This window comes from Panicum virgatum, chromosome 8N (genome assembly GCF_016808335.1).
Source record: "Panicum virgatum strain AP13 chromosome 8N, P.virgatum_v5, whole genome shotgun sequence".
Lineage (NCBI taxonomy): Eukaryota > Viridiplantae > Streptophyta > Magnoliopsida > Poales > Poaceae > Panicum > Panicum virgatum.
The window spans coordinates 6,701,255-6,772,931 of NC_053152.1; the positions used below are offsets into that span (position 1 = coordinate 6,701,255).

At 47.0% G+C, this 71,677-nt stretch overlaps 2 protein-coding genes across 3 annotated transcripts; both read left to right on the top strand.

Moving 5' to 3' along the window:
• The first annotated feature begins 276 nt into the window (after positions 1–276).
• LOC120685383 (protein CELLULOSE SYNTHASE INTERACTIVE 3-like) lies at positions 277–16,482 on the top strand. 2 transcript variants are annotated; one of them, XM_039967266.1, is made up of 8 exons: positions 277–367; positions 398–435; positions 1,924–2,051; positions 2,366–5,417; positions 12,338–14,882; positions 15,153–15,607; positions 15,783–15,899; positions 16,003–16,482. In XM_039967266.1, the coding sequence occupies exons 3-8, from the start codon at positions 1,969–1,971 to the stop codon at positions 16,159–16,161; spliced, it is 6,411 nt and encodes a 2,136-aa protein (XP_039823200.1). In that variant the 5' UTR covers positions 277–367; positions 398–435; positions 1,924–1,968; the 3' UTR covers positions 16,162–16,482. The 2 variants fall into 2 exon arrangements, with proteins under 2 accessions (XP_039823200.1, XP_039823201.1); XM_039967267.1 differs by having other exon boundaries at positions 294–435; positions 12,344–14,882.
• Positions 16,483–30,784: 14,302 nt separating this feature from the next.
• On the top strand, positions 30,785–34,585 carry LOC120685731 (aspartic proteinase Asp1-like). The gene is made up of 8 exons (XM_039967809.1): positions 30,785–31,019; positions 31,750–31,867; positions 32,087–32,319; positions 32,397–32,633; positions 33,387–33,525; positions 33,609–33,797; positions 33,892–33,961; positions 34,052–34,585. Exons 1-8 carry the CDS (start codon positions 30,892–30,894, stop codon positions 34,162–34,164), a joined length of 1,227 nt encoding a protein of 408 aa, XP_039823743.1. The 5' UTR covers positions 30,785–30,891; the 3' UTR covers positions 34,165–34,585.
• The last annotated feature ends 37,092 nt before the right edge of the window (positions 34,586–71,677 follow it).

Here is a 71,677-nt window from a genome sequence, read left to right on the forward strand (position 1 = left end):
TTTAGTAGGGCCCTCATACTTTAGATTCGCGCTGGGCCCCCGAAAACATAGGGCCGGCCCTGCTTCCACGAAGGAAGTTGCACTGCTTGTGATACAACTACAAGTACTACGCGGACGGGGATTCAATCTGGAGCTGTGCACGACCAAAGTGGGAGGAGGTAATTAACTCGCTCATAAACACCCAGGTGGCTGTCCATTTCCGAAATAATGGGACAATGACAGGAGTGACCCGCAAAAGAATCGCACCACTCTTTTCTCTCTCTCTCTCTCTCTCTCATCCCCCTCTCCCTCTCTGTAACGGGCGCACGCGCACACACCCCCACACTGGCGCCAGCGCAGTGGGCGAGCGAGTGGAGCGCCGCCGCCGCCTCCTCCTCCCCCTGCTCCGCCGCCGCCTCCTCCTCCTCCTGCTCCGCCGCCGGGCGCCAGCCTCCGGTGAGTCCCCAGCTCCCCGTCCCGATCTCCAGCCAGCCTATCCCGCGCGGGGCGCCGCCGCCCAATTGTGGCAGCAGCAGCCCGGCGTGGGGCCACCGGGGGGTTTCCGTTACCTTTTTCATCGGAGTGCGGGCGCGGCGGGCGAGATCTCGCGCCCGGGGGCTGGCTCCGTCGGTGGGGGCGGGGGTTTCCGGCCGCTCCTGCGATCCTGACGGGCTCGGTGGGCGCGGCCGTCGCTGGCACTGCGCCGCGAGTGGATGGGGGCGATCTGCGGGGACGGGGAGGAGATGGTTGGAGGGGGGGTCTCGGGAGGGGAGGGCGTAATTCTGCACGAATTGAATTCCGTTCGCTAGGCGAGTTATGCTTCGTTTCGTGGAGGCGTCGGTGCCCTGATCTAAGCAAGTGCGCGTCCCCCTCGTTGGTTGTAATGCTGTAGTGGTAATCTGTGAAATGGAATGAAAGAATGCATGCTTGCTGCAGCTGCAGCTAGGAGAATTGGGGGGGGGGGGGTCTGGCCTCATGAGTTCCGGTGAGTGCTGGAGGTCGCTGTCTCACAGCTCAGGAATTGAGGGGATTGGCTCCCTCGATTTGTTGAGCTGGGGAATGGGAGCACTTATTTGTACAATAGAGGAAATGGATTTCGGTTGGGTGTGAATTTACTTTGTGAAGGCAAGTGCCCTTGCAGATGTCTAACTACTGATAGTAAAATAAGTGGCACATGTATCTTCTTTCTGTTTACCATGATGATTCTAACAACGTACACTGGAAAATTCTGTTGGAGCAAGTGTGTGTGGGGCTTGTGCTTAAGATTTTGGTTGTCTGCTTTACAATTGGTGACTTATTGGCTGTAATACAACCTACATGATAGAAGCTTCGATGGAACATTTCCATGTGCAGAGCTCCCTTTGATGCCATCACTATGCATAATTTGCGGCTATTGTCTATGTTCTCAACTTTCTCATGTTTGGCATGTTTGTGCCAACCACTTCAACAATTTATCTCTTCCAATAAAAGAACTGAAGTCATTGTTAGAGATGGTGCTATGCAATATTTTGCGAAAATTGATGACAAGTCGAGAAAATAACCCTTTTATTCATCTTGTAATCTGAACAAAATTAATACATGCTGTGTCAGCTTCAATCTTGAAGAGGATTCGGATTGAAATAATTAGCTCCAGAGAGCTAGTTCGTTCAATCTTGAATTTTATAATATTTCCTCACATTATGTTTAAGCTATGGGTACTATCTCTTTCTCATTTGCTATTGGAACCGGATCTTCTGGCTGTGCTAAGATGCATCTTGTAATTTTTTTGCTTTATGCCTTTAAACTGAGATGAATATATTATTTTCTTGATCATGACACAATTAAGTAGCGCCACCTCTATTTCTTTTGCTTCCTTTGTTTCTCCTGTGTGTTAAATGCAAACACAGACTGACACTGGATGCACTATTATTTATTATGCTAATAACTTTAATTGTTATGCTGTAGGATTTATTATAAATTACTTCAAGGTGTAAAGCTGTCAATTTAATAATGGCAAGTTCCAACATGTCTGAACCTCGCGACTCTCGGGAACCTATTTCACCCTCACCGTCCACGTCATCTTCTATATCGAGGTATAACACATCCCAGTTTTTCCCTCTTGCTCATTTACCATGTTTCCGAATTGGTTCTATGCTGCTATTTCAGCAAAAAAGAATATTTTATCCTGTATTTGCTCACAGAATCGATTGCTTTCCAAAGTTAGCGTAGCTGGTAGCTGCTGTTTCATTTTCATCTAACACCCTGTTGTCTTTTTTAAAAAATCTTTCTATTTGGCATTTTTCTGTATTTGTTTGTGCACTTGAATTATTCTTTGTTAGAGGCACAAGAAGCAGCAGCTAGCAAACACCTATCCTATATAACTTGTTACCTGGTCGCTGTTCTACAGGGAAAAAGGTGACCTGGCAGAGGTTGATGATCCTGAAAGTGCAATGTCCACTGTTGCCCGATTGTTGGAAGACCTCCATGCTAGTATGGTATCTCCATCAGAGAAGGAAGCTGCAACCAGAAGGTTACTTGAACTGGCCAAAACAAAAAAGGAGGCAAGGATTTTGATAGGTAGCCATTCTCAGGCAATGCCACTGCTTATATCCACCCTTAGAATTGGACCATCTGCAGCAAAATTAAACGCTGCAGCCCTACTTAGCGCTCTCTGTAAAGAAGAGGACTTGCGTGTGAGAGTCCTCCTAGGAGGTTGTATACCACCCTTGATCTCTCTTTTGAAGTCTGAATCCTCTGAAGCCAAGAAGGCTGCTGCTGAAGCTATATATGAAGTGTCTTCTGGTGGACTTTCGGATGATCACATAGGTAGGAAAATATTTGTGACTGAAGGTGTTGTGCCAACTCTGTGGGACTTGCTTAATCCTAGGTCTCGCCAAGATAGAGTAGTTGAGGGATTTGTGACTGGGGCTTTAAGGAATCTCTGTGGGGACAGAGACGGTTACTGGAAGGCCACACTTGAAGCTGGTGGTGTTGAAATTATCACTGGTCTTCTTTCATCCAAGAGTACTGCTTCGCAATCGAATGCTGCCTCCCTTTTGGCACGGTTTATCTCCGCTTTTGGTGATAGCATTCCCAAAATTATAGATGCTGGGGCTGTTAAGGCCCTTCTTCACCTTCTAAATAGAGATAATGTCATTTCTGTTCGTGAAAGTGCCGCTGATGCTTTGGAGGCCCTGTCTTCCAAGTCTAGTATTGCAAAGAAAGCTATAGTGGATGCAGGAGGCCTCCCTATTCTGATTGGAGCTGTTGTAGCTCCTTCAAAAGAATGCATGCAGGGTGAGACATGTCATTCTCTACAAAGCCATGCTGTCCATGCTTTATCAAATATTTGTGGCGGAACAACTTCTCTGTTGCTTTACCTTGGTGAGCTCTGCCAAGCACCCCTGTCACCTGTTCCCCTTGCCGACATTCTTGGAGCACTTGCATATTCTTTGATGGTTTTTGATGGCACTGATGGTAAATCCTTTGATCCAGTTGAGATTGAAAATACTTTGGTTGTGCTCCTAAAATCTCATGACAGTAAGCTTGACCGTATTCTTGAGGCTTTAGCGAGTCTCTATGGGAATGACTGCCTCTCTGGCAGACTTGATCACTCTAATTCTAAGAAGGTGCTAGTTGGGCTGATTACCATGGCTCCTGCTGATGTTCAAGAACATCTTGTCCGTGCCTTAACTAGCTTGTGCTGTGATGGTGTTGGAATATGGGAAGCTCTTGGAAAGAGAGAAGGGGTTCAGTTGCTTATATCATTACTTGGGCTTTCCAGTGAGCAGCAGCAGGAATATGCAGTTTCATTGTTGGCTATCTTGAGTGATAAAGTAGATGACAGTAAGTGGGCAATAACAGCAGCTGGAGGTATCCCTCCACTTGTTCAGCTACTGGAAACAGGATCTCAAAAGGCAAAGGAGGATGCAGCTTACATCATGTGGAACATGTGCTCTGACAGCAAGGATATTAGGGCATGTATTGAGAGTGCTGGGGCTGTTCTGGCACTAATTTGGCTTCTAAAGAGCGGCAGCCCTCGCGGACAGGAGGCAGCAGTCAAAGCACTCAAGAAGCTGATAAGATCAGCTGATTCTGCTACAATCAATCAGTTATTAGCATTACTGTTCAATGACTCATTGAGCTCAAAGGCTCATGTCATTACAGTTCTTGGACATGTCCTTGTGCTGGCACCTCAGAGAGCTCTAATCCAGAATGGAAGTCCAGCTAATAAAGGCCTTAGGTCACTTGTTCTTGTTCTTGAATCATCAAATGAAGAAACACAGGAGATTGCTGCTACTGTGTTGGCTGATATTTTCACTATGCGTCAGGATATTTGTGACATCTTGGCAATTGATGAAATTGTTCAGCCATGCATGAAGCTCTTGACAAGTGGAAATCAAGTTATTGCAACACAGTCTGCCCGTGCTTTAGGAGCGCTATCATGTTCAGCTAGCGCCACGTCAAAAAACAAGATGTCATGCTTAACTGAAGGTGATGTGCGACCTCTTATAGAGATGGCAAAGACATCATCAATTGATGTTGCTGAAACAGCATTTGCTGCGTTAGCAAATCTCCTATCAGATGCACAGATTGCTAAAGAAGCATTAGATGACAATATTGTCATGGCTTTGACTAGAGTGCTTAAGGAAGGGAGTTTAGAAGGTAAGATTAGTGCTTCACGATCACTTCGCCAGTTGCTCAACCAGTTCCCCCTAAGTGAAGTTCTTCCAGATTACTCGCAGTGCTGTTTTATTATTCATGCACTGCTTGTGTGTTTATCTGGCATCAGTTTGGACAATGTTACAAGTTTGGAACCCCTTGATGTACTTGCATTGATGGCTAGAACAAAGGAAGGTTCACATTTTAGCCCCCCTCTGTGTACTGCCTTTCTTGAAGCTCCAGAAAGCTTAGAACCTTTAGTTCGCTGTGTTAGTATTGGGCCTCCACCTATTCAAGATAAGTCCATTCAAATCCTTGCAAATCTCTGTCAGGGGCGGCATTCTCTATTAGGTGAATATTTAAACAGAAGTCAAGGATGCATTGCTTCTCTTGCTAGTAGAGTTATGGAGTCAAAAGACATGGAAATAAGAATTAGCAGTGCAGTCATCCTCATATCTGCAATGAGGGACAGGAGAGAACAGTCGATCGATATTCTTGAAGCATCAAAGCTTCTGAAGGATCTGATATCTGCACTTGTTGATATGCTGAAGCAACATTCCTCTTTAACATCCCTAGACATTGAAATTTGGAGACCTTACACGGAGAAAAGTCCACTTAATTATGAGCAGGATGTTTTGAGTGTACCAGAATTAGGAAAGGTTTCAGAAGAAACTGCTGCACTATGGTTGCTTTCACTGATTTGTTCTTATCATGCACGGAGTAAATATACTGTTATGGAGCTCGGTGGTGTTGATGCAGTATCTGATAGACTTGCAAGCTGTACTGCTAATCGAGAGGTGCGTGTTTCACACCTAAATATTCTGTTTTCATGTAACTCATGCTTTAACTACTAAATTGTTTCTGGTTAAGATCTTTTCTGCTTACAACTGCTGTAGTGTTAAGGGGCACGTAAGGATAGATAGTCTGCTGTAGCTTGGTAATCTATTTGTCCCAGTACTGTGAACATCTTAGTCTCGTTTTGGATTGTCATTGGGACTAGCATGCAAACATTTATAAGTCAAAGCATTCCTGTATTTTTGAATCCTTGTTGAGTCCTGCTGGATACAATTTTTTTCTCTCGAACACGCAGGAGAGCTGCGCATCAATATATTAAGAAGAAGAAAGCGGTAGAGAACCCTAAAAGGTTACAGATATCAGGGCCTGTAACCCGCCCTTTTTACAAACAAGAGTACTAACTTACTCTTAGAAAAACAACTCGACCAGGAACACTAAACCACACACCTAAGTGGCTGTAGCAAGGAGGAAAGAACCTCCTCGAGCCCCAGCAAAGGACCACTGCAACAATTCATCATTAATGACTGAAATGATGGTGGATAAACTAGGATTGGCTCCATCAAAGACGCAGCAGTTCCGATGGTTCCACAGGGTCTAAGCTCCTAAGATGATAATGGAGTTTAAACCTTTCTTTCCTTGACCTGAGACCCTCTTGTTAATGTTATCCCACCATTCTTCAAAGGACGGCTCCACTGCTTGTGGGGTAAGGTCCTGTGAGCCGAAACCTTGCAAGATAGTGAACCAGACTTGCCGGGGAAAAAACACAGGAAACCAACAAGTGGTCAATTGTCTCATCTGATTGGTCACAAGTGGATACAAAAAATATAGCTCACTTAAAATATTTATCTACTTTCTTTGTTTTTTTATTCATTCCTGAAGGAATCTTTACTCTGAACCGACTTCTGTAAAAGAATGAGATTGTTGACTAATTTTAGGTTTTCTACTTACATAATACACCAGTAAAACATCAGTACATATAATATCATTAGTTTTTGTGTTAAGTATTTAAAAGAAAGCCAATGTGATTTTGGAGTAAGGTTACATTTTTTGGATTATTGGTTATCAAACATTTAATGGACATATTCTAGGAAGAGTCCTTATGATTTGCCATGCTTTTTTTTAGGGCAAGTCACAAGATCTTATATTGATATAGAATCAGGGTTGGCGAATGCGTCTATTAGAAAGCTTGGAACGCAATTCAACCAAAGTTGCTGCTTACAGAAAAAAATCATTATTCTAAGTTCCTACCTAGAAAGAGAAGTCCACTCATACACCCCACGGATAAACTGTGTGTGTTTTGCAAGAAGAAATATTTGGTTGGCCTCTTTAATCTTTTATGTTGGTATATTGAGCCCATGTATTACTACTATATTGCCACCCTTCTAGGGTTTGGAGGAATACACACAATTATTCTCTCCATCATGGTATCATTAGCCTAGGTTTCTCCTTCCTCACTCCTTCCACTAGCCCGCCGCCGGCGGCGGCGGCAGCCATGGCCGGCCGCCGGCGCCTCCTCCCCTCCCCTCTCCAAGGGGCCGCCTCTTCTCTCTCCCCTGTTCCGGCCGCCGCCTGGAGCAGATCTCCCGCCGCCTCCCCTGCTCCGGCCCTCTCCTGGCCCCGGTCTCCGGCTGCCGCCGCCACCGTGGCTGCCGCGCGCCGTGGCCGGGGGTGCGGGCGGAACCGCAGGGGCTGCTGCCGCGGACGAGCCCGGCGGCGCGGAAGGGGCCGGGGGCGCAGGGGCTGGTGCGGCCGGGGCCGATCCGCCCGTTGGGCCGCACGCGCCGCCCTTGGGCCAGCCCAGCCGCCGACCCCCCCCCGGGGCCACACGTGGCGACCCAGCCGCCGGTGGCCGCCGCCGATGCCCACGTGCCTCCTCCGACCTGGCCTATGATCGGCATGCCCTCTGTGGACGCGACGTTCGCCGCAGCCGCGTTCCGCAGGCCTCAGCTTGTCGCCGGCGCCTCTACGGCTGACGCTGCTCTCGCTGCGGCCCTCCTCGCCGCCAAGGCCGAGGCCGCCCTCGTCGCTGTTGCGGGCGGGCCGGACCTGGACACCGCCGCCACGGCCGGCCGGCCGCCGGCGCCGCCCCTCCCTCCCCTTTCCTCTGTTCTCGGTGGCTACGGCCGAAGCTGCTCTCGCCGCGGCCCTCCTCGCCGCCAAGTCCGAGGCTTCGGCGGCTCAGGAGCGCATCCGTGCGACTGCCCTCGCTTGGGAGCATATTCAGCCCGTCGTCTCCTTCACCGAGCACGGCGCTCTGTCCTCCCACCAGGCTCCGCCCTCTGGATCTGGACCCCGGACCGACCCCCTCCTTGGTGCTCCTTTCACCTGCCAGACCGGGAGTGGGGGAGGCCGCTGGCGTCGTCGTCGGGGCGGACGTGGTGGTGGTGCTGGCGGCACTACCTCTGGTGGTGCTGGCGGCACTACCTCTGGTGGTACTGGTGGAGGCCGTCGGGGCACTCCGACCCCGACCCCGACTCCGGCTCCCACTCCTGCTCCTGCCCCTGGAGGTACACCCTGGCCATCCTTCAGCACCCCATGGTCAGGGCGCATCCCGATGTGGCCGTTTCAGGGTCGAGGGGGCCCTCGTCCTCAGCCGGCGGCCATGTTCACCGGTGCTGCTCCCCTGTTCGCGCTGTTTTGGACTCCGCCCGCTCAGCCCAGCCAGCAGCCGACCTGGCCTGGGGTGTGGGACCAGGCCGCACTGGCGCAGTCCCTCAGCTCCATGGGGCTGATGCCGCCGGTCAGCACCGAGTGGATCGCCGACTCGGGTGCCTCCTTCCACACCACCCCAGATGCCGGTATTCTCTCTTCTGTCCGACCCCCACACCCCTCTTGTCCTCCTTCCATCATGGTTGGTGATGGGTCTTGTCTTCCTGTCACCGCCGTGGGTTCTGCTCCTGGTTCTTTTTTTTATTCCCAATGTCCTTGTTGCTCCTCGGATGGTTCATAACCTCCTTTTCATTTGTCAGTTTAAAGCTGACAATTCTTGTTCTCTCGAATTTGACTCTTCTGACCTTACTGTAAAGGATTCGGCCTCCCGACATCCGTTCCTCCGGTGTGACAGCACGGGGCCCCTTTACACCCTTCGCCTTCCGTCTTCCGCTGCACCACTTTCGCCTTCTTCTTCGTCTGCCGCTTTTGCCGCGACGCCGTCTTCCACCACCTGGCATCACCGTCTTAGTCACCCTGGCCGCGACGTTCTGGCTCAGTTCAGTCGTAGTACTGATGTTTCTTGTACTAAGGCTCCTGCTGAGCACCTCTGCCATGCGTGCCAGCTTGGTCGTTATGTTCGGCTTCCTTTTTCTTCGTCTTCTTCACATGCGACGCATGTCTTTGATCTTGTTCATTGTGACCTGTGGACCTCTCCTGTTCTCAGCCTTTCTGGCTATAAATACTATCTGGTGGTGGTCGATGATTTCTCACACTATTCTTGGACTTTTCCTATGCGTGCCAAGTCTGAGACCTTTACCACACTCCTCCACTTCTTCGCCTGGGTGTCCACTCAGTTCGGGCTCACCATTAAGGCCGTCCAGTGTAACAACGGGTGTGAGTTCGACAACTCCACCTCTCGTTCTTTCTTCCTCTCGCGGGGTGTTCAACTGCGTATGTCTTGTCCGTATATCTCTCCACAGAACGGCAAGTCTGAGCGGATGATTCGAACGACGAACGACGTCATGCGCACTCTTTTGATCCAGGCCTCTCTGCCTCCCCGCTTCTGGGCTGAGAGCCTCCACACCGCCACCTACTTGCTCAACCGCCTTCCGTCCACTGCTTCCCCTGCTCCCACTCCACACCACGTTCTTTTCGGTACCCCTCCTCGCTACGACCACCTTCGTGTCTTCGGGTGTGCATGTTATCCTATCATCTCCGCCACTGCTCCTCACAAGCTGGCGCCCCGATCGACTTGTTGTGTGTTTCTTGGTTACTCCCCTGACCACAAGGGGTACCGATGTTTTGACCTCACCTTTCGCCGGGTCCTCATCTCCCGACACGTGTTTGACGAGTCGGATTTTCCCTACTCCACCTCCTCTACATCTTCTCCTGACCCCGAGTTAGTCTCTGCTTTCTCCTGACCCGGTGGTTCAGCCACCTTTACCTGTCTGTCCTTTTCCTGTAGGTTTTCCTGGGACTCCGGCGCCACGTGCGGCCCCCGGACCTCCTGCCGTGCCGCGCGGGGACCCGGTGTCGGCGCAGCCCCGGTGCCTTCCCCTGCACCTGCGAGGTACGCTCAGTCGGTGCAGGTGTACCGGCGTCGTTCGGCGCCGGCACCGGCGCCGCCTCCAGCTCCGGAAGCTCCAGCGGCGCCTACACCGGAGTCGTCGCCGTCGCTGCCGCCGCCTCCGCCGACTCGCTCTCACGTCGAGCCGGCGGTCTACCTCCCGCCAGTCATCCATCGGGATCCTCGGCATATTCATCCCATGGTGACTCGGGGGATGGCATCTCAGGCCGCGACTCTCTCCGCCACCGAGGGAGAGCTGCGGGCCTCTCCGGTACCCTCCTCTGTCCGCGATGCCCTAGTGGATCCTCACTGGCGTCGCGCGATGGAATAGGAGTACGCGACTCTTCTTGCCAACTAAACGTGGGACCTCGTGTCGCGTCCGTCTGGTTGCAATGTGGTCACTGGCAAGTGGATCTGGACGCATAAGCGTCGGGTTGATGGCACACTGGAGCGCTACAAGGCTCGCTGGGTCCTCCGGGGTTTCATCCAGCGGCCTGGTGTGGACTATGATGAGACCTTCAGTCCGGTGGTGAAGCCCGCTACGGTGCGCAGGGTCCTCTCGCTCGCACTCTCGCTCCTGGCCTGTGCACCAGCTAGATGTGAAGAATGTCTTTCTCTATGGCACTCTGTCAGAGACAGTCTACTGTAGTCAGCCAACGGGATTTGTGGACTCCAGTCGTCCGGATATGGTCTGCCGGCTCAACAAGTCCCTCTATGGTCTGAAGCAGGCTCCTTGGGCTTGGTACTCTCGGTTCGCCACGTTCTTGCTGACTTTGGGCTTCACCGAGGCCAAGACTGACACTTCTCTGTTCATCTACCGCCGTGGGGATGAGACTGCCTACCTGCTGCTCTATGTTGATGATATTGTGCTCACCGCCTCCAGTCAGCAGTTGCTTGAGCGCGTCATCTCCTCTCTGCAGCAGGAGTTTGCTATGAAGGATCTTGGTCAGCTCCACCACTTCTTGGGTGTTACTGTTGAGACTCGCCCGTCTAGCCTGTTTTTTCACCAGCGACAGTATGCACTCGACATTCTGGAGCTGGTTGGGATGACTGATTGCAAGCCATGCTCCACTCCTGTCGATACTCAGGCGAAGCTGTCTGTTGATCTGGGTGATCCCGTGGCTGATCCTACTGACTACCGGAGCCTTGCCGGTGCCTTGCAGTACCTCACCTTCACCCGGCCGGATCTCACCTATGCCGTTCAGCAAGTCTGTCTTCACATGCATGATCCCCGGGAGTCTCACCTTGCTGCACTGAAGAGTATCCTTCGCTACGTCCGTACTGTTGGCTTCGGCTTGGCTCTTCACCGCTCTCCCACCTCTGAGCTGGTTGTCTACACCAACACTGACTGGGCGTTTTCCTGGGCGGCAACCTTGTCTCCTAGTCGTCCAAGCGACAGCCGGTTGTCTCCCGCTCCAGTGCTAAGGCGGAGTACCGGGCTGTCGCTAACGGCGTGGCGGAGGCGTCCTGGCTCCGACAGTTCTTGGCGGAGCTCTACAGCCCGCTCGCCAAGAGCACGCTCGTCTACTGCGACAACGTCATCACCGTGTATCTCTCCACTAACCCCGTCCATCATCAGTGGACGAAGCATGTGGAGATCGACTTGCACTTTGTGCGCGACAGGGTCGCCGTCGGAGATGTTCGGGTTCTCCATGTCCCGACCACCTCCCAGTTTGCCGACATCTTCACCCAGGGTCTTCCCTCCTCGACGTTCTCGGAGTTTCGCTCCAGCCTCAACATAGCCAGTGGCTAGTTGTGGCTGCGGGGGGGGGGGGGTATTTGCCCTTTGTACTTTCTTGTTGTCCAGTTTTGAACACCGCTGCGCCGGTAGTTCAGACTGCGTGGGGGGGTGTTGGTGTATATTCAGCCCATGTATAGAGGCTCATCTAGAGGCCCATGTATTACTACTATATTGCCCACCTTTCTAGGATTTGGAGGAATACACACAATTATTCTCTCCATCATTTTATTCCAACTTGCTTAGTAATTTGGAGGAGACGCTAGACTCTAGATTTACCTTTAACTAGGCGTATAGTCCGCGCATTTGCGCGGCTAGTATTGAAAATTCAAAAATTTGCATGCCGTTATATCCTTACTTAAAGATTATAAATTATGTCTTATATGATCTACCAATAATATTATGCATAAAATTATTCTTATTTTCGTTTTATTTTGATTGATGGTTGTTAGCTTTAGTTTTCATTAATAGGATATGTTTGTAACTGAACATAGCTAAATGGTATTTTATATTTAATTTTTCATAATGCCATTGGTGGGTAATTTTTAATTACGTATAGGGATATTTTAGGCTAATTTTATTATAATGGCAGTGGTGGGTAATTTTTATTTTTCTATTTTTCTCCGATTAACGTGGGAATTTCTAGACCTTGAGAGCGAACGTGGAGGCTTCGTTTGTTGGCCAAATAATAAGATAATAGATTCTTCATAACTCCATTGCTTGAGTACAGGATACAGAAGTGTACAAATATTATATTATATTATTATTACACAGTTAGTTCCTACTATTCAATTGTTGTTGAGAACAGAACAAGCAAAACTTTGAATCGTGATGGTCCACTTACCAGAGATCGGATAATTTATAGCCATGTTTACATTCGTTGTTGCATTACTCATCTTTTCCATATTGTACTGTTTGTTCTCCTATGTTTATTTCCAGGCCTTGATAGCTGCTCCATGTTACAGGAACAGTATGAAGACTCAGAAAATATTTGGACTTGCGCCCTTCTGTTGGCTACATTGTTTCAGGATTCAGTGATTGTTCAATCTTCAGAAATAATGCGAACAGTACCTTCTTTAGCATCCTTGCTAAAATCTGATGATATCATCAATAAATACTTTGCTGCACAAGCACTGGCCAGCCTTGTTTCCACTGGAAGTAGAGGTATACAGTTTGCTATTGCAAATTCTGGTGCAGTTTTGGGTGCCGTAGCCTTGATCGGACAGGTAGAATCTGATATGCCAAATCTTGTTACAATGGCGGAAGAATTCAAGTTGGCAGAGAATCCAAGTCAAATAATATTGAGAACCCTTTTTGAGCTTGAAGATGTTTGCACTGGTGCTATTGCTCGAAGGTCCATACCCTTGCTAGTGGATCTACTTAAACCAATGCCAGACAGACCAGGTGCACCTCTGATCGCTTTGCACCTTCTGACTCAGCTAGCAGAAGGTAGTGAGACAAACAAAGTTGCTATGGCAGAGGCTGGAGCTTTAGATGCTTTGACTAAGTATCTATCTTTAAGCCCTCAAGACTCAACTGAAACTACTATAACCAATTTGCTAGGGATCTTATACAGTAATCCTGATCTACTTTACCATGAATCATCACGTAGCACTTCAAATCAGCTGGTAGCTGTCTTACGTTTGGGCTCAAGAAGTTCTAGGCTTAGTGCAGTAAGGACGTTGCAGAAGCTCTTTGATTCAGAGAATATAAGGGACACCGAAGTGGCTCGGCAAGCTATTCAACCATTACTTGACATGCTTGAGTCAGGAACTGAAATAGAACAGCAGGCAGCCCTTGGTGCACTTATCAAGCTTTCTGCTGGGAATATCTCTAAGGGTTCTGCGATGTTTGATGTGGAAGGCAACACACTTGAAAATCTTTACAAAATTTTATCCTTCAGTTCAACATTGGAGCTTAAGAAAGATGCTGCTCGACTCTGCTGTATTTTATTTGAGAATTCAACGATACGTGCATCACCAATTGCAACAGAATGTCTTCAACCCCTGATATCGTTAATGACATCAGGATCTAGTATGGCTGTTGAACCAGCAGTTTGTGCTCTGAATAAACTACTGGAGGAGGAGTACAATGCAGAGGTTGCTGCAACTGGTGAAGTTATTGATCTTCTTGTTAGTTTTGTTCCTGGCACAAACTACCAGTTGTCTGAGGCGTGTATTGGTGCTCTCATAAAGTTGGGCAAGGACCGTCCAAACTGTAAGCTTGACATGGTTAAATCTGGTATCATTGAGCATGCACTTGATATGATTCTTGATGTTCCTGCATCTGTTAGTTCATCCATTGCTGAATTGCTTCGCATTTTGACAAACAACAGTGGCATTGCTAAAAGTTCTGCTGCTGCAAAAATGGTAGAGCCACTTTTCTTACTTTTGCGTCGCCCAGATGTTACCATGTGGGACCAGCACAGCGCATTGCAAGCACTCGTAAATATTTTGGAGAAACCTCAGAGCCTAGCAGCGTTGAAGTTGACTCCTAGTCAAATAATTGAGCCTTTAATATCATTTCTTGAGTCTCCCTCCCAAGCAATTCAGCAACTTGGCACTGAGGTGCTCTCACATCTTCTAGAACAGGAGCATTTTCAACAGGATATCACTACAAAAAATGCAGTTGTTCCCCTTGTGCAGCTTGCTGGTATTGGAATCTTGAGCTTACAACAAACTGCAGTTAAAGCACTTGAAAGCATATCACAGAGTTGGCCCAAGGCTGTAGCAGATGCAGGTGGGATTTTTGAACTTTCAAAGGTAATTGTCCAAGATGATCCTCAGCCAAGTCAAGCACTATGGGAATCTGCAGCACTTGTGTTATGTAATGTTTTGCGTTATAATTCTGACAACTATGTTAAAGTCTCAATGGCTGTACTTGTAAGATTGCTGAACTCCACCATGGAGAGTACTGTCACAATAGCTCTCAGCGCTCTACTTGTTCAAGAGAAAAGTAGTTCACGCTGTGCTGTGGCCATGGCTGAGGCTGGGGCAGTACGTGCACTCTTGGAGCTCCTCAAGAGTCATCGGTGTGAGGAATCTGCAGCAAGATTGCTTGAAGCGCTGATAAACAATTCAAGGGTCCGTGAAACAAAAGTTGCCAAGTATGCTATTGCTCCTCTCTCACAGTATCTGTTAGATCCTCAGTCTAAGAACCAGTCAGCAAAGTTTCTGGTGACTCTTGCACTAGGTGACATTTTCCAGCATGAAGCACTTGCAAGAGCAAGTGACTCTGTGTCTGCCTGCCGTGCTCTTGTAAGCCTACTTGAGGACCAGCCTACGGATGACATGACAATGGTTGCTATTTGTGCACTGCAAAGCTTAGTGATGCACAGTAGGACAAACCGGCGAGCTGTTGCGGAGGCTGGGGGCATTTTGGTTGTGCAAGAATTGCTACTTTCTCCAAATGTGGATATTTCAGGACAGGCTGCTCTTCTAATCAAGTACCTATTTTCAAATCATACATTGCAAGAATACGTGTCGAATGAGCTCATTCGGTCTCTCACTGGTAAGACAGCAATCTTTGTGCTGAAGTCTGTCATTATATTTTATCTCAGATGACTGTTTCTTCATGTTCATGTGTGAAGTCCCGTGCCCTTTTATTGTAAAAATTAAATGGCTATTCATTTTCCAGTTTGTCCTTGATAAAATATGAATATCTAATCAAAAGCAGATGTGTTAATGGACAAAATAATTGAATTGCAAGTGTTTGATTATATCCTGCTTAGTGATGGATGGGTTTGATTGTTTCTCAAATGTCAATTGTAATTTATTGCAGCTGCCTTGGAGAGAGAACTGCTCTCTACATCATCTATCAATGAAGTTATTCTGAGGACCATATATGTGATGTTCAGCAATTTCAAAAAGGTACGGTTTTCAGAGGCTGCAACCTTGTGCATACCCCATCTGGTTTGTGCCCTGAAGGATGGAAGTGAGGCTGCCCAAGAGAGTGTACTCGACACCCTTTGCTTGCTGAAAGAATCTTGGCCACAAATGAATGAAGACATTGCTAAAGCCCAGTCCCTGATTTCAGCTGAAGCCATACCTGTACTACAAATGCTTATGAAGACCTGTCCTCCCAGTTTTCATGAGAGAGCTGATAGTTTGCTGCATTGCTTGCCTGGTTGCTTGACAGTGACCATCATTCGTGGGAATAATTTGAAACAGACTATGGGAGGTACAAATGCATTTTGTTGCCTGCAAATAGGAAGTGGTCCTCCAAGGCAAACTAAGGTAACTTATTTGTAGATGATCCTACTCAATAATTCATTCGTGATGCACTTGGCTCCAAAATACAGCAACGAGCCTAGCAAGACTGGGATGTTGTTTAGCATGTGATATTCTTAGTGGGCATCTTAATTGATATTTTCTGTTCTCCGCGGCTGCTGATTGTTTTGCCGAATGTCAGGTGGTTAACCACAGCATCTGCCCAGCATGGAACGAGGGATTCACTTGGTTATTCGACGTTGCTCCAAAAGGGCAGAAGCTCTACATTGTATGCAAAAGCAAAAATACATTCGGAAAGGTATGGTCATCTGGGTGGCATTTCTTCACATGTTTCGTTTTCTTGGTTCATTGTCTGTAATTCCTTTGTTACTTCTCAAATGTTGCTGCTATTTTCGTTGCAGTCGACCCTTGGGAGAGTAACCATCCAGATTGACAAGGTTGTCACCGAGGGTGTATACAGCGGGTTCTTCAGCCTCAGCCACGATGGCGGTAAGGACGGCTCGAGAACCCTTGAGATAGAGATCGTATGGTCTAACAGGCCATCCAACGACAGTATGTAGCATATGGCTGATTTGACTGACGTCAATCTTATACTCCTGGCTTCCATGTAAATCAGCCCCCATGATCATCCAAATTCATTTATATGTAGAAAGGTGGGACACTTAGATAACCTGCATTATCATCATTCAATTATTTTTAGGTCCTCCCTGGATTGTAGCCTTACAGCTGTAACAGATTTTGGACCGACCGGGTAATTTTTTTGTACAGGCGAATATGCTTCCTGTAATTATATTTTTTAGTGTAGATTGGTGTGAGACGTCGAAACACAACTGACACGAACATTTATTTATTTGATGTGTTTCATGGGTGTGTGCTGTTCATTGTACTCATCTGTAGCTCCCTTTGAGCCTACCGTTTTCAGAAGGAATTTGACGGCAGCTCTTATAGAAAGCAAATACTTGAATTCTTTTTTACCCCCGGTGGCCGATCTTGTGCGCAACTGTAATTCTTGGTCCCCTTGTGTTTAGGGGCTCATGTCATGTGCCTTCGTACGTGTTGTCACGTCTGGTACGTGTCAAGGTCAGCACCCGGATATCTAAGAAGATTCTCGAGATTTAAGGAGGAACAGGGAGAAGTAGCCATTCACTTGTCTGCATGTGAACAAATGGGACTCCAGCCCCCAAGAGTAAACAAAGGCATCACCAACCAGAGAGAGAGGGAATCGTTTCACTTCTTGTAGTCTCTGCATTACAGGTGATCATAACTCGCAGTGACAGTCAAAAATTAGGATCGTATAAAAAGGGAGACAAGATAACAGATTTGAACCAGACAACCACTCGGTTCTGTTGTTGATTTTTTGCATAGGCCATTGTATGATTTCTAGGGATGAAAACAGGTGGAATATGTATTCCAATACGGAAAATGAAAGTGGTCGGGTTGGAATTTCCCGTGTTCATAAAATTAACAAAATTAAATATTGTAAAAAATAACTATAAAATTAATTGTAAATGATAACTTTCTATATCTTTTTAAAAACGGAAATGGTATCATAATACGAAAAATAGTATCGCGGGAATTTCCCGTCGCACTTTCACCCCTACATGATTTGGAAAGGAGGTCCCGCTTTCACCCCTACATGATTTGGAAAGGAGGTTTGCTCACATTAAAAGGGGGACAAAGAAGAGTTGAACTAGACAACCGCTCGGCTTAGTTGTTGATTTTTGTATGGGCCATGGCCTGATTCAGGAAGGAGGTTTGCTATCCTAATTCCTCACACCAAAAGGCAAGACGAGAGTTGAACCCGACAACCAATCGGCTCAGCTGTTGATCTTTTGCGCAGGCCATGGCCTGTTTCGGAATCCTAATCCCTATTAAGATTTTGTACAAATTTTATTTGGGTCAATCCCCTTTCAGGTTGACTAATATTTTGCTAAACTCTTGGTCATATCTTTTGGACTGTTAGACCTACATACATCGAACAATCCAAATCAAAATACCAAAACCTTTTCATTCAACCTAGAACATTTTTGTTCAAACACTTCTTTTCTTGAGGGAAGCATTTTCCCTTCAAACTTGAGCCCGGTGTATTGCTTGCGCCATCCCCATGTAGTTCAATTATTTCGCACTGGCCCTTGTTTCTTCAATTTCTTGGCGGCCAAATATTTTTTTATTTTAATTTCAATACCCAGCAAAACAAACAAAATCTATGGAGAATTCATTAAATGTTTTTCTAACATAGAATATTGCGTACTTTATCACCATACTAAGGGCATGTTTAGTTCCCAAAAAATTTTGGGCCACCCTTTAGACACATGGATGGAGCATTACATGTAGTTGAAACGAAAAACTAATGTAGTTGAGCCTAATTAGCACATAATTAATCATAAGTGCTACAGTAACCCACTTTTACTAATGACTGATTAATTAGTCTCAAAAGATTCATCTCGCAGTTTCCAGACGAGTTATGAAACTAGTATTTTAATTAGTGTCCGAAAATCCTTTCCGACATCCGATCAAAAGTCCGATGTGACACCTAGGGCAAAAATTTTTGCTAACTAAACACGTCCTAAAGTTGACATATACATGCTGAAATTTTATTCAAGAGGTCAAAAGGACAAAGTAAACTGTTCAGAGTTGTGAAATGGAACTTTTATTTGATAGGGCCTATTAGCATTTGGAAAAGTAAAAAACTTCATAAATTTGGACCAACAATTAATTATGTGTATATTTAATATAAAAAAGTTATACCAGCACATTAAATGTTTCATAAAACTTTAAGCATGGTATTGATCACTTTTGTAATAATTGATAGTGAGTATATTTGAAGAAGCTAGGCCGGCCATTCCCCGTGTAAGGTTCATAGAGGTTTCATGCACATAAATATGCTGTCACATCAGCATCTATGATGATATGGCAAGAGAGAGTTTCAATAGAATGCAGTATGAAACTTATTGAAACTTGCATTAAGGGCTAGAGAGTTTCATTTCATCCGATTGCGTCCAATTCCTTGTCTTACAATTAAATGCTACGGATAAACTACGCATTGATTGGAGTTCTAATTTCATTAATGAACTCAAATCTCTTTAGAGAAGGGCATTCCCAACCTTTCATGCTGGATGGTGTCCATAGTATTAATAATCATCTTGGTTAATTTGAGGCATTAATTGAGGCCTCCCAGGGGTTTTGAAAAGGTCACGGTTAGGTTTTTTTAGTAGTGTACCCATAGCCACTGTGGATTGGGATTGCCCTAACATGGTACTCTCATTGTTTGCCAGAGCTGGCTAGGTGAGGCAAGCCCAGGCAAGCTCGTTGAGGAACCAATCTTAATATTCAAAGTGCAATTTCAAAAGCTCTTCAAATTATAATCCATTGTAAAAGGAATAATGGATGTGCAGAATACAATGACAAGCCACTTGGATGCCTGCTAATGATTTTTTGTTCCCCTTTGGCAAAGGATCTTAAAGTCTTTAACTCGTCGAAAAAACTGATGCCACTGATTGTTAGATTATATTTGCAGCAGGTCTAGTTGGGCTAGGCGCATGGGCTTAGCAGCCCAGCAGCCGTCAGATCTTATGGTAGATGATATCTGTAATAGGCAAGGATCTCCTTGATTGGGTGCTGATTCTTTAAACCCTAGGACCTCCTTGCCTATATATATTGTACACCTTGTACCTTGGTTAATCAATCTACTATTCTAACGAGCCATACTTTCTCTCATGGTATCACGAGTCTGGGTTCATCTCCTGGCTCCCCTTCCGCTGCCCTAGCGCGCCTCCCCTGCTGCGCAGCGCGCCTCTCCAGCCGCGCGTCCCCCCTCCCCTGCGCCGTGCGCCCCACTGCCCTTGCGCCGGCTCCTTGCTGCGTCGCGATGGCAGGCCCTCCTCCCCTTGATCCCAAGGCCGCCGACCCCTCCGCCGAGATCAAGGCCGCCGCCGCTGCTAAGGAAAAGGCCGCTGCCAAAGCCGAAGCAGCAGCCGCCGCCGCCGCCGCCAAGGCGAAGGCCGCCGCCGCCAAGGCGAAGGCCGCCGCCACCCACTTCTCCACGGCGCCGTCCACCCTGGACGCAGACACCGCCGCCGCTGGGCGCAAGCGCGCGGCCGCTGAGAAGGCTGCCCGCGCGGACGCCCTAGCGTGCGCGACGGCCGCCGAGCAGGAAGCCATGGTCGCCGCCCAGAAGCGCGACGCCGTTGCGGCGTGCGCCCAGGACGCCCTAGCCCGCGCCAAGCAGGCGCGCACCAACGCCGATGATGCGCCCGTTGGTGCTGACGACGATGCCGCCGCCCTCTCCGACGCCGGCTCCGACCTCTCCGAGTCCCCTGATCTCCAGGAGGCTCTCCTTCTTCATGAGGCCGCTGCCATCGCCAATCTGCACGCTCAAGCTGTTGCTGTGCAAAACATCTGCGTGCTGATCCCAACGGTCCTCGACGTCAACGCTGGCAACTTCTCCCGCTGGCGCGATTAGTTCCTCGTCGCCGTCGGGAAGTACTGCTACAGAACCACGTTCTGCGGGACAAATCAGCGCCTTCCTACCCCGATTAGCAACGCATGGATTGCGTCATCAAGTCGTGGATCCTTGGCACCATCTCCGACGACCTCGCTGAGACGATCTCGGGCTAGCACTCCACCGCCCACACTATCTGGTGCGCCGTGGAGTTGCAGTTCTTCAACAACCGTGAGACGCGCGCGCTCCTCCTCGACACCAAGCTCCGTACCTTTGTTCAAGTTGATCTCTCCATCACTGATTATTGCATGGAGCTGAAGAAGATGGCGTAGCAACTCGGTGCCTTGGGCGAGGTCGTCCCCGACCGCACTCTCATCCTCCACGTCATTCGCCACTTGAACGAACGGTTCAAGAACGTCGGCATGCATCTCCGGCGCGGGCGCCCCTTCCCCACCTTCCTCGAGTCCAAGGCGGATCTCCTCCTGGAGGAGATGACGATGGACCCCTAGACGCCTTCTCAAGCTATGGCACTGGCGGCCTCTGGCTCGACGCCTACTGCACCCTCCCAGTCGGTGCGCCCAGGTGGCACCGACTCCGGGGGCGCCCCTGCCCCTTCGTCCAAGAGCCGCCGCAGCAAGCGCGGCGGCAAGCGTGGCGGCTCCAGACAGCAGCAGCAGCACGACGGGCAGCCCTCCAGCGGCCAGCCCGCCAGCCAGAAGCCCGGCTACGGGGGCGCCCCGTGGCCCTCCTACTACAACCCTTGGACCGGGTCCATTCAGATGTGGCCCGGGACGAGGCCTCCGCTTGCTGTGCTCCCACCGCGCCCTCACCAGCAGGCGCCGCAGCAGGCGCTCCTGGTGCAGCTGCCTCTCCAGCAGCCTGCCCCGACGGTCGCCGCCCCGGAACATGCTGGCCAGTGGGCTGCCCCCCCCTCCTGGATTTTATAATCCACTCGCCGGGCTGGCTTCCTGGGATCAGCAATCCCTTGCGTCGACTTTCAGCACCATGATCCTGTAGCAACCTCAGCAGCCCACTGATTGGTACTTCGACTCAGGTGCTACTTCCCACATGACCTCCCGTTCTGACACCCTCTCTCACTTTACTTCCCCGCGGTATCCTACTCCTACTTCAATTGTTGTCGGTAACGGTTCCTTACTTCCCGTTACATCTACTGGCACCACAGTCATTCATCCTTCTTACGTCTTAATAATGTTTTGATTTCTCCTCAACTTATTAAGAATCTGATCTCTGTACGCTAGTTTACCATTGATAACAATTATTCTGTTGAGTTTGACCCCACTGGTTGTTCTGTGAAGGATCTTCTGTCTCAGAACGTGATCGTCAGGTGCAATAGCTCCGGGCCATTGTACCCTCTTTGCCTTCCAGCTGCGCATTCCTTGGTTGTTGCCTCCGGGTCTTCACTCTGGCACCGGCATCTCGGCCATCCTGGGCGCGAGGTCCTCTCCATGCTTGTGTCGTCCGGCTTGCCCGACTATAGTCATGATCATAGCTCCACCCTTTGTCATGCATGTCAGTTAGGGCACCATGTGCGTCTGCCTTTTTAGTTGTCATCATCTAGAGCGTCAAATAATTTTGATATTATACATTGTGATCTTTGGACATCTCGTGTTCTTAGTGTATCGGGCTACAAGTATTATTTGGTCGTTCTTGATGATTGCTCACATTACTTGTGGACTTTTCCTCTGAAGCTGAAATCTGATGCTTTCTCAACGCTCGCTCATTTCTTTGCCTTCGTGCACACTCAGTTTGGCGTGATTGTGAAGGGCGTCCAGTGCGACAACGGCCGGGAGTTTGACAACTCCACCTCCCGCACGTTCTTCCTCACCCACGGTGTTCATCTACGCATGTCCTGCCCCTACACCTCTCCCCAGAATGGTAAGGCTGAGCGCATCATTCGTTCCATCAACAACGTTGTGCGTTCCCTTCTGTTCTAGGCATCCCTCCCACCGTCCTTTTGGGTTGAGGCGTTGCAGATAGCCACCTACCTCATCAACATTTTGCCCACCAAGACGCTGCAGAAATCCACTCCACACCTCACCCTTTTCGGCAAGGCACCTTCCTATGATCACCTACGTGTCTTTGGTTGCAAATGTTACCCAAACCTGTCTGCAACTGCTCCACATAAACTCTCTCCTCGGTCTACATTGTGTGTTTTCCTAGGATACTCCCCTCATCATAAAGCATACCAATGCCTTGATCTCTCTTCCAACAGATTGATCATCTCTCATCATGTCATCTTTGATGAGTCATCCTTTCCCTATGCTGAGCATGGTTCCTCTCCCTCTGCGGTGGATTTTGAGTTTTTGGATGCTACTGACTTTGTGCCAGCGCCTATTGGTGTTGTGCCCAAGTTTCCCGCTGCAGGTTCCTCCTCCGCACAGCCACTTGCAGCTGTGCCTGATGGTGATTCAGCTGGTCCAGAAGCGCATGATGCGATCCCAGCTGATTCCTCGCCCACGGACGCGCCCTCGCCCGTGCTGGGCGTCGTCTCCTCGCCCGCACAGCCACGTGCGGCCCCCAAGACGGACCTCTTCCCCGCACAGCCACGTGCAGCACCGGTTTCTTCACCTGGCAATGCGCAGGGCTCTCCTGCCATCTCGCGCGGCCCTCCGCCTGGCTTCGCGCCGCTACCCCAGCAGCTGGTGCCTGCTACCTGGGCGCCTCCGGAGCACGCCATCACCCAGGTCTACACGCGCCGGCCCCGTCCCACCGTGGCATCGACCTCGGCCACCTCTACGGCGCCCCCGGTCAGTGCTGCGCCCCCGGCCAGTGCTATGCCCGTGCCCCTGCCGAAGGGTGCTGTTGCTGTCCCTCCAGTGACCAACCAGCACCCAATGGCTACACGGGCTAAGTCGGGCTTCCGCGTCCCTTCGACATATCATGCCGCTCCGTTGTCTCCGCTCCCGAAGACCTTCCGTAGCGCACTGGCCGACCCCAATTGGTGTGCTGCTATGGAGGAAGAACATGCTGCTCTCATGAAGAACCACACCTGGGAGCTTGTTCCACGGCCTTCACAGGCTAACGTGGTGACGGGCAAGTGGGTCTTCAAGCACAAGTTCACCGCCGACGAGTCTCTGGAGAGGTATAAGGCTCGCTGGGTTCTTCGGGGTTTCACCCAGCGGCCTGGAGTGGATTTCGGTGAGATTTTCAGCCCGGTTGTCAAGCCTACTACTGTGCGGACAGTGCTCTCTTTGGCTCTCTCTCGTCAGTGGCCTATTCATCAGCTTGATATGAAGAATGTGTTTCTTCACGGCACCTTGGAGGAGACAGTCTACTGTGTACAACCGTCTGGTTTTGAGGATTCCACCCATCCAGAGTTTGTTTGCCATCTCAACAAGTCTTTCTACGGGTTGAAGCGGGCTCCTCATGCTTGGTACAGTCGGTTCGCTACACACTTGCTTTCTCTCGGATTTGTTGAAGCCAAGTCGGATACATCGCTCTTTGTTTATCAGCACAGCTCAGACACAGCTTATCTGCTTCTGTATGTTGATGATATTGTGCTCACAGCCTCATCATCGGGTTTTCTTCGGCAGATTATTTCGGCCCTCCAACAGGAATTCTCTATGAAGGACCTTGGGGAACTGCATCACTTTCTGGGTACGCGAGTTCAGCGGTGTGGCTAGGGCCTTCTTCTTTCCCAGTGGCAGTTCATGCTGGATATTCTGGAGCGTGCCAAGATGATAGAGTGCAAGCCGTGTTCTACTCCAGTCGACACAAATCCGAAGGTTGCTGCTAATGGAGGTGCACCAGTGGCTGATGCCTCAGATTATAGGAGTCTTGCTGGTGCCTTGCAGTACCTGACGTTCACTCGGCCAGATATTACTTATGTTGTCCAGCAGGTCTGTTTGCACATGCATGATCCACGGGAACCTCACTTGGTGGCTCTGAAGCGCATCCTGCGCTATCTCCAGGGCACTCTTGATTTGGGCCTCTTGCTGCGACCATCCACCTCTTTGGATCTTGTTGTCTACACTGATGCTGATTGGGCCGGCTGTCCAGATACGCGCAAGTTCACATCGGGCTATGCTATGTTTCTCGGTGACAACCTGATATGCCCACGCCGACCACACCATCAAGTATACCGACTACATCAAGCAAGATGGAACAATCATCAAGTCAAGTTGCACCAGCTCATGTCTTCGATGGACCAATTACTCGTAGCCGAGCTAAACAGCTACAACAAGAGGTGCACGCGCTACTTTGTGAAATTCCATTTATTAATGAGAATTATATACTTCCTAAATCGTGCATGTTGCTATTACTCAGGTTCACCAAGGAGGATGACAAGGACACGCCGAGACTGAACCAGAGAGGAGAACTACGTCGAACCAGTTCGGCCTGGCAGAACTGTCATGAAGAAACAGTCATATCTTTTGATTCATAGAAGCTGCGAAGGTCCATGAGTACTTGTTGGAAAGGTGTTGAAGTCAACTTTCTAATGCCACTAAGTGCCGAGTGCTTTAGAGCTCCCAGCTTGGCAGCCGAGTGCTTTTGGTGCAGACTGTTCAGAAGATCAATAGTCAGCCTGATATCCAAGTTTTCGTGAGAAACTGTATCGCTCTACAATATTTCGTGAAGCATGCTACACATGGTGTGAAAGGTTATCAAATTAGCTTTCCAACGCATCTGGTCCCGCGTCTTTTGGATGTTCCTAGGTGGAGTTATGATTAAAACATTGAAGACCACTCAAAAGGCCAGAAGACATGCGGGAGATTGACGACCACTGCATGAATGATCAAGCCAGTTGGCCTTCCACCTTCCCACGTGGCTCTTTCAGTTCACATCTATTTTTAGAGACTAGTTGTTAGTATAAATACCCCTTATTTGTAAGCCAAGAACAACTTTTGATGAATTAAGATTATTCCAGTGATATTTGCAGCCGAGCTGCTTGAGTGTCTTACTCAACCCTTGTTCTTCCTTGTTCTTCTTGAACTTGTGGAGAGATCTCTCTGAGATCCACTAATTCGTGCTCTGCGGGTTCCAGTACGGCTGCCCCGTCTTGTGTGGATTAGCTCCGGTTGTGGTTCTGCGGTCGTTCGGAGATCGAGTCGAAGTCTTCGTGGTTTCGGTGTCTCTCTCCCCGTCGCTTGGTCGCATCCAACCTTGGCCAGGTGTAAAGCCTTTTACCCCGCTGAATTTTTTTCAGCAAGTTATCCCCGTTACCAAAACCTACTGTCGTGAAGATCGGGCCACCCTTCGCCGAACCAATTCGGTGCATATCACAACCTCATCTCCTAGTCCTCTAAGCACCAATCAACTATCTCGAGGTCCAGTGCGGAGGCTGAGTATCGCGCTGTGGCCAATGGAGTTGCTGAGGCTACTTGGCTGCGCCAGCTCCTTCAGGAGCTCCGTGCCCCTCTTCACCACGCTACACTGGTATATTGTGATAATATCAGTGCTGTCTACATGACTTCCAACCCTGTTCAGCATCAGTGCACGAAACGCATCGAGATTGATCTTCACTTCATTTGGGAGCGGGTTGCAGTTGGTGATCTCTGAGTTCTTCATGTACCGACTTCATCGTAGTACGCGGATATCTTCACCAAAGGCTTGCCTTCTTCTTTATTCACGGAGTTCGGGTCCAGTCTGAACGTGTGCAGTGGCTGACGATCAGACTGCGGGGGCGTGTTAGATTATATTTGCAACAGGCCTAATTGGGCTAGGCGCATGGGCTTAGCAGCCCAGCAGCCGTCAGGTCTTATGGTAGATGATATCTGTAATAGGCAAGGATTTCCTTGATTGGGTGCTGATTCTATAAACCCTAGGACCTCCTTGCTTATATATATTGTACATCTTGTACCTTGGTTAATCAATCTACTATTCTACCGAGCCATACTTTCTCTCACTGATATCAGACGAAAAGCACAGCAACAAAAACATCCTCCATCAGTAGTACCTGCTTCACAACACCGGCAATGCATGCATGTTGACAGTGTCATCCTGCTTGTACAATAGCTCGGCCCCAATATGATCGATGAACGTTATCTGCCGATCCAAGGACTGTCATTTCGATGCTTCTGTTGCTTAACGCGCTCCAGGGATTAAGTTTTGGATTGATTATTCTACGGACTACTGTCGTATTGGCAAGAGCTAGCACACGATGTTGGCATAACTCTTGTTCCTTGCATGTCAGCTCAAAGTCTTCAGTGTTCTCTGGAGCAGAGCATGCCAAAATAACGTGTGGATCCACACGCGGTCTGCCAGTCGTTGTCAGCTGCCTAACACGAGTTCCATAACTGCGTGTTCTGCTTAGGACTATAGACTTTGAGCTTAATTTGGAGAAAGATGTGGCATCGTTGCAGCTCCAAGTTTTGTTCCGCCGGCCGGTCAGTCTGTCGTGAGCATTGGGGGTTCGTGTCATGTGCTATCTGATGTGTTGTCACGTCTGGCCATGGTGTCTGATTTGTCATGACAGTTTTAATTTGCATCATGAATTCTGTTTCTAGTCTGCCAAGTGCCAACCCTATCTGATGGTCTAGTTGTTGCCAACAAGTTGGGTTTTCTTTGTCGTTTCATTATGCCAACGTTCAATGTTGCCTTGGAGGCCGAACAATTTACTACTTAGCATGTGCAGCCGGGGATGTATTGTCATCTATACGAGGAATTATACAATGGTTGAAATAAATAAAGATCGTCTATCAAGCTGAAATCGACGGCTATGGCATAAGAGGTACCAAGATAAACGTATCAATCGGTATCTAAATAGACTCATACCAAAATAGATAAGTTACTTCCTGAAAAAGGTACCTTGCAGTAACTTCTGGTACCTTTTCAACCACCGTAACACACCTCTTAGAAGCTGAGGTACGGACATTTTTGTTTGCTTCACTAAGACACCAAGTTTGACTATGTATTACATTTTTAGGTACTTCATGTTGTGTTAATAATGTGGATTAGTTATTAAATAACTATAAGGATACTAGCATTATACTAGAATCAGAATCCCCCTCAACATCTCGTACATTTACTCGAACTTAATGAACATCATCCCATTTTCGATCCGATGTATACATTCCCAGTTGCAGTTTTGTTGACATATATAGAAACAATCTGTGAATATTACTTCAGCGTCTAATCTAGGGAAAGTTTTATGGGATATCTTACCCAAACCATGATTAAATAAGTTCCGATCCTTCACGCATGATGCATAATGCCATTTATTATTTTCTTTGTCTTCTAGAATGCTACTTTATTCATCCTTTAAGATGTTTAGTAAACTACCTTCCTCACCTGGAGTGCTTGAAGTATGCAAGTGCTGAATTCATGAATGCCCAAGTTATCAAAGGCTAAGTGCAGCTTTCTTTATGTGTGTTTTTACATGAACTTCCTATCTTTCACAGTGGAAGTGAAAGAGATCCGAGATGCTCTGAGGGATCCTGAACTGCAGAAAATGATACTTAAAATTGATGGGTCTTCGGAACCAGAAAAGGTCAGTCTTCATAGTTCATTCACCTATGAAAATTGCTATGTTTGAAATGTGTTTGAAAACCGTAGTTCGCCGAGTGCCAAGAAGTTTGCCGAGTGCAACTTTTCGGGCACTCAGCAAACAATCTATTTGCCAAGTGCCAACAAAAAAAACACTCGGCAAAAACAGACACTCGGCAAACAAGGTTGTTTGCCGAGTGCCAAGGGGTGGGCACTCGGCAAACAACCCATTTGAGGTGTGTTTGATATTGTTTCTTATTTGCCAGCCCTTGCGCCTTTTGGTCGTCTGTTGCTACTATGTTTAATTATGTCGTCTGTTGCATGGCCTAGTTTCTGTTGGGGAACCAATCGATCCAAGTTTTTTGCTTTTTGGAAGCCAACAAATCTCCATAGTATAGACACAAGATTCCATTCAGAATTTCAGCAACCAATGTTCATGTTCAAGCCTGATGAGCTTACTATACCAATTATGGCCTGATCAATATTGTCCTGGTTCCTGATCTGCTTGTGGTGTTAATTTTTTTTGAGCTCGTAGTGTTAATTGTGAGGTGCGATAGTGTCTTGTAGCAATGTCGGCAACAAAACTTTGGAGTAATGTCAAAGACCCTCCCTCGGCAAGGACAGGGATGCAGGAGGATTGCGAAAAAGGGTTAGGTTGGACGTGTAGTGGCCTTATGGTTGCATTGGGCCTACGAACATGCATGTTCAGATGTCACTAGTAGGGAGTAGATGATGAACAGTCTCTATACTCCACGGAGGATGCAGCGTGGCGTTTACCCTTGCTCTTAGCCTCCAACTCTGTGATCACTGCATGCCAGATGATAGTCTAATATAGTGCAAAGTCTAGAATTATCTTGTTTATTTTGAGTAATAATAATATAATCGTGAAGGTGCATTTGGGATTTTGGTAATATAATAAGATATATGTATGGTAAAATATGTTAATTATTTGTGTAGCTAGTATCCTATAGGTATGCACGATATGTAGTTTAATATGCAAAACGATGGACATATTTATATTTATAAATAGAAATATATCTTAATGCTATTGGTGGGTAATTTATAAACTTGTATATGGGTATTTTAGGCTAATTTTTTCGTAATGATAGTGGTGGATAATTTTATTTTTTCTTATTTTCTCTGATTAACGTAGGAATTTTAGACCTTGAGAGCGAACGTGGAGGCTCCGTTTGTTGGCTAAATAATAAGATAATAGATGTTGCTCGTATAGAAGTAACAGATGGAATGGGTTGTGAATTGATTTAATTAAAATTCGAGGGTTTTTCTAAAAATTCTGAGAGAGGACCAGGATAGTGGGTTGATTTTATGAAAACTTAAGGTTCTATTTGCAAATTTCCTTGAACATGCGGGTTGATTTCGGGAAAAGTTGAGGACTTTTTCATTATAGAGTAAATTTTAAATTCAAAATGCTTTCGCAATTCGTTTGCACAAATGGTTACATGTGACCTGTTGTACTTACAATTTAGACAGAAAATGTCCAAATCAAATGATAATCAACACAAAAGTTTCCTAGAATTTCAAAATATGCAACTTTACTATAGAGTAAAGTTTTGTAAATTCAAATTATTTTTATAGTTCATTTAACATAACATTTTATTTTACTAAAAATATAATATCATACCACCATTCTTCTATGGCTTCTCATTTTTCTATATTGTGGTCTTTTCGCAACGGCAGCAAGCCGGTAAAAGCTAAGCGAGGGGATCGATGTATTGTGAGTGTAATGGACACCAGCAAGTTGCAAGTCCAAGTCCATTTGTTTCCTCACAGGCACCAAGCTAAATGTTCAGGACGTGCCAAATCTGGTAGGATTGAACGTTGAACGGTCATGGACAACACATGGAATTCTAAGATGATTTTGCAGGTTTGAAGAGCAGCAGCCGCCACTCACCAACCATCAACCCAAATAAGAGAGAAAGCCGTTGCATTTTATTTCTTGATGATTTTGCAGACGGCTTGATCTTGTCCTGCAAAAGACTTCAAGTCAACACCTACAAGCTCAAGACACCTACCCTTCTTCTTCAATGCCTCTTACAAACTACTTTCTTTGTTCTTGAAGATATATAGCACAAGCTAGTTAACAAAAATAATTAATTAATTAGTCTTTTTTCCTTCTTCTTATTAATATACGCCGAACCGTAAGGTTCAGGATCTTTCGAAAAAAATTAGTCTCTTTTCCTAAATATTGTACTATATTTTAGAATGAAAAGGGGAGTAAACCACACGTATATAGAAATTTTTGCTTATGAAACACCTGCCTGTAATAGTAGCATAAAATTGTCATTCCACACGGCAATAACAAGACCAGGAGGTGGTGATAGAATAGTTGAAATGACCTTGTCATCCAATCAGACGAAAACAACTTGAGTAAACAAGAAACACTCGAGCTGTTGTGAGCCTGTCAGCTAGTCCAGCGTCAGTTTATTTGGAACCTTCCATTGCTTAACGCGCTCAAGACTGTGTTGTTGACATGGACAGGAGTAGATGTTGACCCAACGCTCAATCGTATCACAAAACTCTCAGTCTCAGTCTTTTTATTAGCCTTCTCTGGACTAGCAAAGATAAGGTAGATAAATATATATCCACAGTTCCACACCAACACAAGGTCTCTCTGCAAGTCGTCTAGCAGTTGGATTATCTGTGGAAATACGCGGCTCACCAACCGAGATAGTATAGCAAGGTTTATATTTTTCACGTGTGAACTAAACATAATGCTAGGTTGAAAAAATGTGTTTAGTATGAGAGAAAATTTCACCGCATCCCAACACAACACTAGGTGTGTTTCATGCAACATTTCAAACCAAAGTGCAGCAACTGAAAACTAGATTTTCTGATCACTTTGTAGCAACTAAGGATAGCATATATATCCAACAAAAAAAACCAATAGCAGACATCTAAATTATCTTTTATTTTTTAAAACAAAGAGTGCTTCATTAGAGTGCACCTAACCCAAAAAATTCCAAAACCCATAGCCAAAGCACCAAACTCAAAACTCTCCCAAAAGAAAACAAAAACAGAGAGAAAACAATAGAAGTTGCGGAGCAGTTTCCAAAGCCGCGTGGTGTGCGCGGCAGAAACAAATGACTGCAGAGGGTAGAACCGAGCCGCTGTCACACGGGCCAGGTGATCACCCGGGCCAGCCGCTGTCACACGGGCCAGGTGATCACCCGGGCCACACGGCAGTGGTCGAGTCTCTCTGCAGTTAGGCGTCCTCGTTCTTCCCTGTCCTCCGGTATAAATACTCCTCACCCCCGCCATTCTTCCTCCTCTGCACCATCCCTCCTCGAGGCAGAGGAAGAGGGAGGAAAAACTCTAAGCGGTCAAGCCGCGGCGCGGGCGCCCACACCACTCCTCCCTCCTGCCCTCTCCTCCTCGTCCCGCCATGGCCGCCGCGCTCCTCCTGGCGGTCCTCCTCCCGCTCGTGGCCACCCCGTCCCGCGCCGCCGCACCGGCGGCGAGGGCGGCCTCCACCGCAGCGTTCCAGCTCCACGGCGACGTCTACCCCACAGGGTACGCGACCTCCTCTCCTCCCGTCCCGGGCCCTTGATCAAGGGTTCGCTAGTGTGTGCCGAGGACCGGATTGTGGGCAAGAATCCGCCGCGGAATTTGGGTTCTTGCCATCTGACTGATTGGATGCAAAATCCGTGGTCTTTTCACCCAATCGGGCTGGTGGCGTGGCGGATTGGCCTGCTGCGAATGCAGGCCGTCTCGCCTCGTTTCCGTCGCGCCGCGGGCGTTGGCCTTCGTCTGACCGAATCCTCTCTTTTGACTTTGCACGCCCCCCTTTCTTGCCTGCATTTTCTTTTCGTGGTTCGTCGTCAGTACTAGTTCAGAACATCACCAATTTAGTATTCACTCCAACTGAATCTTACACCGATAGTTACCGTTTTACCGCTTGCTCTTGGTCCTTCTTGGCGTGCTACTTTCAGGTTGTTGCGTGCTTCCATGAGCATTGACTTTTACCCCGGTCGAAATTTCCTGGTGTGCCCCCCTGTCTGTGCTTCCTTTAACTATCGTGTGGACTGTGGAGTTTCTTGCTCTTAGTTTCTCAGTAACTCCACATTTTTTTCTGTTGCAGGAAAGGAGAGCATCCTCTGCTTATTCCTTTTCTTTACCTAATTTTCACTTGTAAAAAATATGAGTCTGATTTCCTTTACCATCTAATTCCATCCAAGTTTGTAAGCAAGTGCAGCCACTTGTGTCAGCACGTGACAGTTAGCATTCTGTTCCATCTCTACAGCCACTACTATGTCACAATGAACATTGGGAACCCGGCGAAGCCCTACTTCCTGGACGTGGACACCGGCAGCGACCTCACATGGCTTCAGTGCGACGCACCCTGCCGGAGCTGCAACAAGGTACAGTTGATGATTGTTCAGAACTGCATCATAACTCTGGTCAGGTCCACTGTGTTTGCCTGTTTGATCATGGCATTCGTTTCAGAATGAACTCGGTACCAATGGAGCAAAGAAACATGTTGTTCTAAGTCCAAGTCTTTTTTTAAAGCAACACGCTTCTAGGTTTGCTTGGAAATGTAGAATTTTGACATGTTCCTTGCTTGGAAATGGTTGTTGCAGGTGCCGCACCCATTGTATCGGCCTGCACAGAACAGGCTTATACCTTGTGCAGATTCTCTTTGCACTGCACTTCACAGTGGACTGGGCACTAACAACAAGTGCCCTTCACCAAAACAATGTGACTACCGAATCAAGTACACAGACAGCGCATCATCTCAAGGTGTGCTTATCAATGACAACTTCTCGCTGCCCTTGAGCAAGTCCTCCAACATTCGTCCCAGCCTGACCTTTGGGTATAACACTTGAGTAAAATATTTCTTGATAGTGTAGCTGGATCAGTTTGTTGATATGGTTGCTTTTGTTTGCACAGCTGTGGGTATGATCAGCAAGTGGGAAAAAATGGTGCAGTGCAAGCAGTGACAGATGGCTTGCTTGGGCTAGGGAGGGGATCAGTTAGCCTTCTTTCACAGCTCAAGCAACAAGGGGTCACCAAGAATGTTCTTGGCCATTGCCTCAGTACGAAGGGAGGGGGGTTCCTCTTCTTTGGGGATGATATTGTGCCTACGTCACGCGTAACTTGGGTACCTATGGCTCGGAGCACATCTGGGTACACATCATTATCTCCAATGTTTCTTATTTGTGATATGAGCACATAAAGCTTTGTCCATATTTTGTTTCTGCAAATTTGTTAATACTCTGTTACAATTTGGTCTGAAGGTCAACATACTTTTACAAAATCAGCACAAGTATTATCCTTTCTGTGCCATTGGATTGGAAAGCTAATTTTTCGCATAAATTCCCTTGACAACTCAGTAATGTTATACTTTACAAATAATTTGAACTCTCGTTTATCATTTCCAGTCTATTTCTTGATTTTGATGCCACCTTACGAAATTAATGACCATTCTTCAGAAAAACAAAACAAAACTAGGTGTCCCTTGATTGTTAAGATTTGTGAACTCAGGCCAAGTATAACACGGGAAATACTGAGCATGTGAATCAGTTTATTTGATTCTTGCAAGTTTGTTAGCACTCTGTCACAATATATTACTGTAGGGACAATATGCCATTAATATAATGTTTCACATAATTTCCAGATTGTTTTGAGACTTTGATGTCAGTTTATGGAATTAATAGCCATTCTTCAAAAATAAAATGCAGGGTGTCCCTTGATAGTTAGAATTTATGAATGAACTCAGGTCAAGTATAACAACTGAATTGAGAGAGCCTGAGAATCAGGATATACATCATGGCTAATTCCATATATCATAGACCTGTATATAAGGGGCTATGGGCATTTACAAACTTTTCCCCCCTTCCTTCATTTGTTTTGACACATTATACAACATTGTTTTTCCAGGAACTACTACTCAGCTGGCTCAGGATCTCTGCAGTTTGATGGGCGTTCACTAGGCGTAAAGCCTATGGAGGTCGTATTTGACAGTGGTAGCACCTATACCTACTTTACTGCCCAGCCATACCAAGCTGTTGTCTCTGCGGTATATTTCAGTCATGATGTGTTCCAATTCCCATGGATTTTTGAGGAAACAAACAGTAAACTAATGGTACTCTGACCTTGCAGCTCAAGGGTGGTCTCAGCAAATCACTTAAACAGGTGTCAGATCCTGAGCTGCCTCTGTGCTGGAAAGGGCAAAAGGCATTCAAATCTGTGTTTGACGTCAAGAAGGAATTCAAGCCACTGTCTCTGAGCTTTCCCAATGCCAAGAATGCTGTCATGGACATCCCTCCTGAAAACTACCTCGTTGTCACTGTAAACACTCAAGACTTAACTGACCAGCATCAGTGAACCAAAATGTTTTACAGAATGAAATGATTGCTAAATGTCTTCTTACATTTTGTGCCAGAAAAATGGAAATGCGTGCTTGGGCATCCTTGACGGAACGTCACCTAAGCTGAGTTTCAACGTAATTGGAGGTACAGAGTCCAGTCATACAAGTTCCCATTTTGAAACTCTGATACACTGCAACTTTATGTAACAACTTCTGTTGAACTTTTGTTTTGTAGACATCACGATGCAGGATCAGATGGTGATATATGATAATGAGAAAGCGCAGATTGGATGGGTGCGTGGACCATGCAGTAGGAGTGCCAAGTCTATTCTGTCTTCCTTTCCATGACCATTTCCCATATTAGAACCATGGGCTCTTGAATCCGTTTCCGTATACTGCTGCTGGAGTTTGTGAAAATTACTATCATCAAAACTCCTTGGAACGATCAACTTCCCAACTGAAGAGTGCCAGCTTGTTACTGTCGGAATAATGCGTGTTACATGTGAGGCGGATGAGATTATAGGAGTAAAGGTTAGAGAGGCAATAGGAAGTTACTAACAGTGGCTGTATGCATTGCAATAGTACAAATAAATTTTTGTCCAAAAAATCAAATAAACTGAGTGGCCAAATATTTGGTTAATGAAATGGACAGAGGACAAGTGTGGGTTGCTTTTTGTGATTGCAGAGAGTCCTGATGTATTGCAGTTCATGTATATAGTAACTTTCAAGAGTTAGTAGTGCTCTGTAGATTAGGTATAAAACATTTAAACCTGATGGCATTTATTTTGAGAAGGATTTCTCACTAAAATTCAAATCATGATTTGCTTGACAATCACTTGAAACGTGTACTAATTAATTTCTAATAATTTACTGATAAAGGATAAATAATTTGCACAGATCTGATCGTTTTCACTGTTTCTAGAAGTACATATACATAGGAGGTTTATACTCAATATATTGAAAGAGCACACTTGAATTGTGTGTGCTTATGTATCCTAAGATCGTGACTCCAGAGACAATTTTCTAATTGTATCAGATGACGTGTACAGAAACCATTTTTGCATTTACTCTGATTTTCCACGACTATTGGAATCAAACTTCAAATGCGAAGTTCATTCTGCTGTAACTGTGTATGATAATCCTGTGTGCTGTGAGCTGTGATAGGGCATTACTAGATATAGCAAGAATATCATTTCAGTGGAAAATGCCTTGCTCTTTCCTTACAACAACAACAACAACAACAAAGCCTTTTAATCCCAAGCAAGTTGGTATGTACATGAACTGCAGCGCATTCAATGGAAAATGCCTCACTCTTTTCTTAAATTCCCAGTTTCTGCTGCTGCGCTATTGTTCATATTGGTTCCACCTCAAGTTTCCATGTGTTGGTACCCCAGTTTTATCTGATATGATGGGGATGATAATTATCAAAACAAAGTAAATTTCACCGGCGGTATTTAAAGTTGTCCCGATTTCTCGTCCCGGTCCCGATACTTTTAAAATGCACATAATTATCCTTAAACTTGTCCCACACTCTTATCCTAGATCTTAAACTTCTCTTGAATTCTCATCCCGGTCCTCATACTCCCAAAATGCACATAATGGTATATAAGTTTATCCCACGCTCTCAAACAAGTCCATATACTCCATCGGTCCCAAATTATTAGTCGTTGTGCCTTTTCTAGATGCATAGCATAATGACTAATAATTTGGGACGGAGGGAGTACTTTCAAAATATTTAAAAAAAACTTTTATGGATAAGTTTTAAAGATCAGGATAAGAAGGTGGGACAAGTTTACAGACTATTATATGCATTTTGAGAGTATGAGGACCATGATGAGAAATCGGGATAAGTTTAAGGAACGGAATAAGAGTGTCGGGCATGTTTAAGGACTAATATGTGCACTTTAAGAGTGCAGGGGCAGGGATAAGAACTCAGGACAAATTTCAAGATCGCCGTAAAAATTACTCTTACCCAAATGTTACTGGTTTGATATTAAAATACTGCATATTCCTTCTCCGCTAACTTAATCAGGATAAAAATATATATTTAAAAAATAGAGGGAAAACAAAATATTTCTAGTTATTATGTGAATTATTCAAAGTGAGTTCGTGTAGGACCGAGAAATGCGACCAGGGGGGGTGAATGGGAGCCAATTAAAATTATCGCGATCGAAAACTTTGGCTCAAGTTCCAAGTGCGCACCCCAACCCTAGAGTCCTAGGCGAGATGTGAAGTAGCTACGGAGGAGCTACACCAACACAAGAGAGCCCTAGGAACAAACGTGAACAAGCGCGGAAGCAAACACGAAGAAACAGCGCAAGATTCAGCACGGTATACTAACACCGGTTGAACCGACGTATAAAACTTGAATACGTCGGACTAACCGGTGGTACAGAGCCGGCAGCAGCAGCAAACAGCAAGCACCGGTTGATCCGACGCCCTGGTTTGAATAGCGTCGGTTCAACCGGTGTGTGACGCCGGTTTAACCGACAAAATCAGAGACTGACGTCGGTGCAGTTGTCCAGAGGGGCAACAAAACACACCAAAACCATGCTGTGAGCACCGGTTAAATCGACGTGCACCAATTGTCAAAGCCGATTGCAGAGCACCGGTTCAACCGGCGCTAAGGAAAGTCAATACGCCGGTTAAACAACCCAAAACAGCACACACAGAAGCAACACCGGATGAACCGATGCTCAAGAGAGAGAAAGCACCGGTGCAATCCAATAACACACAGAAAACCCCAATGAGCGTGAAACCTACTCACCGGTTGAACCGACGACCTTGAGCTCGAGCGTCGGTTTAACCGGTGTTAGGAAGAAATTCAGTCCATGCCCAGAAACTCTGTTTTCCTCTCGGCTCGATCCAAAACTCAAAGTTCAAGGGATCAAATCAAGTCCAAACCTTACCAAATTTTGTAGGCATGATCACAAAGGGTTTGTGAACATGTCCACACAAGGAATTGACGAATCACTCCATGGTTTAGGAGGAATCGCAGGTTTAGTGATCAAGAACGGGGTTTTCTCAAAAACGTGAAAAAATCAAGAACTAAGATCCTAACGAGCTCGTGATTTCCAGAGGATTTGCACTAGGCAAGAAGGGTTAGAATCACGTCAAAGAGCTCAAAGAACTACACCAATCTCGCACTTCATGATCTAACAAACGAAATCACAAATTGTCACAACCAAAGCATGAAGTGTATGAGATTGAAAACTTACTCAAATTCCCAGAGGGCACAAGGAGGGAAGGGCCTCCTTTCCCACGAAAATTCAGTACAAGGTCTTCACAAATCCATGGCTAAAATCCTACCTAGAAGAGAGAAGGGAGGAAGGACATGGAGGGAGGAGCGAAGAGGAGGGCGGCTGGCTCTTTTCTTCTGTTCTATCCAGCGCACATCCACCAGGGAGAGGAGGTGCTCCTTTTGTTCCAGAGCCAAGCGCCACACCTGCCAGCTGCCTCCCTTCCTTGCCTTCCAAGTCTTCTTCTAAAAGACTACAATACCCCTAAGTGCTGATATAAAACTAGAAGGCCCTTAGGGGCAAAACAGGAAAAGATACATTGAAGACCATCTGACGGCTGCAACGACTTGGAGAACTTTGCTTCGACCCGACGCAATTCCTCTGATGTCGCCACGCGTCCTTCTGGAATCTTCACGGGGGCAGTTTTGGGAAAACTGCCAAAACCGAGTTCGGGTCCGGTTTTGGAGGAACCGCGAAACCTTCCCGCGCGATGTTTCCGGGCACACCCGCCAAGCCCGATGTCGCCACGTGTCCGACCTCCCGCCGGAACCCTAGCGCCTTCGTCATCCATGACGCCATCGCCATCTCTCTCCGACTCGGCCGACGTCGACGCATCCCAGCCGTTGGTTTTTCCCGAGCTACCAACAAACTCCACGCCGTCTCGCCTTGGCGCCAGGAATGGATCACAACGCGGCCCAGCAGTGGCCCAAGCATCTGGGCCGCCCTTCTCCACCGCACGGTCATCCGGTCGGGCCTCCAATGCCACCGCAAGGTCTCCTGCCTCCGCGTGGTCGTCGAGCTCTCTGCCACCGCAACGCTGCCGCATGGTGCATCGGCACGTGCCTCACTCTTGTCCAAACCATCTCGCTGCCACCACGCCATCTGTGTACCTGCACACCACAGACCAAGAACTGGCGCAATCTCCACAGAGTCGCGACTACACACAGTTAGTCCACTCCGCGTGTTGGCAATCACTCATCACACCAAGGAGCAGGCCTCCACTGCCTCTCAATCTCCCCCTTGATGAGTGCATTGTCAACACCACACCCCACACGGGCACTGGTGAAAGAAAAGGATAACCAAAAAGAAATAGAAAACAAAGAGAGCTAACTCAAGTGATCAAAGGCGAAATGAAAGCCAGAAAAGATCACTTGGAGATAGGAAAGCCAAAAGAGTCAGCCCCCAAGACAAGGGCAACGGCTCGACGCACTGACTCCAAAACATGCTTGACCCCTCAAGAAGGAGGCAAGGCTCAACACAGCCAAGCTTGTGCAAAGTTGGTCCCTCCAGAAAGAGGCAAAGCTCAACGCAACCAGCAAAAGAGCATGAAAAAGCTCAAAACTCCCCCTGAAATGCAGCTCCCCCTCACTATGCAACTCTCCCCCGATGTGTGCACACTCAAAGTCTGAATCTCTCCCTGAGACCAAACAAACAATCTCTCCCCCTTAAGACAAGGATCAAGAAATTCTCCCCCTTAAGACAAGGATCAAGAAATTCTCCCCCTAACCCCTAAGGTGAGACACAAAACAACAATCTCTCCCCCTTGTTGACAAGGCACACGTCAAGGAAACTCCCCCTGCCTAGATGCTCCCCCTGGAAATATGCCATGAAGTGCAGTGCATGCGTGCCTAAAAGCTTCCAGGTACCGAACAAGAGCATTTGCAAGGGTCAAATCAGCTCAGCATATGAGGGTGCATATACAAAGACAATGCATGGAGAAGCTCATAAGAATATATCTATACAGATCATGAGCAAGAATTTATCATTTGTAAAAGAAAAGCATCACCATAAAGAACCTAGCATACTAGAAGGTAAACAAGCATGCTAGTGCTAGCAAGAACATGCAGGTGAGCTACCCAAAGCATAGCACAGCAACTGCCACTCAGGTAACCTTGAAACCAATTGAAAAACTCTCAGATTCTCAAACATAAAGAATTGGTGCCAGAGGTTGAAAACTTGCAAGTGCTTAACTTAGCGAATGTGCCAAGCCTAGGTCAATGACCATCAGAAGCTTAAGACAACACTCTCAGTCATCCACCGCCTTGTCCAAGTTCTCCAGAGGAGCAGTCTCAGAACAAGATCAGTGGTGCAAGCAATCCCACCTGGATCTTTTCACTCAGAGCAAAGCAAGAGTTGGATTTTTGAAATTAGAGTCCAATTAATACATTCCAACACGAAGCAAAAGAGGGCATCTTGTTGCATGTGATAGCAAAAGGACCTAGCCACTAAACATGAAACAAGATAGCAAAAGCATACGAGCCTACACATGCTAGTAGCAGATCCAAAAGGTGACCATGTTTTATGATTTTCAAAGAATAAAATAGCTAAGCTCAGAGCCAATATACAACATATTCAAAGGAGCTAGCTACTCATGGTCAAAGCATATATACAACTCATAGCATAGCACAAGGCACAAGCAAATGCAGATATCATACATGAGAAGCTTAGTGCAAGTGTAATGCATATGAGCAAATGCAATGCAAGTTGGTATGTACACAAAATGCAAGAAAAAGCAAAAAGAAGGAAAAACAAATCCTAAACTACAAAAACAACTACCCAACTCAAAATGGGTAGCACACGCCAAGCTCTCCCCGCAAGCGAGCATAGGTGGCTTGTTCTAGGGGCTTGGTCAAGATGTCGGCTACTTGATTATCAATGGACACATGGGTCAGCTCGACATCACCCTTCTCATAGTGATCTCTCAGGAAGTGGAACCTCACGTCTATATGCTTGGAGCGAGAGTGTAGGACGGGGTTTTTGGCTAAGCTAATGGCTGAGGTGCTGTCAATGAAAATGGGAACTCTGCCATAGGTTAGGCCAAAATCGCTGAGAGTGTGTCTCATCCAAAGGATCTGGGAGCAGCAACTAGCAGCAGCTATGTATTCGGCTTCTGTGGTGGAAAGAGCTACACTAGTTTGCTTGCGGGCAGACCAAGACACAAGAGAAGTTCCAAGAAACTGACAGGTGCCTGAAGTCGACTTGCGATCAATCCGACACCCACCATGATCAGCATCAGAAAAGCCAACCAACGCAAGAGAAGAGGAAGAAGAGTGCCATAAGCCAAACTCAGGAGTGTATCGAAGGTACCTGAAAATCCTCTTCACAGCGTTCCTGTGAGAAGTGCGCGGAGAAGCCTGGAACCTCGCGCAGAGACAGACCGCGAACTGGATGTCGGGTCTGGTGGCTGTTAGGTACAGGAGCGAGCCGATCATGCTCCTGTACTCCTTCTGGTCCACAGCAACACCTTCAGTGTCCTTATCCAGCGCCGTAGAAGTGCTCATGGGAGTCGGCATGGGACTGAGGTCCCCGAAGTCGAACTTTTTGAGCATGTCCTTGGTGTACTTGGCCTGGTGGACGAAGGTGCCATCTCGGGTTTGCTTGATGTGCAACCCGAGGAAGAACTGAAGCTCACCCATCATCGACATCTCGAACTCCCTGCTCATATCATCAGAAAAGCTAGAAACAAGAGAGTGAGAGGAGCCACCAAAGATGATATCATCCACATAAATCTGAACCAACAGAAAGTCAGTACCACGCCTGAGGAGAAACAGTGTCTTATCTACCGATCCCATGACAAACCCCTGTTTAAGCAAAAAGGCTCTCAACCTCGCATACCAGGCTCTTGGGGCTTGCTTCAGACCATACAGAGCCTTCTGAAGCTTGAAGACTCGGTCTGGAAACTTGGGACTCTCAAAGCCAGGAGGCTGCTTCACATAGACCTCCTCCTCTATAAACCCGTTCAAAAAGGCACTCTTAACATCCATCTGATACAGCTTGAACCCCTTTGAAGCTGCAAAGGCTAAAAAGATCCTGATGGCCTCTAAACGAGCTACAGGTGCAAAGGTCTCCTCATAATCTATCCCCTCCTGCTGACTGTAACCCTGAGCTACTAACCTAGCCTTGTTCCTCACAACCATCCCATCCTCACCCTGTTTGTTCTTGAAAACCCATTTGGTACCTATAGGGTGGCAATCTGGTGGAGGCTCTACAAGGACCCCGACTTGGTTTCGCTCAAAATTTTCTAGCTCCTCATGCATGGCATTGACCCAGTTAGAATCAGATAAAGCATGTCCAATATCTTTGGGCTCAAAGGAGGCAACAAACGCTGAATGAGCAAAGCCAGCGATACTTGTTACCTTGGACCTCGTGGTTCGCTCATTGAGATCACCTAACATTTGTTGAGGTGGATGACGACGCTGAATGTGTCGTGGTGCTTCTCTTGACGAAGTCGCCTCACCACCGCCCTCAACATGGGTCCCGGAGGAAGAACCTTGAGCTGGACGTGGATCGGCTGTAGTCGAAGCTGTGGGGAGCGGACCGCCATCGTCGTCAGAACTCGAATCTCCAGGAAGTGGGCCTGCAGCCGGCGCAGGGACACCACCATCACCCTCAAAGGCCTCAGGCTCATCCTCATCCTCAAAGGTGTCCTGGCCAAACTCATCATCACCTGCACACTCCGAAGAAGCAGACAAAGAAGGAGTGGACTCGTCGAAGGTTACATTACAAGTTTCGACGATCCGGTTAGTCTCAAGAATAAGAACACGATAGCCTCTGGATTGAAGAGCATAGCCAAGAAGAATGCCATCATAGCTCCTAGACTCGAACTTATCAAGATTTCCCTCCTTCAGAACAAAGCATCTGCAACCAAAAGCACGCAGATGGGACACTCTGGGCTGTCGACCAAACCGCAACTCATACGACGTCTTTTTCATGAATGAGCGAAGAAAGATGCGGTTGGCAACATAGCATGCGGTGTTGATCGCCTCGGCCCAAAAACGCCTAGGAGTCCTATGCTCATCAAGCATCGTCCTGGCCATCTCCACTAGGGTCCGATTTTTGCGTTCAACCACGCCATTCTGTGGAGGAACATAAGGAGAGGAGTACTGGTGATCAAGACCAAAGCCACGACAGAAGTCATCAAAACGAGCATTCTTAAATTCAGAGCCATTATCACTGCGGATAGCGCTCATGGCATGTGGAAGCTCATTCTGTAACCTCAGGGCAAGGTCTCGAAAGTACTGAAAAGCCTCATCCTTAGTCTCCAAGAAGAAAACCCAAGAGTATCGAGAGAAGTCGTCAACAACCACAAGAATGTACCACTTCCCACCGACAGAGCGCACACGAGCAGGACCAACAGTGTCCATGTGAAGAAGCTCGCCTGGGTGCAATGTCATCACCTGATTCACAGGTGGGTGCGGAAGGGAAACCATCTTCCCGTGACGACATGGGTAACAGACAAGGTCCTTTTCCAACTTGAGCTTTGGCAATCCTCGGATCAAATCAAGTGAGCTGAGTCTAACTAGTAGATCAAAGCTCAAGTGACCAAGTCTCCTATGCCACTTCCAGAGCTCAGAGGACTGACCTGTCACCAGACAGTGAGAGGTGCTAGAAGAAGATCCAGAAAAGTCAATGCGAAACACACGGCCCAGAGGAACAATGCCGCACACAAACTCTCCTCTGGAATCAAGAACACGCGAGCAGCCTCTCTTGAAACTCACTTCAAATCCATCATCAAGAAGTTGCGAAACAGAGAGCAGATTAAAACCCAGCTTATCAACAAGAGCAACCTCTTTCAGGGTGAAGTCATCAGAAATCCGAATAGCGCCAACTCCACGTACCTTTCCTCTGCTGTTATCCCCGAAAGTGATGTACTCTTTGTCCTTCATCGGGGTGAGGCTGGAGAACCATCTGTGACTTCCGGTCATGTGGCGCGAACAACCGGAGTCCATGAGCCATATGTCCTCCAGGCCTCGAGTGTCCTGCTCAGTAAGAAGAGAAGGAGCGGGCAAATGGCCCGACACTGGGGTTAGCACAGAAAGAAGCAAACCAGTGTCGTGCAATCTGCTCGAAAGCAGGGTAAGTATCCTCAAGCGAAAACTGTGGCTGGCGACCACCACGCTGAGGAAAACGTGGTGCGCCTCCGCCACCAAAGCCTCGGCCACGCTGACCACCACCGAAAGCACGGTGTGGAACAGGGCCGGCGAAACCACCAACAGGAGCGCGGTATCCACCACCACCTCCCCCTCCTCCACCTACACGACGTGGCCTGGCATCCCGCCTCTGCCCACGTCGAGCTGGAGCGTGTCCACCTGTAGGCTGGTGGAACACCTCAGGAGCGCACCTCTCAGACTGCCTGCGCTCAAACCTCAACCTCCGGAAGCAATACTCTGCCAAGTGACCCTCCCTTTCGCACCACTCACACTAGTAAGGCTCTCTCTTGTGTGTAGGCTGTGGTGTAGGTGCTGGGGCTCTCTGAGGTACTCTGGGGGGGGGGGCTGAGTCCTCACCTTGGGCTTAGGAATTGGCTTACCACTAGGAGAGAGTGTATCCAGTCAGTTCTTGAGATGGTTAGGCTTGGGAACCCACACTGGATTCTTAGGTGGAGCTTTGGGTGGCTCAGTGAGGATTCCATCCTGAACTGGTGCTGGCTTAGGATTTGGTGGAGCTGTGGAAGAAGAAAGTGCACCCACACTCGGCTCAAGCATCTCACCAATCTTGCCATAGGGTTTGACAAAATCAGCTGGAGTAAAAGCAAAACCAACGCCAACACCATCAGGACGCTTAAACTGCTGAACCATCATGCCCAACTGAGGCTCGCGGGCGGACACCCAACTGAGAATCTCCCGAAGATGGGAGTTCTCCTCCTCCATCCGGGTCTTGTCCTTCCGTGCCTCCTCAAGCTCAGAGATCAGGCTTGGGCACACAGTACAATCAGCAGAGCAAGAGCTAGGGACTGCGGATTTCTCCAACTTCCTCAAAGCAGCATTCTTCTCCTTAAGCTCTTCTCTAAGCGCTGGGCACTCCTTACAAGCACCCAAGAGGGTAGGCCGGGACTTGAGCTCGTCCAAGGCCTTCTTGCCCTCCTCGAGCTTGAGCAAGTTCTCATCATACTTGCTTCTGAGCTCGGTGTAAGCATCTAGGCCCTCAAGGTATGTTTCGGTGATTAATGACAATCATTATTGTGACTAATGAGTTTGTGCAGCTTAATAGATCTTTATTGCTCATTTGGTCATATGACAAAAGAGGCCCCTCAATTTCGTTATCCAAAAAGGCGATCTCGGTATTCAACTTATATATGTGTCAAGACTAAGAATCTTTCTAGTCCTAAGTGTCATAAGGTTGAGAAGGACACTTAAGTTAGTATAGGTTTTATAGTTTTGTAGTGATCGCACTATTAAGAGGGGTTAAGGCTAAGTAACTTGAGCATGGACATGATTAATCAAAAATGGATGCACACTATGGTCACTCAGGTTTCTAGAAGTTCAAATAAGTGGTTCTCAACTTATATCTCAAGAATATTTGGATTTCATTCAAGACTCAAATCAGAAAAGGCAAAATCAGAAAAAGTCTTTAACACCGGTTTAACCGACGCTCTCAATTTTCTATACGTCGGTTAAACGAAGTCATCAGAGTCTGGACAAGTCAATACACCGGTTAAACCGACGTGTTTGAATTTAACGTCGGTGCATTAGTCCAGAGTTGGTTTTTCCAGGGTATTTCAAGTTCTATACACCGGTTAAACCGACGATGTTTGAAATGGGACGTCGGTGCAATTGACCAGTGACATGGTTTTTTCCAAGGATTTCAGAAGTTGTACTCACCGGTTAAACCGACGATAGGTTTGAGTTAACGTCGGTGCAGTTGTCCAGAGACTTGGTTTTTCAGTTGATCAGTGGACAACTACACTCACCAGTTAAACCGATGATACGACGGTTAATCTGCCCAAGTTGTAACGGCTAGTTTTCAGAAGGGGCAGTTTACATTCATCGGTTAAACCGACGATGACTATTGGAGGTACGTCGGATTAACCGGCACTACGCAGTTTTCTGGCAGGTTTTCTCCAACGGCTCTATTCGTGTGAGCTGCCTATATATACCCCTCCAATAGGTCATTTTGCTACTCTTGACACCAGGCAACATCAAAACACTCATACTATAGTCAAGAGCCACCTTGAGCTTCATCCTTCACATACTTGTTCATTCAATCAATCAAGAAGCAAGATTAAGGACTTGAGTAGAGAGAAGCTTGTGTGCATCCGTTCTTAGTGATCGGTTCTTGCTCAAGTGAAGGCCTTAGCTTGTTACTCTTGGTGAGCGCCCAAGTCTCGGTGACATGGGAGGTGACAAGACTCTTAGTGAGTGTCACAACGTGGATTAGGGGTGTGTGCCAACACATCGACACCACGGGAAAAAAATCCGGTTGTCTCATGCACTCTCTCTCATTTCAAGCACTTACTTTCATGCAATCTTTCATGTGCTTGACCTTAGAGATCATAGCTTAGCTCTACCTTGCTCAGTTTCTTATCTTAGTTAGCTTGTGTAGTTTGCTTTGTTTAGCCGGTTGTTGAATTGAGCCTTACTAGCTTTGCATAGGTTAAGGTTGTTTTAACTATCTTAGAAATTTGAAAAAGGCCCAATTCACCCCCTCTTGGTCCATCGATCCTTTCAATTGGTATCAGAGCCTCGTTGCTCATTTGGATCATTAGGCTTCACCGCCTAGAGCTATGGCCAAGATGGGTGGTTCGCCGCCTCACTTCGAGGGCAAGAACTTTGCTTATTGGAAAGTTCGCATGGCCGCATACCTTGATGCGATTGCCCCCGAAGTGTGGTTGGCAACTAAGACCGGGTTCACCGGAACTCCCACCACCGAACAACTAAAGTGGAATGCTAAGGCTAGAAATGCAATTTTCGAAGCCATTAGTGAGGAAGTCTTTGCTAGAGTAAATGGCATGGACTTAGCAAGTGATATATGGAAAGAGCTAATTGAAATTCATGAAGGCTCCACAAAAGTCCGTGAACAAAAATATCACTTGTTTAGAGCAAAGTATGATTCTTTTAAGATGCTTGCTCATGAAAATTGCAATGATATGTATTCCCGCTTGAATGTCATTGTCAAGGACATTAATGCTCTTGAAGTTTCTAAAATTGACAGTGGCTCCATCAACCGCAAGATTCTCATGCTCCTTCCGAAGCCCAAGTACAATATTATCAATGCCATGCTTCAAAAGGAGAATCTTGATACAATGGAAGTAGGAGAGCTTGTTGGCGAAATTCGCGCTCATGAAATGAGTATCCTTGGTATGTCCGAAGAACCAACAACAAGCAAATCAATTGCTCTCAAAACCAAGGCCAACAAGCACCGCAAGCTCAAGATGGTCAAGCAAGAATCTAGCTCAAGCAATGAAGAAGAAGATCATCATGAAAGTTCATTCGATAATGAAGAAGATGGGGAACTTGCTCTCATGATGAGAAAGTTCACACGCTTGAGCGACAAGATAAACAAGAAGGGTTACAACTTTGACCCAAAAGAAGGATGTTCCGGTATAGGGAAGATGTCAAGTACAAAACATGCTACAATTGTGGGGAAAAAGGACACATCTCTCCCGATTGCCCCAAGCCGGACAAGAGAAAGAAGGACAACAAAGGCAAACATCACCATGATTCAAGCAATGATGAAGAGGATGAGAAGAAAAATAAGAACAAGAAGCTTGGGAAGAAGAAGAGCCATGACAAGAAGACCAAGCTCTTCCCAAAGAAGAAAGGGCACACCAAGAGAAGCTTCTTGGTGGAAAAACAAGAGTGGGTGACCGATGTCTCATCAGCAGGGTTAAAAAAACCGGCCGGAACCGGTCCGGTAACCGCGGTTACCGGTCTAACCGGCCCGGACCGGTTCCGGTTCCGGCCGGTTTCAAACCGGCCCAAATTCAAATTTTAAATTTGAATTTTAAAATATGGAAAAATCCCAAAAAATTCTTAAAAATACTTTAAGTTGCGACGAATCTAATGGTGTCAAATTTTTTCAAATATTCGTTCATTTAGTATACTTTGCGAGCATTTGAAGTTAAACAAAAAAAACATGCATACAAAAATATACAAATACAATGTAAAAGTAGTACAAAAGAGAGTTGGAGGGTTCATTTAGGCTAAAACATATTATACAAACATTCATTTAGTATACTTTGCGGGCATTTGAATTTAAACTAAAAAAGAAAAAAAATTGAATTTAACCTAAACCGACCGGTTACCGGTCAAACCGACCGGTAACCGGTCAAACCGGACCGGTAAACCGGTCTAACCGGCCGGTTAGATGTTCGAAACCGGTATAACTGTGGGTTTTGAATTCAAATTTGAGTTTGGCCGGTTTTTACCGGTAACCGGTCCAACCGGTCCGGTAAACCGGAACCGGTGGCCGGCGGTTCGGTCCCGGCGGTCGGTAAAAAAATCCCTGCTCATCAGGCGAAGATTTAAGTGATGAAGAAGACATCGTCACCATCGCCCTCACCAATGAAGAACCACCACTACCTCCGCCTCCTATGTGCCTTATGGCAAAAGGTAACACCAAGGTATGTGAGGTAGATAGTGAAGATGATAGTGATGAAGAGTTTGACCCTAATGAATTTGCTAACCTCATTAATGAGTATACATCCGTTATCAAGAGGGAAAAGGGCAAAGTCAAGGTTTTTGAGAGCACTCGTGCCAAGTTAGAGCTTGCCCACTCCGATTTGCTTGGCAAGTACAATGACTTGCTCAAAAAGCACAATGAGTCACTTGTACTTACTAAGCAAGTTGAAGAGAGCCACAAAAAGCTTAAACAAGAGTATAGGGAGTTGGCTCACAAGCATCAAGAACTTGAATTTGCCTATGAAGCAATTGACCCAAGTCTTGAGAACTTTGCTCATGAAACTATTGAGAAGGTCAATGCTTCTACTTCATGTGTTGACCTACTCATTAATGCAAATGCTACTAATGCTTTGCCCGAGCTTGTACCTTCTAGGGAAAAGGAATTGATGGATCAAGTGGCAAGCCTCAAAAGTAGTGTGGAGAAGCTCTCAAGAGGAGAATACATCCACAAGGAGATTCTCTTCAACAATGCCCGTGACTATGGCAAGAGAGGTCTTGGTTCATTTCCGGAGCCAAACATAGCTACTACTCCTTCTCCGGAGATCAAGACTAGCTTCATCAAGGAAGTTGGTTCATATTGCCAACATTGCCATGTCACCGGGCACCACACTAGGGAGTGCACTTTACCATCACGCCCTTTTCCTAAATTACCAAAGAATTACTCATCAATGTTTCAAAATAACCATTTTCTTTTGAGTAAAGTGAAGGGCAAGGTGAAGGCCAAATTCATTGGAAAAATTGCTAAGGAGTCAAAGAAGAAGCTCCCCAAGCAACTTTGGGTCCCAAAAGCTCTTGTCACACATGTGCAAGGCCCAAAGCTTGTTTGGGTTCCAAAAACTCAACAATGATTCTCATGTGTGTAGGTGAACTACAAAGCCGGTGGAAAACATTGGGTACTTGATAGCGGTTGCTCTCAACACATGACCGGCAATGATAGCATGTTCACCACTCTTGAAGACCCCGGTGATCATGAACATGTCACCTATGGTGATAACTCAAGGGGGAAAGTCTTAGGTTTGGGTAGAATAGCATTCTCTAAAGATTTATCTATTTCTAATGTCTTGTTTGTAGAAGCACTTAGTTTTAATCTTATTTCTATTGCTCAATTATGTGATCTTGGACTAACGTGTACCTTTGATAAGAATGGTGTGGTAGTAACTCTTGAAGAAGACAAGTCAATGGTATTCACGGGGTTTAGGCATGGCAACATCTATTTAGTGGACTTCTCTTCAAAGCAAACAACCACCATGACATGCCTCTTCACCAAGTCGTCTCTTGGGTGGCTTTGGCATAGAAGAATTGCTCATATTGGCATGAGCAACCTCAAGAAAGCCCACAAGAGAGGGATGATCACCGGCTTGAAGGACGTCACTTTTGACAAGAACAAGTTATGCAAAGCATGTCAAGCCGGGAAGCAAGTTGCAACACATCATCCCATCAAAACGATGTTGTCTACCTCCAAGCCGCTCGAGCTACTACACATGGATCTCTTTGGTCCAACTACATACAAGAGCATTGGTGGTAACCTCTATTGCCTAGTAATCGTTGATGATTTTTCACGTTACACTTGGGTCATGTTTCTAGGCGATAAGGGTGAAACTCCGGAAATCTTCAAGACATTTGCAAGAAGAGCTCAAAGGGAGTACAACTCCCCAATTGTGAAGATTCGGAGTGACAACGGCACCGAGTTCAAGAATATGAAGATTGAAGAATGGTGCGATGAAGAGGGAATCAAGCATGAGTTTTCCGCCACCTACACGCCTCAACAAAATGGAGTGGTGGAAAGAAAGAACAAGACACTGATCACCCTAGCAAGAGCAATGTTGGATGATTATGGCACATCCGAGAAGTTTTGGGCGGAAGCAATCAATATGGCGTGTCATGCATCGAACCGAGTGTATCCTCACCGACTCCTCAAGAAAACTCCATATGAGCTTATCACCGGGAGGAAACCAAATATATCCTACTTTCGAGTCTTTGGTTGCAAATGCTTCATCTATAAGAAGAAAAGGCTCGGTAAGTTTGAGAGTAGATGTGATGAAGGTTTCTTTCTTGGTTATGCATCAAACTCCAAAGCATATAGAGTATTCAATCAAACCTCCGGGTTAGTTGAAGAAACATGTGATGTGGAGTTTGATGAATCTAATGGCTCCCAAGAGGAGGTTGTTGGCTATGACAATGTAGGTGATGACGAGATTGATGAAGCTTTGAAGAATATGTCCATTGGGGATATCAAGCCGAAAGAGGTGCATGAAGGCAATGATCAAGGGGTAGGACCTTCCTCATCTACACCAAGCACCTCCAAGGCACCCCAAGTGGATAAAGATCAAGACAAAGATAATACACAACCTCAAGAAGATGTGCCAACGCCAACACCCCAAGTCCAAGAATAAGAAGAGCAAAGTGTTCCACCTCAAGCACAAGTCACCCATGATCCACCCCAACAAGCATCCACTCAAGCACCGCTAGTGAAGCACGGTCGCATCTCCAAGGATCATCCAACGGATCAAATCATTGGTAGTCCTTCCAAGGGAGTAAGAACTCGCTCCAAGCATGCTTCATTTTGCGAACATCACTCGTTTGTTTCTTGTATTGAACCCACTAGCATAGAGGAAGCGCTTGAGGACTCGGATTGGGTGATGGCCATGCAAGAAGAGTTGAATAACTTCACCCGCAATGAAGTTTGGGTCCTCGAAGCTCCGCCGAAAGACAAGAACATCATCGGCACAAAGTGGGTCTTTCGAAACAAGCAAGATGAACATGGGGTGGTGATACGCAACAAAGCAAGACTTGTGGCAAAAGGGTTCTCTCAAGTCGAAGGTTTGGATTTTGGTGAAACCTTTGCTCCGGTCGAAAGACTTGAAGCTATCCGTATCCTTCTTGCTTACTCTTCACATCACAACATTAAGTTATATCAAATGGATGTGAAAAGTGCATTCTTAAATGGTGTTATTAACGAACTTGTTTATGTTGAGCAACCTCCCGGGTTTGAAGATCCGAGGAATCCTAACCATGTTTATAGGTTGCACAAGGCACTCTATGGGCTCAAACAAGCTCCAAGGGCTTGGTATGAGAGGCTTCGTGACTTCCTAATCATGCAAGGCTTCAAGATCGGGAGGGTGGACACCACTTTGTTCACAAAAGACGTCAACGGGGATCTTTTCATTTGTCAAATTTATGTTGATGATATTATCTTTAGCTCAACTAATGATTTACTAAGCCATGAGTTTGCTACCATGATGTCTAGGGAATTCGAGATGTCCATGATTGGCGAATTGACCTTCTTCCTTGGTTTTCAAGTCAAACAAATGAAGGAAGGGATATTCATCCATCAAGAAAAGTATACTAAAGATATCTTGAAGAAGTTCAAGATGGATGAGTGCAAGCCAATCAAGACACCCATGGCAACTAATGGGCATCTCGACTTGGATGTGGACGGTAAACCGATTGATCAATCCCTCTATCGTTCTATGATAGGGTCTTTGCTTTACCTTACCGCATCTAGGCCCGATATAATGTTTAGTGTGTGCTTGTGTACCCGCTTTCAAGCAAACCCAAAGGAATCACACCTCTCGGCTGTGAATAGGATCCTTCGGTATCTCAAGCACACCCCAAGCATAGGCTTGTGGTACCCCAAAGGAGCTAGCTTAGATCTCTTGGGATACTCGGATTCGGATTTTGCCTGAAGCCGGGTGGATCGCAAGAGTACCTCCGGGGGTTGCCACTTGCTTGGGCATTCTCTAGTTTCTTGGTCGAGTAAGAAGCAAAATTCCGTGGCTTTGTCCACCGCGGAAGCAGAATATATAGCGGCCGGTGCATGTTGTGCCCAAATCCTATATATGAAGCAAACCCTTTTGGACTTTGGTGTGAAACTAGATAGGATCCCACTCCTTTGTGACAATGAAAGTGCCGTAAAAATTGCCAAGAATCCGGTTCAACACTCTCGCACAAAGCACATTGATATTCGCCATCACTTCTTGCGTGATCACGAAGCCAAAGGAGACATATCTCTTCAAGGTGTGAGATCCGAGGAGCAATTGGCGGATATTTTCACAAAACCTTTAGACGAGAGTACCTTTGTTAGGCTAAGGAATGAGCTTAATGTGTTAGATGCGGCAAACGTCATGTAAGTTGCCATGTTATATAGAAAAAAATGCATACATATAGGACACTTGTCTAACCATGGTAAGATAGTGATGAGCAAGGGTTTAGCTAGAGGTGGTGGTCCACTTGTTTTCCTCTAGGCTTGTAGAAAGGCTCATCATGAAGAAGCTTCCCGTGGGTTCAAACGTGACAAGTAGAATTTAAATTCTTGCTATGCATTTCTTGTCATATAGATGTGCACTTCATGTTTACTTTACTTTCGCATGTGGTTGTAGTTTGCATTATCATTGCATGCGTAAGGGTCACAAAGGAGATCACTTGATGAAAATGAGACTTGTTTCATATACAAGATCTTAATTCATGAAAAGTGAAAAGAGCAAAGTGTTAGGTGCGTTATTGCCTAGTGAGCAATGTCATGATGAGTTTGAAGATTTCTATCTTCAATATTCCTATGACATGGCTCATACATTTTATTTGGCGCTTTGTCTCTCTTGCGGCTTTTCCTTGTGTTTGAAAAGAAAATTATTTAAGCTAGTGAGCTATCCTATTTGCTTTGAGGGGTAAAGTCGCCTATGCAAGTCCATTAACTTGAGTTTAGTTGATTTTTATAAGTTTATTGGACTTAGCATAGAAGAGTGAGCTGAGTGAGGGGTTTTTGTCTGCACCGGTTAAACCAACGCTCAACGGATCTATACCCATCGGTTTAACCGGCATTACTAAGTTGTGTCTCAGCTCAGTCAGTTTCAGGCGTTCAACCGGCGTATACAAAAGTGACAGCATCGGATCAACCGGTGAGCGTAACACAGTTTTGACCTGCCAATCAACCGGTGATATCAGCGTTCAACCGGCGTATACAAAAATCATATCGTTGGATCAACCGGCGCTCAGATGCAGATCTGGTGGAGTCTCAGGTAAACTACACCGACGCATTCAACCGACGTTCAAACCCTATGCGTCGGATCAACCGGTGTTAAAGAAAATCGCGGGTCCCACCTGTCATATATGTGTCTTGCCCGCGGACGCCAGCCTCCTACCTCTCTGTTTCGCCCGCGTCTCTCCCAACTCGAGCCGCCGCCGCACACTCCACACGCCGCCTGCCTGCACGCCGCCAAGCCACAGTCGCCACGCCTTGCACCCCCGCACGCAGCTGTGCGCTGCCCGCGCCGCCGCTCGCCCTCGCTGCCCGCACTCCTCGCTGTGCACCACCGCCGCCTTGCGTCATCGCCGCTCCGCACCGCCACCGCCGCCACCAGTACTGCTACTCTGCGCCACCGCCACGTTCTGAGCCGCCGCTCCCACGCAGTACCACCCACGTAGCCACGCCCCCACGCCTTTCACGCCGCAGCAGCACCCGATCAGCGCTCACCAGGTGTTCGAGGATTTGACTGATAGAGATGGGTCGCGAGAAGAGGAAGGGGAAGGAAGTCGTTATCGAGAAGCCAGTCCGCAAGCAGACTCGCGCAGAGAGAGAGGCCGAGGAGAAGGCGTCAGGCCGTGCTCGCCCGTTCGCGATCAGGGATTCGCCAGCCAGGGGCAGGGCCAGAGGCCGAGGTATGGGCCGAGTCAGAGGTGCCAGGGCCACCAGAGCCACGACAGAGGCAGCAGCAGCAGAGTCAGATCAGTCAGATACAGCTGCAGATTCAGATTCAGAGACAGAGCAGTCTGAGCAGTCTCAGGGGCAGAGCACACAGGAGTCACCGACTCTACGACGGTCTGGCCGCACTCGGCAGACGTCCCCAGCAGGAGACACTTCGCCAGCAACCGAGCGTCGCACTGGACCAAGGACGCGAGGAGGTCACCAGCCACAGGAGCCTCGCAGGTCCGCCGCAGCAGCAGCAGCAGCAGCAGCTCGTAGAGCCGAGGCCCTAGAGGCCGAGCGCGCAGTGTTCCGTATGGACACTGTTGTGCGTCTGGAGCCAGGTGTGCTGCTCCAGAACTTGACCAAGGCCAATGCGGCGAAGGTCAAGAGGCTCAGGTGGAGTGTTCAGGAGGAGGACTGGTTCCCCGTGACCTGTGACAGTAGGGTCGACCGTAGGTTCTGGACGCTTCTTCAGGCCAGTTTCTACGAGACCTACCAGAGGCGGGGGCCACAGGATCTTCCCGCACAGAGTACTTGACTGGGTGTCACTGAGGACAACCGCAGGAGGAGCAGACATCAGAGAGCACTTCGCTCACTTCAGGGGCCTGCCCAGGTTACTCCAGATTGAGCAGAATAGATATATCGAGGACTGGGTCAGAGTCTTCTATGCCACGGCCTGGATTGCTCCCGAGCGTCGAGCAGTACACTTTGTTTTTGGAGGCCAGGTCTTTGGTTTGTCGAGAGCGACGATAGCAGGGATACTTGGTGTTGACTTGGTTGACGTATCCCTGCACGAGATGGTATACGGAGACGCAGATCCACCGCGCAGAGCAATGATTGGCGGGATTGCACCTTCACACGAGGCGATCTCTCAGTGCTTCCGCCAGCCGTTTCCAGTGTCGTATGCCAGAGTGCCCAGCTTGCTGACCCCGGAGGCGTACGCAGTTCACATGGCCCTCCGGAGGACGTTGTTGCCGAGGAGTGGCTACCCAGAGGGGTTTACAGGCTTGCAGCAGCTGTTACTACTCCACATCCTTACTCACGAGCCGTTCGATATTGTTGACTTTATACTGGCTGAGATCGAGGATGTGATCACTGACGGGATGGGGGTCGTGAGGCAGTTCCCCTATGCACACTGGATCAGCTACATTTGTTCGATGATCGTGCCAGCTGAGTCACCCGTCAGTGCAATTTACCGTCAGGACGAGGCTCCCCGATTCCCAGTTTACCGTCCGACAGCACCACAGGACCGGAGGAGAGGCAGACAGGCAGATAGAGCTGCCATGGCACAGTTGTCACTAGAGGCACAGGCCCGAGTTGCACAGGAGGATGAGGTACTGCTAGCTGCCGAGGCCCAGCTTCCCGGAGGAGATGATGAGATACACTGGTCTGAGCTTGAGTCAGACTCCTCCGAGGACGTCGAGTACTTCCCTGCAGCAGCCCCAGCTAGTCACGACCACGAGGCAGGGGGGTCCAGAGAGCCAGCCCCAGACTCAGCTGCTGCTACTACAGTTACAGAGTCACAGGTGACTCAGCCGTCTGAGCTCACCTCTCTTCTTCAGCAGCTCGTTACTTAGCAGAGAGAGGATCGGATCGCTCAGGAGGAGGCCAGGAGAGCCCACGAGGCTCAGCTTGCAGCGATACAGAGAGAGGCCGCCCGAGAGCGTGCTGCAGTGGAGGAGCGTTTTGTCGGCCTTATTGATAGAGTATCACAGAGGACAGACGCTCAGTTTCAGCAGATGCAGCCAGGCCTTCAGGGTGTTGGGGCACCTCAGCTAGCAGTTACTCCAGCTCCAGCGCCCACTGCAGCTCCAGCTACTACAGCGACACCGGAGACCACATTCTCGATGTCAGCACTTCTTGGGTCTGCCGGTCGTCTGCTGTTCTCGCCACTGCCAGCGACCACACTCTTCCAGGACTCACCGTCGACAGTCACTCTCCCCGTCTTTCCACAGACACTACTTTCAGGGGGAGGAGGAGAGGGGTCCTTACTTCAGCAGTCGACTCAGCCGGCAGCTTCAGCACTCACTACTTCAGATGTTGACACTTCTTCAGCTGAGCCGGTTACCACGTCTACGGACCCCCTTCCAGGCAGTGCTAGCACGAGAGCCTCTACCACAGCCACACCCCCAGTCACTTCAGATCCAGCAAGCAGTTCTGACCAGCAGCTCCCGTCCGTCACCGAGGGTTCACCGTCCGACGACGACGACGATGATGACCCGGACCGCTTCCTCGCCGTGCCGCGACAGCAGGACCAGTAGCTCGCCTTTTTGGTGCTTTGATGCCAAAGGGGGAGAGGGAGTGTTGGAGTCAGGGGGAGGGTAGAGATAGAGAGAGCTCATAGTTATCAGGACTTTGATTCTTTGTATCATATTTGGTGTTAGTTCATGGATATGTACATTTGTCGCTTGAATATACCGTGCTTTGAGACATATCTATGGATTTCGTTTGAGCCGTTGAGCTCTTTGGTCCTTCTTTCGAGTTTGCTTGAGTTTATCCTGTTTTATCTTTCTCGCTCTCTCGTTATTTATGTTTGTGTTGTCATCAATCACCAAAAAAAGGGAGATTGTAAGCATCTAGGCCCTCAAGGTATGTTTCGGTGATTAATGACAATCATTATTGTGACTAATGAGTTTGTGCCGCTTAATAGATCTTTATTGCTCATTTGGTCATATGACAAAAGAGGCCCCTCAATTTTGTTATCCAAAAAGGCGATCTCGGTATTCAACTTATATATGTGTAAGACTAAGGATCTTTCTAGTCCTAAGTGTCATAAGGTTGAGAAGGACACTTAGGTTAGTATAGGTTTTATAGTTTTGTAGTGATCGCACTATTAAGAGGGGTTAAGGCTAAGTAACTTGAGCATGGACATGATTAATCAAAAATGGATGCACACTATGGTCACTCAGGTTTCTAGAAGTTCAAATAAGTGGTTCTCAACTTATATCTCAAGAATATTTGGATTTCATTCAAGACACAAATCAGAAAAGGCAAAATCAGAAAAAGTCTTTAACACCGGTTTAACCGACGCTCTCAATTTTCTATACGTCGGTTAAACGAAGTCATCAGAGTCTGGACAAGTCAATACACCGGTTAAACCAACGTGTTTGAATTTAACGTCGGTGCATTAGTCCAGAGTTGGTTTTTCCAGGGTATTTCAAGTTCTATACACCGGTTAAACCGACGATGTTTGAAATGGGACGTCGGTGCAATTGACCAGTGAGATGGTTTTTTCCTAGGATTTCAGAAGTTGTACTCACCGGTTAAACCGACGATAGGTTTGAGTTAACGTCGGTGCAGTTGTCCAGAGACTTGGTTTTTCAGTTGATCAGTGGACAACTACACTCACCGGTTAAACCGATGATACGACGGTTAATCTGCCCAAGTTGTAACGGCTAGTTTTCAGAAGGGGCAGTTTACATTCATCGGTTAAACCGACGATGACTATTGGAGGTACGTCGGATTAACCGGCGCTACGCAGTTTTCTGGCAGCTTTTCTCCAACGGCTCTATTCGTGTGAGCTGCCTATATATACCCCTCCAATAGGTCATTTTGCTACTCTTGACACCAGGCAACATCAAAACACTCATACTATAGTCAAGAGCCACCTTGAGCTTCATCCTTCACATACTTGTTCATTCAATCAATCAAGAAGCAAGATTAAGGACTTGAGTAGAGAGAAGCTTGTGTGCATCCGTTCTTGGTGATCGGTTCTTGCTCAAGTGAAGGCCTTAGCTTGTTACTCTTGGTGATTGGCATCACCTAGGCGATCTTGGTGATCGAGGTGTTTCTCGCGGAGCTTGCCAAGGATTGTGGGAGCCCGGAGAAGAAGATTGTACGTGGTTTGAGCTCCACCACGCCGGGATGGTGAACGGAGACTCTTAGTGAGCGCCCAAGTCTCGGTGACATGGGAGGTGACAAGACTCTTAGTGAGTGTCACAACGTGGATTAGGGGTGTGTGCCAACACATCGACACCACGGGAAAAAAATCCGGTTGTCTCTTGCACTCTCTCTCATTTCAAGCACTTACTTTCATGCAATCTTTCATGTGCTTGACCTTAGAGATCATAGCTTAGCTCTACCTTGCTCAGTTTCTTATCTTAGTTAGCTTGTGTAGTTTGCTTTGTTTAGCCGGTTGGTGAATTGAGCCTTACTAGCTTTGCATAGGTTAAGGTTGTTTTAACTATCTTAGAAATTTGAAAAAGGCCCAATTCACCCCCCCTCTTGGTCCATCGATCCTTTCACTCGGAAAGGTCAGACATCAAACCGATGCACTGTCTGCACTCATCCTCCTCAACACAATCCTCCACAATAGGTGCAGACTGAGCAATTTCTAGAGCTAGCTTAGCTTCCTTCAGCTCCTGTCTCAAAGCTCTAAACTGCCTCTTTGCATCCTTAATAATCAAGTCCTGATTATCTAGAGCAGTGTAAAGATCCTCCAACTCCTCAGGAGTGGGGTGCTCAGGACGTACCTCAGAGCTTGGCTCTGGCTGAGGTGCAGGCTCTGCAGTGGTGGAAGAAGTTTCGTCGGCGTCGGAGTCGATGGCCATGGTGCAGAGGCCGGCCTGCTTCCCAGCGTGGAGGCAAAGGCCGGTGAAGCCTTCCGTGGCTTTCTTCTTGGTGCTCCGCTTCTTCTCGCCGCGGTGGTGTGAGTCGGAGTCGCTAGAGCTGGAAGAGGACGAAGACGTCGAACTCTGGCTGGTGGAGGAGTGATCCTCGCTCTGGGCGACGAACGCCTGCTTGTTCTTGTACTTGCCGACATTCTTCTTCTTCCGCTCGTGATGCCGCTTGGAGAGTCCGCCATTCTTCTTGTGGGAGTGCCCACTCTTGTGCTTGTGGCGGTGCTCGCGGTACTCCTCGTGCCTGGAGCGGTCATCATCATCCCTGGAACTCTTCTTCTTGGGGCACTCGGCGGCGAAGTGGCTGGTTTTGCCGCAGTTGAAGCAGGTCTTCGCTCGTGCTTGTCTGTTGTTGAAGGCACGCTGGAACTTGTGGATGATCAATGCAAGCTCCTCGTTCCCAAGCACCTCCAACTGCTCATCTGTCACAGACACAAGTGAAGACAAGCAAAAACCTCCAAGAGAGGGGTCAGGGTTAGCTCCAGAGTTGCCTACCAGGGCCATAGACTTGGAGGCGGAGGCATCAGCATGATTGCCTTCCATCTTAGCTCGAGAGAGCTTCTCCGCCTCCGAAGCCTTGAGCTTACTGAACAGCTCATCCACAGTGAGGGTCTCATAGCTAGCAGACTCTATGATAGTCTAGACCTTCACCTCCCAGACCTTGCGATCAAGAGCATAGAGAAGCTTCATAGCCTTCTCATGATCGGAGTAGGCCTGGGTGCCCTGTGGCTGGTTCGCACGCACCTTGTTCACAATCGACTGAAAACGACTGAACATGGTGTCGATGCTCTCACCTGGCAACTGAGAAAAGTTCTCGTACTCCCGCCGGTGAGTCTCATACAGCCTCGACTTGACATGGTTGGTTCCTTCATGGAAATTGGCCAACCGTGTCCAGATCTCCCGGGCTGTGAGAAGGTCGCTGACACGATCGAACACAGGACGAGAGAGACAGGCTATGAGAGCGTTGTACGCCTTGCTATTGACCTCATGTCTCCTAACCTGAAGCTCGGTCGTGCGGACCGCAAGGTTCACATAATCAGGGTCCACGCAAATCTCCCAGACCTCGGAACCTAAACTCAAAAGATAGGCACGCATGCGCACCTTCCAATAGTTGTAATCGGATCCATCGAAGACCGGGGGTTTGCCCGGTGAACCCATAGTCGCACAACGGTTTCGAACCGGAGAAGGCTATAGAGAAACCATCCCGGCTCTGATACCAATTGTAGGACCGAGAAATGCGACCAGGGAGGGTGAATGGGAGCCGATTAAAATTATCGCGATCGAAAACTTTGGCTCAAGTTCCAAGTGCGCACCCCAACCCTAGAGTCCTAGGCGAGATGTGAAGTAGCTACGGAGGAGCTACACCAACACAAGAGATCCCTAGGAACAAACGTGAACAAGCGCGGAAGCAAACACGAAGAAACAGCGCAAGATTCAGCACGGTATACTAACACCGGTTGAACCGACGTATAAAACTTGAATACGTCGGACTAACCGGTGGTACAGAGCCGGCAGCAGCAGCAAACAGCAAGCACCGGTTGATCCGACGCCCTGGTTTGAATAGCGTCGGTTCAACCAGTGTGTGACGCCGGTTTAACCGACAAAATCAGAGACTGACGTCGGTGCAGTTGTCCAGAGGGGCAACAAAACACACCAAAACCATGCTGTGAGCACCGGTTAAACCGACGTGCACCAATTGTCAAAGCCGATTGCAGAGCACCGGTTCAACCGGCGCTAAGGAAAGTCAATACACCGGTTAAACAACCCAAAACAGCACACACAGAAGCAACACCGGATGAACCGATGCTCAAGAGAGAGAAAGCAACGGTGCAATCCAATAACACACAGAAAACCCCAATGAGCGTGAAACCTACTCACCGGTTGAACCGACGACCTTGAGCTCGAGCGTCGGTTTAACCGGTGTTAGGAAGAAATTCAGTCAATGCCCAGAAACTCTGTTTTCCTCTCGGCTCGATCCAAAACTCAAAGTTCAAGGGACAAATCAAGTCCAAACCTTACCAAATTTTGTAGGCATGATCACAAAGGGTTTGTGAACATGTCCACACAAGGAATTGACGAATCACTCCATGGTTTAGGAGGAATCGCAGGTTTAGTGATCAAGAACGGGGTTTTCTCAAAAACGTGAAAAACTCAAGAACTAAGATCCTAACGAGCTCGTGATTTCCAGAGGATTTGCACTAGGCAAGAAGGGTTAGAATCACGTCAAAGAGCTCAAAGAACTACACCAATCTCGCACTTCATGATCTAACAAACGAAATCACAAATCGTCACAACCAAAGCATGAAGTGTATGAGATTGAAAACTTACTCAAATTCCCAGAGGGCACAAGGAGGGAAGGGCCTCCTTTCCCATGAAAATTTAGTACAAGGTCTTCACAAATCCATGGCTAAAATCCTACCTAGAAGAGAGAAGGGAGGAAGGACATGGAGGGAGGAGCGAAGAGGAGGGCGGCTGGCTCTTTTCTTCTGTTCTATCCAGCGCACATCCACCAGGGAGAGGAGGTGCTCCTTTTGTTCCAGAGCCAAGCGCCACACCTGCCAGCTGCCTCCCTTCCTTGCCTTCCAAGTCTTCTTCTAAAAGACTACAATACCCCTAAGTGCTGATAGAAAACTAGAAGGCCCTTAGGGGCAAAACAGAAAAAGATACATTGAAGACCATCTGACGGCTGCGACGACTTGGAGAACTTTGCTTCGACCCGATGCAATTCCTCTGATGTCGCCACGCGTCCTTCTGGAATCTTCACGGGGGCAGTTTTGGGAAAACTGCCGAAACCGAGTTCGGGTCCGGTTTTGGAGGAACCGCGAAACCTTCCCGCGCGATGTTTCCGGGCACACCCGCCAAGCCCGATGTCGCCACATGTCCGACCTCCCGCCGGAACCCTAGCGCCTTCGTCATCCATGACGTCATCGCCATCTCTCTCCGAATCGGCCGACATCGACGCATCCCAGCCGTTGGTTTTTCCCGAGCTACCAACAAACTCCACGCCGTCTCGCCTTGGCGCCAGGAATGGATCGCAACGCGGCCCAGCAGTGGCCCAAGCATCTGGGCTTCCCTTCTCCACCGCACGGTCATCCGGTCGGGCCTCCAACGCCACCGCAAGGTCTCCCGCCTCCGCATGGTCGTCGAGCTCTCTGCCACCGCAACGCCGCCGCATGGTGCATCGGCACGTGCCTCACTCTTGTCCAAACCATCTCGCTGCCACCACGCCATCCGTGTACCTGCACACCACAGACCAAGAACTGGCGCAATCTCCACAGAGTCGCGACTACACGCAGTTAGTCCACTCCGCGTGTTGGCAATCACTCATCACACCAAGGAGCAGGCCTCCACTGCCTCTCAGTTCGGTCAATATGTTCATGGGACCAGGATCTTTTAAGAGAATGATGTCAAAGCATGTTCAACAGATTACTCGTACCTCACCTCCAAAATACATTCTCTTCATTACCAACTACTTATATATTTTTTGTAATGGTTGCTGCAGCAAACTACCAATGTCAAAGAGCAAAGAGTAATTTAAGTAGTGTCCATCAGCAAAGATGAACACTAAACAATATCCAATAGCAAAATTATATCCAATAGAAAAATTACCCAACTCCTTTTGCTCGATCACAGCTGTAGCAGAGGTGTTGATGATTGCGTCGTGTACTTCTCATGATGGCGTGTTGGCGACGATGATGGTTGGCTGGTGGCACTTCCGCTGTTCCTCGCTGTGATCATCTTAGTGTAATGGTTCGTCCTTCGTGCTTTGATGAGTAGTGTCACAATCCTTGACCTCCCAAAGCCTTCTCACTTGCTCTTGGCATGGCAGCTGACTATCTACGTCAGTGTCGCCATCCATAACAGATAGGCCAACTGGCCAAGTAAGTATTGGGGGTCTTCAAATTTCTCTCTCTTCTATGTATAATAACAAACAGTCTAAAGCACCATGCCGCCATTTTTTTTCTTCTTCAGATTATTAGTTTTTAAGGGCTTTCTAATTATCATTTCAACGTGGCCATCTATACTGGCTCTGTATATATATATATCATCCGGAAGATAGTTAAGCTACTTGTCGCTGAGCCCAGCTCGGCTCACCTGCTCACTAAGGCACAGCCCAGTCCAGTCCAGCTCGGTCCACTTGCCCACGTATCGAACAACAGAACGATGAAACAGAGACAGGAGAAGGAATTGCAACGGTAGAGCAGAAGCCAACAGACAGTGATGGTATTTTATCATCGAGCACGAAAGCTAGTAGACTAGTCTAATATTTTCTTCTTTTACTTCTCTTCTAATAGAATCAACAATATTTTCAAACCGATTCAACATTTAAAAAAGTAATTCAACACTGAAAAAATCAATTCAATATTTTTTAGGAAAAAAAATGTTGAAACAGTACGTTGCAAATGTTAAAATCATATATTAAATTGTTGAACCAGTATATCAAAATATTGAACTGGTAGATAAAAAATAAAAATAGTATATTGGATCTTACTTCTTGGATTAATTCCAACGAATACTATGGTTCAAACTGATTTTTAATTGGATGTATGGTTGAAAAGAAAAAGTTGATTGAAGTTTGGTATCTTTTTAGCTTCCCATCCTCTTCCTCCCCTTGCATCACCACACGTGGATATCCCGTCGCCCACATCTATCTCGGATTTAAATGTAACCATAGCACGAATCTCAAATAGTGAAAGATAGAGTGCAATGTTAGGAGTTAGATGTGTAACAGTTAGTCAAATCATCACACAAGGTTCAGCTATTATTTTTGTTAGCGGAATAATTTTTTTGCTCGAACAATAACAATTTTGTTGGTCCCTACGAATATAGCGGAAGATAGATAGGATTTCCGGTCATATCAGCCCATTGCACTGGACAACAACATCAGCCCAGCCCACGTAATCCGGCACAGTACACAGCCCATCATCCGACTCGTACTTGATGGGCCTGCGCTCGCGCGTGGAATGGAACGAGCATGTCGTCCGATCAGCTAGGGTAAAGGCTAAGAGATGACTAGTTGCGCTAGCGACTTATCGCGCGACCAAAGCGATGTTGGGCTAGCCCAGCGGACCAACACAGGCCCTGCGCGGCCTGCCGGCTTGCTACGCCTGCTCGGCCTTTTACAGTACCAGGCGCTCGTTACGGGTAGAACGGATTGCAAAGGGTAAAGGCTAAGAGACGACTAGTCGCGCTAGCGACTTATCGCGCGACCAAAGCGATGTTGGGCTAGCCCAGCGGACCAACATAGGCCCTGCGCGGCCAGCCGGCTTGCTACGCCTGCTCGGCCTTTTACAGTACCAGGCGCTAGTTACGGGTAGAACGGATTGCAAAGGGTAAAGGCTAAGAGACGACTAGTCGCGCTAGCGACTTATCGCGCGACCAAAGCGATGTTGGGCTGGCCCAGCGGACCAACACAGGCCCTGCGCGTCCTGCCGGCTTGTTACGCCTGCTCGGCCTTTTACAATACCAGGCGCTTGTTACGGGTAGAACGGATTGCAAATTTCCCCACCGCCAGCGTCAGGACGGCGATGGCGATTTCAGCTGCCGACGGCAGCATTCCCGGACCACGAGAGCGGAGGCGCATGCGTAGACCCGGCGAACATCTCTCAATGTGAGTTCTCCATGCTCTCTCCCTTTTTTCTACCATTTCTGTGAGCCTCGCATATAGGGAGACGGGAGGACGAAGCACCAGTTCTATTGACCATGGGGATGGGGCGCCTCGCACAGCAGGCATACAAACGGGGCGCAAGGAGAAGTGGATGGGGAGGAGGGACTGGGGGAGGAGGCAGTACCAAGTTTCCACATGCACCATGGCAATAGAGCTCCTGCAGTTCGCATGGCGGGGTGTGGATTGTCCAAGGATGGGGGAATGAGGTGCTCACCGTGTGTGTCAGCAGGGAGAGAGGGGAGGAGTCATCGTGAGTCCTTATGTACCTGGCCATAGGCTTGGGGAGCTCACGCTACGGCGGAGGGTGAGATGCTCGACGGGGGGAGGGGGGGGCAATCATGGCTACAGCCTACAGGCTACAGACATACAAGCTTTTTCTCTGCTTAGTTGATCGTCCATCCAATTGCCATTGTTTCTAATTGAATATTGAACCACAAGCTAATAGGGGAAGCTATCTGTTTATGTACGTTTTGATCTTACTCTGAATTAGTGTTTATTTACTTTTCATATTACTTTTTTGTATCTATAAAATAGAACATAGATCATTGTTGCAGTCTAGCTAGGTGCTGAAAATCAACGTCAAGCGTTTCCGTACTGCTAGACAATAACCGGTTACATGAAATATGGTAACGGATGCAGTAGCACCCCCTCCTAAAACACACAATTGACAGAGCTTGTTAACTTTTTATGATATGATAAAGCATCTAGCAACTAATTTAGAGGTGAATTTTCTTTTTGTTTAGATAGCATGTATATTTCTAAGACATAGGTAAAATAGCATATGTATTATTAATTTATTATTTTCATTGTACCACCACAATTTGTCTCTAAAATAGTTTGCACTTAGAGGGAATATGATGGCTGGAACCCAACTTGCAGGGATAGTTGTCCATTTTCTGAATATGGAGAAATGTAGTCTTTATCTCTATAGAATATTCATGTCATGTTGGGGAGGGTGGGTGTAGCGAAAATGGCCTCTCATGCCATATTTCAATATAATGTTTTGGTGATTGATATAGACAACATAACACTTGGACTAATATGATTATTAAGATGACCATTCTCAGGCTTTTAGGTTCAAGTGATGATAAAGAGAAGATATGCATAGCAAGGCCCGAATGGCCGCCCGACAATAGGAAAATTGTACTCACCGGTGCAATGGGCTCAGTGGAGACCAAGTCAGCAGAGTGCACCGGTTGAACCGACGACGGGAAAAATGAAGGCGTCGGTGCAATGGACCCAGAGGCTGAGGCTAGGGTTTAGCACCGGTTAACCCGACGATGCTCAAATTTGAGCGTCGGTGCAATTGTCCAGAGAGTTGGTTTTTCAGAGTTCACATGACAACTACACTCACTGGTTAAACCGACGCAGCATCGGTTCATTGCCCGTACACGTAACGGCTAGTTTTTTAGGCGGGCAGTTTAGTATCACCGGTTGAACCGATGATGGCTTTTGGAGGTGCGTCGGATTAACCGGCGTTAAGTGTTTTTCTGGCAACTTTTCTCCAACGGCTATATTTGCTTGGGCTGCCTATATATACCCCCAAGGCCGGGTCATTTGAGGTTGCTCGAGAGTGCTGGAGTTGTTGAAGCATACTACACTTGAAAAACACCTCCAACCACCATAGAGCATCATTGTACATCATATAGGCTTAAGCACACTTGTGAGAGTGCTTAGTGCTTGTAATAGGGATTAGTTCTTGCGAGAGCTCCCTTGAGAGAAGCCTTGCTGCAGCAATCATCGTGTGTACTCGTCGTGTGACCCTCCGACTTGGTGTGGAGAGGCAACGACACTTTGTGCGGGGAAGGAGACCCCTCTTTGTGAGAAGCTCCGATAGTGAAGACGGTGCCGTGGGTGACGCTTCGAGAGAGACGGTGGCGGTGGCCTTGTCTTGGTGACTTGGGGTCACTTAGCCTTTGCTTGCCGGGAGCCTTGGTGGCGAACGCAAGACGGTGATCAAGCGGAGAGACTTGGCATCACACTTGTTCATGTTGGACAAGTGGCCGTGGACGTAGGGAGGGACTTGGTGTCCTAACCGAACCACGTTAAATCGTGTGTCTTGGTGTCTTCACGGGAGTTTGCATATTCTCTCTCTTACATCTTTACTTACCGTATTACGTTTCCGCATTTACTCTATCTTGCGTGTCTTTACTTTCCTAGTTAGTTTTATTAGGATTGGCTATAGGTTGCAAGTCTTTTAGGGGTAAGTAGAGAGTAGCATAGATAAACCTTAGTCATAACTAGCATGTATTAAAATCTGGATTAGCTATACATTATGTACCATTTTCTCTCTTTTTTTCTCAACTCGGGAATGATTGTGGAATGTTCACACTCAAGGTGATACATGCAAACAGGATAGAGGGCGCGCCTAGCATCCCGTTCAGAACATATTACTATTTTTTCGTGGGACCTGATAGTTGGCACCCAACCTGTAAAGAACCCATATTAATGTTTTTGAGAGAACCCGATGGTTGGTACTCAATCTGCAAGGATATTTGAATGATGATAAAAAGAATACATCTTATAATATATTCTAGGTCAATTTACTTTCTAATAGCTGTGTCAACTTTGGCAATATAAAGTGTCAAGCTATGTGTTACCGTTTTTGTATGCCATTTTCTCCTCATTTGTTTTACTTTTTTCTACCACAGCAAGGAAATTGAAACTCGAAAATGATGAATCTGCTTCTATGTTTTTTATCCATACGATCATGACATAACTTGCTTGATTTATTTTTTGCATTATGCAATTTGATGTGGCTGAAAAAATAGAAGTAAATGCTACTGTTACAGTTGCTACAATTGTGATCATCCGTTGTTGCTTGGGATTTTTTCTTAGTCCGTTTTAGAACTAGTGGATAGGTTGTCACAATATACAGACTCAAACACTGAGTTTTCATGTTTTTTCTACAAGGGATAGATTGGCGTAGGTTGAGCTCGAGTGGACGCCGGGGTTGGGGAGCATTTTTGAGCATCATCCTCTGGGATTTGATGTCCTAATCCATAGGAGGGAGGGAGGGAGAGGGAACATCCTCGCACATGGATTTGGGGGTGGGGGTAGGGTGGGTACTAGGTAGTTCTACTAGTCATGCAAGTGCGATTTTTTTTCTTCTGAATATGTGTTTGTTTGTGTGAAGTTATATTCATGCACTAGCAAAATGATGCACTAGCAAACAACATCTCCTATGAAAAATATTCATTAGCAATTTAATGGTTAACTCATTAGCAACTTATAGCAACCTGTACAGATGTAGGAGCAACTTTCAATTATTTTTTCATTCATGCATTTTTTTTCCACCACACAATGTAGGGGGTGTTCTAATTTGTGTTCTTTGACACGAGACAGTTTATGAGGTTGGAGATTATAGTGTTTTTTACCAGCTACCCATGAATAAATTATATGACTACTTATTTTTTTTCTCCACAAATCTATACTAGAATTTGCTTTATTTATAATCACACAATATTTTTAGAGGGATGTTTATTTTCTGGATCATCAATTAGCAACTTATTGAGCACATACATATCCTGCCATACTATTCTTAGAGGGGAGTTTATTTTCAGATGACCAAGTAGCAACTTATTGACCACACATCCCGTTGTTTCTGTTATATTTGGACTATCATGTAGCAAGTTACACATAACATAGCATAATAACTTAAGTATCTTCAGTTTATAAAAATCATCCCCAGCAGCCGGGGATACTCAACTATGAAGTGTATTTTTGTACTTCTTTTCAGCATGGCACAGAAAAGCGAACACGAAGGGGTTGATGAAACTTGTTCCTGAAGAGAACAACTAGGTCTTCTTCCAAATTTTGGAAGGATCATAGACCCAAGAATGATTTTAAATGGCTCATAGACCCCAGAAACCTATGTAGCAACTTTGTAAGGATCACCGGGGTGTCCGACCCTAGAGGGGGAGGGATTGAATAGGGTCGCTAATCGCTTTCTAACCTAGGGCTCAATCTATTTGCATAAGATAAATTTAACACGTCATACACATGCTAGTTATAACTAAGGTTTATCTATGCTACTCTCTACTTACCCCTAAAAGACTTGCAACCTATAGCCAATCCTAATCAAACTAACTAGGAAAGTAAAGGCACGCAAGATAGAGTAAATGCGGAAACGTACTACGGTAAGTAAAGAGGTGATGGAGAGAATATGCAAACTCCCGTGAAGACACCAAAAACACGATTTAACGTGGTTCGGTTAGGACACCAAGTCCCTCCCTACGTCCACGGCCACTTGTCCAACAAGAACAAGTGTGATGTCAAGTCTCTTCGCTTGATCACCGTCTTGCGTTCGCCATCAAGGCTTCTGGCAAGCAAAGGCCAAGTGGCGCCAAGTCACCAAGACAAGGCCACCGCCACCGTCTCTCTCAAAGCGTCACCAACGGCACCGTCTTCACTATTGGAGCTTCTCACCAAGAGGGGTCTCCTTCGCCGCACAAAGTGTCATTGCCTCTCCACACCAAGTCGGAGGGTCACACGACGAGTACACAAGATGCTTGCCGCAGCAAGACTTTCACTCAAGCTAGTTCTCTCAAGAACTAAGCCTAATCAAGCACTAAGCACTCTCACAAGTGTGCTTAAGCCTATATGATGTACAATGAAGCTCTAAGGTGGTTGGAGGTGTTCTTCAAGTGTAGCAGGTTTCAGCAACTCCAGCAACCTCAAATGACCCGGCCTTGGGGGTATATATAGGCAGCACAAGCAAATATAGCCGTTGGAGAAAAGCTGCCTGAAAAATACTTAACGCCGGTTAATCCGACGCACCTCCAAAAGCCATCGTCGGTTCAACCGGTGATACTAAACTGCCCGCCTCAAAAACTAGCCGTTACGTGTACGGGCAATCAACCGATGCTGCGTCGGTTTAACCGGTGAGTGTAGTTGTCCTGTGAACTCTGAAAAACCAACTCTATGAACAACTGCACCGACGTTCACCAAGACCCCATCGTCGGTTCATCCGGTGTATAGACCTTGCCTCAGCTTCTGGATCCATTGCACCGACGTATTCAACTTCCCTAACGTCGGTTCAACTGGTGAAACCAAAGTTCCTGGTGTGCTCCAAGTCAATGCACCGACGTATGTAATTTTCTCAGCGTCGGTTCAACCGGTGATACTAAAGTATCTCTGTCTTGATTTCAGCGGCGGCTCCCCCTCGACCCCCGTCCGCTAATCGGTTAGCGGAACCACCGTAGGGGCGGCCCTTCGGGCCTAGCTATGCCTATCTTCTCTTTGTCATCACTTGAACCTAAAAGCCTGAGAATGGTCATCTTAACAATCATATTAGTCCAAGTGTTGTGTTGTCTATATCAATCACCAAAACATTATATTGAAATATGGCATGAGAGGCCATTTTCGCTACAAACTTATATAGAACCTACATAGCAACTTATAGTTTGTACCTAGCAAACAATGTGCACCAAACTACTCACTCCATTAACTTTTGATAGCTATATTTCACTTTGACACAATAACAAAGGAAAATAACCTTACTTATCATATAATAAATGCAACACAGACTTTTTTTTGGTCCTCCAATCTTTAACTGGAAACTCCTCGTTACTAGTGCTATTTATTGCCACACCCCATGCCAATAGCAAATATAGCTATCATTTATGAACTTTTGAGTTTTTGAAATATAGCTATCAAAAGTGAATGGAGGGAGTATGTGGCAACTTATGATCTTTTTCTTAACCTAGTTAATGCTAAACTTACCTTTTTTCACATTTTCCCTTTTTCAGCATGGTAGAGAAGTACAATATCGAACTTGATGAATCATCTCCCTCTCCAAGAAGAACTGGTGCTTATTTTAGAATTTTTAAAGTCAGGAGAGTGAGCTCATGTAGCCTAGAACTTATACATAAGAATTCATGAAGGTCCAGAAAGGGCAATGGCATAAGGATGAAATTGTAATAAATAGATAGTGCTGTTGTAGACAAGTTGCCAACAATCACTTTATAAGATGCTACATAATTTACTAGGTAACTTGATTTCGCATATATTGTAAAACTTTTTATTCAATACAAATTACTGCATAGATTCTCCATAAGTTGTGATAGTTAATTCACATAAGTTGCTACTCGGATCCCTATAAAATTTGGTATATTATGGCAATATTTAGGTTGCTCAACAATCTACATGACTAGATACAAAAGTTCTATACAAATTATACCAGTTACCACATAGGATATAAATCTACATAACTTGATACAAAAGTTCTATATAACACAAGTTGCTATGCATATTAATATCATCAAAATAAAATATAATTTGCTAAATGATCTATATAAGTTACTACTGTACATATAATATAAGTTGCTAGTTTTATAATGATAGTTTTATAAAAACGGCTTCAAAACATATCCAATATGGATCTTATTTTGTAAATCTCTTTAAAAGAAGCACAATGGTGCGATCGGAGTTGAAATCGAGTGCTTGATGAGTGACTAATGACCACTAAAAGAAAATGCAACTAATTTGTATTGCTGACATTATTAATTGGTGATGTCATTGGAAAGGGGCATCTCTGTATATTAGTACTCGCTTCTGTCCACTGAGTGGTGCATGCGCCGTGTCGCTGTAGAAAAACAAGAAATCTTGCTGTCGGAGAAAAACATGTGTCGCGCGCTGGCCTATCGCGCGACCTGTCGCGGGTTAACCGGTCCATCAGCTAGCTAGAGCCGCCAAAGGATCGCAGCCATAAACCAAGTTTCCCTGATTACTCCTATTTAGGAAGCACTCCTAATAATTCACTAATAATAGTAGTATTTATTTTTTAAATATATTAATAGTATTTATTTTAGGCCACGCCTTCCAGCCATCTGCATCCTAGCTGGCGCCGGACGTTGATCGTTTATTGGTTATACTTGTACGCCCTCTCTCTCTTCTCTCTTCTCTCTTCTCTTCTCTCTCAACGATGACACACACTCGTTGGTGAAACAGAAAAAAAAATAACTTTGCCAGTATTTATAAAAGAAAAACTCAACTATTGTTGATCGTTCATTGGTTGTGCCGTCATGATCTGTCTTAATTAACCGCCGGCCAGTAGCAATCATGCATTGATTCTCGTTTGACCAAGTCCCAGTGATATGATATATAGCACACTTTTTATATATGACCTGCTGGAGCTATATATGTAATCGATCCATAAATCCAGTGTAAATGGTTCAACGTCTAGTTGCATCCACAACAACGCCGGCCGGCTAGCTAGTGATCGAGTAGACACTCGGCGTCCAATCCAGAACTCTCCCTCTTTAATTATATTACTAACTTGTACCCGCTCTTGTTCGTTTCGTACCCAGTGTTATGTTCTTGTTGGTGTTTTCTGGTGCTTCGCTGGTTTCCCCATGAGTAAAAACCTCTCTTTCCTCTCTTGGAACGTTCGTGGCCTTGGTCAAACCTGCCGATGTGATGATGTTCTTTCTGAACTGATCTCATCTCGCCCAACTTTTGTTGCTCTCCAGGAAACAAAACTCCCGTCTCTAACTCCGCGGAAGCGCCGATCATTTCTCCCTGCTCGGCTCTCTCTTTGTGCAGTAAAAAACTCCTCCGGCGCTTCCGGTGGCATTCTTACGGCTTGGGATGACACTGCTTGCCGCCTTGAAACGGCCACTGAACGTGCCTACACTCTTACCGCTAGCGTCTCTCTGAGAGCTGATAACATGCATCTCACCTTAACAAATGTTTACGCTCCCACCTTACGAGATGATAAGCAAGCTTTCCTCTCTGAACTTGCTGAGATTGCCAATACAGTCCATGGTGCATGGATGGTCCTGGGTGACTTTAACTTGACTCGGTGTCCGTCAGACAAAAACAACGACAACTTTAGCGCTCTGGAAGCTGATCAGTTCAACGATCTAATCAACTCCCTCGCCTTAATTGAGATCCCGCTAGTGGACCGAGCCTACACCTGGAGTAACCGGAGAGAGTGCCCAACCCTTGTACGTCTTGACAGATGTTTCATAAACCTGGGATGGGATGAAGCATTTCCAAACACTACCCTCTCGTCCCTCACTCGCTTTGCCTCTGATCATGTCCCCCTCCTTGCTACAGCTTCCTCCCAAATTCCTCGGAGCGTCTGCTTCCGCTTCGAGAATGCATGGCTTTTGAACCCGCAGTTCCCCCCGATTGTGCAGACTGCGCTCAGCCGGCCTGTTGCGGGGCACACTGCCAAATGCCTTGTCCAGCGCTTGAAAAACTGCCGGAGTGCTTGCCGTTCTTGGTCTCGCCGTCAATTCCACACT

Coding starts and splice junctions, on each gene's coding strand:
- LOC120685383 (XM_039967266.1), top strand. CDS start 1,969: ATGGCAAGTTCCAACATGTCTGAACCTCGCGACTCTCGGGAACCTATT. Junction 2,052..2,365: donor ACGTCATCTTCTATATCGAG/GTATAACACATC, acceptor GCTGTTCTACAG/GGAAAAAGGTGACCTGGCAG. Junction 5,418..12,337: donor GCTGTACTGCTAATCGAGAG/GTGCGTGTTTCA, acceptor TCCATGTTACAG/GAACAGTATGAAGACTCAGA.
- LOC120685731 (XM_039967809.1), top strand. CDS start 30,892: ATGGCCGCCGCGCTCCTCCTGGCGGTCCTCCTCCCGCTCGTGGCCACC. Junction 33,526..33,608: donor ACCAAGCTGTTGTCTCTGCG/GTATATTTCAGT, acceptor CTGACCTTGCAG/CTCAAGGGTGGTCTCAGCAA. Junction 33,962..34,051: donor GAGTTTCAACGTAATTGGAG/GTACAGAGTCCA, acceptor TTTGTTTTGTAG/ACATCACGATGCAGGATCAG.